Source organism: Salvia miltiorrhiza, chromosome 2 (assembly GCF_028751815.1).
Source record: "Salvia miltiorrhiza cultivar Shanhuang (shh) chromosome 2, IMPLAD_Smil_shh, whole genome shotgun sequence".
Taxonomy (NCBI): domain Eukaryota; kingdom Viridiplantae; phylum Streptophyta; class Magnoliopsida; order Lamiales; family Lamiaceae; genus Salvia; species Salvia miltiorrhiza.
Window position 1 is genome coordinate 15,067,210 of NC_080388.1, and position 72,089 is coordinate 15,139,298.

The following is a 72,089-nucleotide window of genomic DNA, read 5'->3' on the forward strand; positions in this document are numbered from 1 at the left end:
GGAAATAGGGTATTGGGGTATACCCGAATATATATTAATTTTAATAACTTAATATTAATAGAGATTTAATTAAGGGGTATTTGCCCCTAAATACATAAACTTTCCCCATTTTCTGGAATTTCACACCATATTTAAAATCCGTCTCACAATACATTACCCTTTTTTTTCTTTTGGAATTTCCCACGCCCACCCAACCACCTAACGTGAAAATGACGTGGACGTCGGAAAACGCCACATATTCACGACCAAAAATTATATTAATTGACGTGGCAGCCATGTAGGTAAAACTACGTATTTTTGAGTTCTAATTTTTTTTTAATTTTTCAAGAATACAAAAATATCAATAATTTAAAATCTGAAAATCAGGTATGCCCTAATTCTAAAATTGCACCATTTCAGTTTCGCACCATATTTCTTCTCAAAAGAAAAAGCCTTTGCACAATCGCACCACATCTCAAGCGCCGCTGATTTATCACCAAAATTGCTCGTATCTCCAATAAGAATGTAACACCCAAATTCAATTTAAATTTAAATGAATACTCACGCGGAAAATCATGACTATAAATAAATATTTAATGTGAAAATAAAGAAATAAATATTTTATTTAAAATACTTTACTCAACATAACATCTTTAAGTATAGCTAAATTCAAAACATTTGATTCGCCATTCGACCTTCCACGCGCCTCCGGCCTTTAAAACCTGAAAATGTTAAATATGGGATGAGCATACAGGGTACACTCAGTGTGGGAACATGCAATAGTTGTCCAAGATAATAACACAGTAAGCATATACGGTCACTTCATATATATCCTCAATATTCGCACTGTGGCAACCCAAGGACTATTAAAGTCATGGACCCTATTTACGGGCCCCTGGCGACATCCTCAAAATAAACATCAAATCGCATTGTGGCAATCCAAGGACGGTGAAGTCCTGGACCCTATCTACGGGCCCCTAGCGATATCCTCAAAATATACGTCATAACACATATGGTAAACACATATTATTCAAATGGACAATAAATAACCACGGCATGTATTTAAATAAATTCCCACACCTGAGACTTGAGCTTTGAAAATTAACTGCAAGAATTTAAAGTTCACGTCCTAGTCGCGCCGCACCTAGCCAGATAATTTCAAATAATAAAACATAAGGGCCTTGAACTTTAAAAATAATAATAATAGTTTAAATCTTAAGAATTTATTATCATAAAACCCGTTTAAAAATCATTGATCTAATAAATTATAAAAGAACTTTTCTTATAAAAAGATTTGAGCTCAATATTTAATTAAAACTAAATTTAAATTAATAATTCAAGTCCAAATATAATATGAATAATGTCCTTTATAAAATAATATGCAAATGCAAGTCCATTTGATAATTAAAAAGACACACACACTTAGTGCACCCTCTCTCTCTCCCTAGCCTTCTGCTGCCCTCTCTCTTTCCTAGCCTCTCTCTTTCCCTCTCGGCCAGACGGTACTCGACGAAGCCGACGCTGCCCCCTGCTCTGGTGAGCAGCCAGCCGTCATCTCCAGCCTGACGTCGCCTCTCCTTCTTTCTCTCTCTTCCTCAATCGAACAACCATCGGCGAGGCCGAAGCTGCTGCCTGGCATGGCAGCGGCGACGGCAGCCGTTTCTGCCGGCCGAAGGAAGGAAAAGGTGCCAGATCTGGAATAAGGAGCCTGTGACGCCCGGGGATGAAGTACAGAGTGATCGCCGGTGCAAAAAAGGCACGGACAAGGAGCGGCTCCGATTAAGGCTTTCAAATCGGAGGGGCGCAGAGATGAGCCGAAACACACCCGAACGAGAGGGATTCCGAGAATATGTTGGAATGGGACAACATATTCAAGGAGAGCTTAAAGGATTTGATTGGGCTACTCATATCAATAAGATGCATCTTCTTTTCTGGTGCCCACGTGGAAGAAACTCCAAGGTTAAGCGTGCTTGGCTTGGAGCAATTTCAGGATTGGTGACCCCCTGGGAAGTTTCTTGGGGATCGTGCGAGTGAGGACAAAACACGTTAGAAAAGACTCGTATTGATCTGTGGGGACAACCGCCAAGTCTAGAGTCGGGCTGTTACAAAGAAATCTCGACCTCAAGTAACTCCCCTCCCAGAAAATGGTCTGACAACGGAACTAAACCAGCAGGCAAACCTCTACCGCTCTTCTTATCTGCGAACCCCAGTCCCATAAATTCAATACTTGAAACTTTGAGCTCATCATTTTTACCAGAAATCTTAACTGATTGTTTATTTCCACCACTTCTCTCATACCCTCCTTTAAGCCCTACAATCAGATGAAGAAGATGAAACATTGAGAGGCCTAAACCCATTTCACTTAATTACTTCACTAATGACAAAAATTGCTTTAAACCAAATACGACAACAGATGCTTGTCTTTTCCTCCTAATTTATGCTCATAAATTGATAAAACCAAACCAACTTGTTACCAACAGTCAATTATATCTAAAGAGCCGTCGACCAACCACCGTCGAATTTCTCACCGTCTCGGTGCCGTCGACCCTCTGATTTGGTCGCTTGAGATGTGGTGCGATTGTGCGAAACTTTTCTTTTGAGAAGAAATATGGTGCGAAACTGAAATGGTGCAATTTTAGAATTAAGGCATACTTTATTTCAGATTTTAAAGTATCGATATTTTTGTATTTTTGAAAAAAATATTAAAAAAAAATTAGAACTCAAAACTACGTAGTTTTGCCTACATGGATGCCACGTCAGTTAATATAATTTTCCAGCGTGAATACGTGGCGGTTTTCGGCGTCCACGACATTTTCACGTTAGGTGGTTGGGTGGCCGTGGGAAATTCCAGAAAAAAGAAAAAGAAAAAGAAAGGTAATGTATTATGTGACGAATTTTAAAGATGGTGTGCAATTCCAGAAAATGAGGAAAGTTTATGCATTTAGGGGCAATTTTCCCTTTAATTAAACCCTATTCACTATTCATTCAATTTTTGACTTTTGCTCTCTGTGCGCGAACGAATGGAGAATCCCTCACCCACCCCACACCCATCGTCGCACTGAAACCCTGCCGGCGCCGGTGCCGCAAGGTTGCCGCCCTGTCGCCAACCGTGGCCTGCTCTTCTTGGCCCTTGCCCTGCTCCGTTCCACATAGCAGCGCCACCCCACCTTGTCGCCCGTCGGTTCAGCAGCAGAGAGCTCTGCAAGTTTTCCTTCAAGCTCTCAATTAATTAGTACATTATTTTAAGCTTAATGCACTAATCAATTAGATATCCCTCTTCCCATTATTTTAATTTAATTTCCGTTGGATATCTCTCTTCTCACTCTCACTTCCACGGTTCCACCTATCTCCTTTTCATTTACGCATAAAAAGTAGTATCAATTGTGTTCGTGAGTTGGTCAAGCGGTAAGGGGTTAATGCCTAAGGTCAAAGGTCTTGGGTTCGAGTCCCTTGTGGCGCGACCTTTTAATTTCTTTATTTAATATTATAAATTTATCAAGAAAAAAAAAAGTAATATCAACTATCAAGTATGCTTCGTCTTAAACAAAAAGGGTTAAATAGCAAATAAACCCTTAAGGTTGCCCCGTATTTTTCAAAAACATCCTCCACGAATCGTTAGTGGCACGACAGACCTTATTGTATTTATTTTTAAAATTTTCCGTCCACTAAACTGACCCCCGTTAACCGTTCGTCCAGTAATTACTATTTTTTTTAATTTGCAAATAGGCCCCACTTACCGTTGAAATAAGAAATAGCGGGATAACTCATCCCCAATCCCCAATATTACACACATGAACCCTAGTTTTTATATTCTTCAATTTTTGGCGAATCAAACGAATAATCGCACGAAATTTTCACGATTGGGCTTGGAGTTTCTCTACCTTTAAGCGACGCATAAGATGAGCTCGAATATGTCTTCCAATTCGCAGGATAGTTCAGTAAGTAGGAGCTTGAAGATGGATATAAACTATGAAGAATCAAGGTATTGTGAATGCATATATCAGGGTAGGAGGTTGAAAGCCCCTAGAATAACATCGTGGACCGATGATAATCCCGCCCGGAGGTTCTATGACTGTCGAAATGGGAAGGTATTTTACTCCTCGTAATTTTGACATATTTGACGATGCTAAATACTTGTGTAATGTTGAACTGCTCCCTTTTCAGACTAAGAATTGCGGCTATTTTGAATGGCATGATGAACCATTGGGTTTAAGAGGCAGATATGCTATCATTGCATTGAGGAATGAGAACAAGAAGTTGGTGTATGAGTTGAATGAAGCAAAGGAAAATTTAAGTTCTGCACTGGAGGAAGAACTGGAAGAGTGTAACACCCGGGCTTTTGATGACGTGTTTAATTTCTTGAGTTTGAGTAATTAGGGTTTAGATCCCTTGTTTGATTTACTTAGTAAAGAGATGAGGAGTTATATGAAGTTTTCTTGTTATTTTTTTAAGATGTTGAGATGTTCTTTCGATGATGTGAGAATGATGTGAGATTTTATATCCGTATTTGAGTTTGAGTATTTGAATAATTCGAGATAATTATTTGAATGAGAATGATGAACTCGGAAGTGAGATCTGAGTCCGTTAAGACGTTTTTCAAAATTTTGACTTTTTGACGATGAATAGTAAAATACTACTATTTCGTCTTTTTGTCGACTTTCAAAATCTTATGTGCACGTCGTCGAGAAATATTCTTAGTTTTTCGATACGAGTCCAATAATGAAAGTTTTTATTTTTGGACGACAAGTGAATAGTAAATCAGGATTTCTCGATAAACGAAATGAGCTCGTTTATCAGAATTTCGAGAACGAGCTTGCGTTTTCTTTATTTATATAGAATTACGAGTGCAATGAAAGTGAGTAGAGGTTGAGAGGGCGAGTAACGAAGAGTATGGGTAGTTAGTCGTTAAAACGAGACGAAACGAGATATTTAACGACTAACGGGTTAATATCCTAAATATCTAAACCTACCCTACCCCAAACCACCCCCCAACCAACCAAACCCACCCACTCACATTTATTACACGGCTATATCAGCCAACTCACACAACAACAAACACATTCACACACACAACACCTAAAACACACACACACTTCACGCCATTTTCATTTTAGCTTGAGCTCAAGCTTTTGACTTCCGATTTGAGCACCGAGACGAGCGCCGATCATCTTTTCGATCACGTATCTAAGTAGGTAAGATCTCTACCTACGTTTTGATGGTTTTCTTTTCGATTTTCGTCGACGTCGAAAAACGTCGATTCTCGACTTTATTTTGAAACGACGTCGGATCGTCGTGAAATTTTAGTATGTTGTTCTTGGGTAGATGTTGAGCATGTTTAATGAAGGGAGTAAGAACGGAACGGACCGTAGCTATGAAACCCATGAGGGCAGCCCCGTTTTTCACATATTAGCTTGTCTTTCGATTTTTGTTTGATCGTTTTGACTTGATATTTGTGCTTAGGGGTATGCTAGAATCGATATATATTAAATTCGTATTTTTCCAAGCACGAAAATTGTATAAGTTTTTAGAGTATGATTATTTAAATTCGTGAAGTTTGGGACGTTGCATAATGAATATTATTGCGTATATGTGTTCTACGATATCACATGAGCATGCTAATTGATTTACAATTTATGGATGATAATTGTTGAACGAAATTAAAACTGGAATTCTGTCAAAATTTTACAGCAGTTTCAAGCTTATGTTTCGATGAGTTTTCATTGCTTGATGGCTCTGAAATTTTAGTATATTTATCTATGATATGTGTATTTCGTTGCTGCAAAATTTCATGTCTTTTGGATGATGTTTGGTATTTTAAAGATATTTTGAAAAAAATCCTTGACAGAATCTGTTAACTGTTGGTAGACTTCACAAAAACGTTTATATCTATTAATCCATGAAGGATTTTGCATCACCGTTTTTTTTAAACGAAACTAGACTTCAATACTTTTCTAAAAACATAAGATTTCGATTTTTATGACCTCTGAAACAGAGCAGTTTATTATTTCAAAAATGCCCTGTTCTGCTGTCATATTTTTCCAACAGTAAAAGTGTATGAGTTTCATTGTTTATTTGGCAGATCATATGAACGTTTTCTCTTGTGAAATTTTAACCAAATCTTCAAGGATACCTTTAGTTTTGGCTGATTAAATTTGATGGAATTTTATTAAGGTTTGCCTTGGTTTCTAATGGCCTAAACAAAATTGGCAGAAACTGTCAATCTTTGACAGCCTGCACTAAAAGAGCAATATCTCCAAAAACCTTTAACCTTTTTGGTTAACTACCATTTTTAGAGTGAACTACACTTCATGAAGTTTTTGAGATCAATTGGTATGAGAGTTTATGATGATTGAGTTGGTTGTTATGAATTTTTAAAGATGACACAAAAACAGCAAAACTTTCTAGAAAACAACTTGATTATATTTGTTTTGATGGATGATACGATATGACTAAATGGTGTGAGTTGTGAGAGTTATGATTAACGCACATAAATGTTGGTATCTGACACTCGAACAATTGGTGTCGAGTATAAATGATAGTTTACTGATAAAGAGTTTTGATGATTTTGAATTGTTTGGTTTGCGTTGAAAAGATGTCAAGATGTTAAGTTTTGAGTCGAGAGACGAATTCACGTAGTGAGATTCACGCGTTGAAATCTCGTGGCTGACATTATATATGAATAGGTCATGCCGAAATTTTTAGTGAAATTAGAATTTGAGCATAGTCAATTCTTGTTGACCCGTGACTCAAATACATGCCTAATGGAAAGTTTAACTTTCTAATCGGTTAATTAGACGAGATGAGAGCGAATAGATCTGCTAAGAAAGTGGACTTTTCGATGTGTTAAATATTTCTTTTAATTGAAGCGCTGCTAATTATAACATAAGGATGTTATAATTAATGAGTAATGACGAGAGATAATAATTGTTATATTGATTAACAATCAAGAGAGATGAACATTAGAGATACTAATGTTTCATAAAAGAGATTAGATTATTAATCGAGGTTTCTTTTATAACTTCTCACCAATTCTTCATAACGATGAAGGTCCTTTTGGGAAGTAACGACTTGAGGGAGAGAGTGACGTTACTCATTGATACAGAGACACAACGAGGTGGGCATTACTTTTACTATACGTATATAGAGATCCCCTGCGTGTCGTAGGCCTCTTATACGAATGAATGCATGAGATGATCTAACTGTTAATTTCAGTTTCATATATATCAAATGAGTTTAAATGTTACGTTCAAGCAAGTTATTTCATGACAAAATCTTTGAGTTAAAGTTATTTCAACTATTGTCTTGCCATAAAATGTTTCAATTTTAGTATGATATCTATCTGCTTTGGCTTTGCCAATGATGCAATCGAATTCGGGTCTTGAGCAGTTGATAGCTATCCTGCCAGGGCTAGTGTACACCAGTGACCGTGAGTCATCTAGCGGGTTGGCCGGTCAAGTGACCGTGAGAGGTGGCCACCTCTCCGGCACACAGTTTCAGATATGATAGATTACAAAAGAACTTAGTCTGATTAGACGAACTTTAAGAATCACAAATGAACTTAGTAAGCTTGGGCATTTTTAGCGAAAAACTCCCTTGCTGTACTGATTATGATGGCATGACAATTTACAATTTTGAAGCATGTATTTTTATACATAGGCATACGTGCCCACTGAGTGCTTTTGTACTCAGCCCTGCATATGTTTTCTAAATGTGCAGGTTGAGCTGATGTGATGATGGTGCTGCAATGAGCGGAGTCTCCAGGGTTGTTAATAAATAGTTAACCTGTCTAGAATATGTCTTCATACATATGTCTAGCTACTTTCCGCTGCAAGATGTTGTTGATGTTATAGTATGTTATGTCATACTTTGAGTCTCAAGAGAATGGTTGCATATGATGTATAACTCGATTAATGATATTAATTAACTTTTATGCAGTCTTTCATAGACTATTTTCAATTGAGTATTAATGAATAAAAATGACGAGTTTTATTAAGATGAGTAAGTTTTACGGCTATAAATGACGCCCCTTTTCTTCCCCTTCTTCTTTAACCCCATCCCTAGTCGTGGATCACTCGGCCTAACTATCCCTAGTTAGGGCGGGCTGTGACAAAGAGCTATGGAATATCATCCAAAAACTGAAGGAATAAAATAAGAAAGGAAGAAAGAAGATTAGACTAGCATGTGTTTTTGCAATTTTATCTTGGTTCATCTTCCTGTATTTCTTTTGTTTTTAGTGTTAGATGGTGTTCTTGTAGATATTTTGAATGCAATAAAAGGATTTGTTTTTATCAACATTGAATTGCAAAAAAAGATTGTAAAATGAAGTGCAAAACAAGATTGTAAACTGAAATGCGAAACTAATATATTCCTTCTAATTCATAAACAAAATAAAATGACAACAAAACCTTATATTCCTTCTTCAAAAACAAATAAAATCAAATGACAATCAAATGAATTCCTAAATATCACAAAAAATACCATTTCAAGTTCAAAATAAAGCCATAACAAGCCATATATAAGAAATCCATTTCAAGTTCAGAATACTGTTTCACAAAAATAAAATAAAAATAAAGCAAGACTCTCTTGCTTCATGAAAACAACTTCTAGCCTTGCGTAGTTGTGGATGTAGTTTGTGAGGATTGATATGCTTTCATCAATTAGTTGATGTGTGGTCACTGATCTTTCTCCCTTCCATTTTAATCCCAGAGCTTTGAATGGCAATTGAGTTGGCATTCTAACTTCAGTGCCTTCTCCATTGAATTGAATTGAATTTGGTGCCTTGTTCTTGTACTCTTCCTTATTTCTCTTTTATTTGGAATAGGGAATCTAACATTGGGATCAACTTCATGTGAAATCACTTCTTGAGGGGGCACTATAATCCTTTCAGAGTTCATACCAGACTTCACAACAAGAGAATGATTACATGATTTTAACCAAATTCTAAAAGACATTCAATATTGGCTGGAAAACTTACATTAATGGTGGTTTGTCCAGTGGTAGTGTTTACATGAACACCAATTCCATTAAGACCTTTTGAAGGCCTTTTACTCTGCCTTCTTCCTTGAGATGATTGTTCAGTGGTTAGGGATGCTTGTGTAGCATTGATAGTTTCTTGTGAAGCTTCTCTAGTTACATGGCTTCCATCTCCAGTTGCTTGTGTTGCAGTAGGCTCCTAACAATAACAAGAGTTAGATGGTAACAAATTGAAATATTGAACAATGCAAACAAGTTTAAATACCTCAGAGTTTTTTTTTTTGGAGTGAGTCTTTTTGTGGCCTACACCCTTACAACGGGTGTATCTTTGTACTTGGCCTTTCCTTGAGAGATGATTCGAAGAAGAAGGCTCATTTAATGCCCTAATTCTTTTCTTTCTAGGCCTACCAGCCTGTGCCTCAACTGGAGGTGGTTGGATTGGTTTTAGCTTCTCTGTTTTGTAGAATTTTCTGCCTGGGACAGGTTGAATGGGGTGTCCATAAAACTTTAGGTATGTGGACTTATGCTACCAATGAGCTATGAAGGACATGGGGTCTAGCTTTGAATGGTCCATTGCAGCTATTGCTTGACTACATGTAATCCCTGTCAGCTCCCGAATCCTACAAGTGCAAAGCTTTTTATCTATGTAAACCGTGTGCTTATCCTCCCCATCACCAATCTCAAACCCTTCAGCACCATTCCATAAGACCTTGCACCCAATGGAAGCTAATTTAGCTTCCTGGAATAACTTCATACAAGCGGGAGACCACTCCCCAATCCAAGCAGCACACAATCTCATTCTATCTATAATCCTAGCCATCACAATAGTCCTAACATCTTCAAGCATGCTTATAATCGGCTTATGTCTAGCATCTAACAAAGTAGCATTAAAACTTTCACTAATATTGTTATCTACCATATAAGTGCAAGACCTGGAACTCTGGTAGGCTCTGCACCATGTTTGAACAGGGTACTTCATCAAGTCTTCAGCCACATCTTTCTTGATATCACCAAGCTTGGTCAGATTTTGCTTAAATTCTTCCTTAAATGTGCTCCACGCGCATATCCAGAAGTGCTTCTTGAGCTCAGTCCCTCTCCACTTTTTTGACCAATTTGCATAGATGTGTCTAGCACACCATCTATGCTCTGCATTAGATAGAGTGGTTTGCACTGCGTCTGTTATGCCCTGTCAAAACAAGCATGAGTAATAGGTCAGTTTTTGTAAGAGATATGAATTAAAATAAGTTATAGATGCTTATGTTTTTACCTTTTGCATGTCAGAGACAATGGTTATAGTAGATCCATTCTCAAGGTTCAACTCCTGTCTCAGCCAACAAAGAAACCAATTCCAATTGTTCTTATTCTCCTTACTAACAATTGCCCAAGCTATAGGCACTACACCATCATTTCCATCTCTCATAACTGCAGTGAGTAGTATCCCTTGGCAAACACCTTTCAAATGGCAGCCATCTAAACTTATAATCGGCCTGCAACCCTCTATCCAATTCCTCCTACAAGCTTCAAACATCACAAATATTCTTTTAAAGACTCTAATGCCATTTTCTCTTCCTTCTTCACTCAGCTGCACCTCACACAATGTTCCTGGATTACTAGTCTTCACAACTTGAATGTAGGCAGGTAGGTCAGCAAACTCCTGCTTGAAACTGCCCTTCAATTCTGTAATCACAATGTGTTTTGCCCTTATGCATTTGTAGTGACTGACCTTCAATTTCAAATGCTTCCTCACCTCATTTTGCATATCCTTTGTTGTGAATTTGGGATTCTTGTAGATGTTGTCCTTGAAGTAATTGGCAAGATATGACTGTCTTAAACTTGGAATTTCTCTTTGTCTGAAATAGTAGTGCTCCATGAATAAAGTCTTGATGGTTAGTCCACCATTATCCCCATCCTTAGAAACTAACATCTTGAATGGGCAATTCTCATCATTCAAGCAAATTACTCTAAGTCTTGCTGTCTCATTGTAAACACAAATTTTATTGTATTCAATTTAATGAAATACAAAAATGTGTACAAATCCAAAATATGTGGATTGAAATGAATTTGTTGCGGGTTGCGATTCTCTACTTTAATCCTCTGATTCTCCTCTTCAAACTTCTTCAAATCCTTAGAGGGAAATATAATTTCGTGATCTTCTTGAACTTGAACGTTGACTTGAATTTGATTTGATAACGTCAATCCAGAGGGCTTCCACCTTATTTCTGAATCAAACATTAACTTGGATGAATTTGATGAAGAACTCGTTGACTTCCTTGTAGAACGCCTTGAACCTTGAGCTTTAGACTTTATAACGTTGATGCAGAGGGCCTACGCCTTATTTCTGGATCGAGCGTTGAATTTGACTTGAGCTTTGGGTTGCTTCCACGAAGAACGCCTTGGTTGTTGGAGATGACTTCGTTGTAGTGAATTACTCCTTCAATGCTTGAGCTCTCTAATGATTTTTTTTAGCACTGATATGGGGACCCCTATTTATAGTTGTAGGAAGAGTTAGGCTTTGGGCCAAAGCCCACATGATTATGGGCTTAGGGCTGATGTGGCACGATCCTATTGGCTTTTGAAGATTGATACATATCAATATTAGATTTGACTTGCTGCCAAAGAAATTGATCTCTATATTTGAAATATGGTAATATCTTGAGTGGATTTTGAAAATAGCCACTTTTATATAGTAAAAATAAATTTTACCCACTAATATAAAAACTTAAAAAAATACCCACATTTACCATTTTACCCTTACATATAAAATTTTACAAATACCCACTGTTCACAGGTTGTGAATTCAACTCGAATTCACAACTAAATTCAAGTATTGGTTGTGAATAACAAGTGTTGGTTGTGAATTCGCGTGAATGCACAACCAACATTATTTCGAGTTGTGAATTCACAACCGATAAAACTTGAATTCACAACCAACATTATTTCAAATTGTGAATTCACAACCAATGAAACTTGAATTCACAACCAACACTATTTCAATTGTGAATTCACAACCAACGCTGATAATTCAGTTGTGAATTCAAGAACATTTGTACAAAATTGCGCGATTTTCATCAATTTCTTCGTTACTTTTATGTTTTTTCGATTACATTCAATTGAATTAGGAAGAAATTTATCCAATCTGCAGAAATTCATTCCAATCATTCTCATCGGCAATCATTCTCATCGGCTTCATCAAAATTCAAACTTGATCCCTAAATTCAAATGAAAAATTATCACAAAATTAAAGCTTCAAAGACCAGATGAATCAGACGGTGGCGGCTTCTCCTGCTTCAGCCCGCACTCCAAACCCTACGACGACCTCTGCCGCGCGCTCGCCGCCGTCGTGGCCTCCGTCAAATACCGCCCGGCGTCGGGGCACAGATACCCCTGCCAATATGACGACGAATTCGACGCCTTGAAGTTCACATCCGCCGCCCAGCGCAGATCTGCGGCGGTGCTTCCTAGTACGAAAGAGGAGTGAGAGAGAAGAGAAAGAGAGAGGAGAGAGAGAAATCGGAGCCGCCTGAGATCCGACGGCGGATGCGCCGCTGCCGGGGTTGGTAGCTCTGCTTCTGGCCTCGTCGTGGGCGACGGAGTTGGCGGTGGCCGTGGGAGCGTACGGCGGCGCCGCTTGGAAAAGAGAAATCCAGAGAAAGAGAAGAAGAGAGAGAAAAAAAAATGAGAGAGCGTGCAGAGAGAGAGAAGAGAGAGAGAAAAAAATGAGAGAATGAGAGGAGGCTAGGGTTTGCCATTTATATAGAAGGGTAATTTAGTCATTTAACACAAAAAGTGGGTATTTTTTTATGTTTTTATTTGAGTGGGTAAAATTTATTTTTACTATATAAAAGTGGCTACTCTTATATATTAACACTAATATCTTTATAAATAATATATCATATTTAATCTTGGATTTCATAAGATTCCAAAATAAATAAAGATATAAAATTAATAAAATATTTTTATTTTTGTTAAAATTCGTGCTCCTACAAATGCCCCCTCGAGACTTGTTCATGGACGACTTGTTGTGAAAATGAACGAGTCTCGACAATTTTGAATTTATTAGATAGTTTATACTCGTATCAAGGAGTCTTTCACTTGAATTTGAATTTGTAAACATTTTATACTCGTGTCAAGGATTCTTTCGCTTGAATTTGAATTTGCAGACATTTTATACTCGTGTCAAGGAGTCTTTCGCTTGAATTTGATTTTTTAGACATTTTATACTCGTGTCAAGGAGTCTTTCGCTTGAATTTGAATTTTTAGACATTTTATACTCGTGTCAAGGAGTCTTTCACTTGAATTTGAATTTGTAGACATTTTATACTCGTGTCAAGGAGTATTCAACTTGAATGATTATTTTAGATAGTTTTTGTTCATGTCTAGGAGCTTCTTGATAGTTTAGGCTCTTATCAAGGAGCATAATTGATAGTTTAGGTTCTTATCAAGGAGCATTTGACTTTATGAATTTCAACTTGAAGATTGGTTTGTGGTCACATTTGAAGTTTCTTCGTCATCTTCACTTGGGATTTCTTCATCATCTTCACTTGGGATTTCTTCAAGAGATTTGCCCCCATGACTTGCTTCTTCGTCTTCTTGAAAGTCGTCTGCCATTTGCATGTGTAGATCATCAACTTTATTTGCGATCATGCTTAACTCCATGTCATGAGCTCTAGTAGTCAACTCTTCAAACGTATTTGGTCGAATTCCTTTTAAGATGTATTGAAGGCTCCAATGCATGCCTTGAATGCACATCTCGATTGCTGAAGCTTCAGATAGTCGATCTTTACAATTTAAGCTCAAGTCCCTCCATCGGTTGATGTAGTCGATGACTGACTCTTCTTTCCATTGTTTTGCGTTTGTAAGCTCAACTATGCTCACTGTTCTTCGAGTGCTGTAGAAGCGATTGAGGAACTCCTTTTGCATTTGCCCCCAACTATCGATGGAATTTGGTTCCAAGTTGACATACCAATCAAATGCATTGTCTTTCAAGGAACGAACAAATTGCTTCACCAAGTAATCTCCATATGTTCCCGCATCATTGCATGTCTCCATAAAGTGAGCCACATGTTGCTTTGGATTGCCTTTGCCATCAAATTGTTGAAACTTTGGAGGCTGGTAGCCTATTGGCATCTTCAATGAGTCAATCCTTGTAGTATATGGCTTGCTATAAGTCCATGCTGATTTCGAGGTCCCTTCGAACTTGTCTTTGACCGTTCCCATGATAAAGTCTTTGAGTTGATGGATGTGAATGAAGCCATCGGCAGAGACTTCGATGTTCTTAGGAGGCGTCTTTTCTTCATGGTGCTTCTCGAATGACTCTGAATCATCGCTTTTTTCATCTTTTTTGTCATTCACTCGACTTCCTTCTCATTTCTCCAAGATGATCTTTGAGATCTTGGCGTCTTGCTCCAATATACGCTTGTTCATGCTTTCAAGAAGCTTAGCTATGCTAGCAACTTGTTCCTCCAGAGTAGAAGCGTTTGTCACCATGACAGGAGCTTCAAGATAGTAGCTCGTGGTTGAATGCTCTTCCATTGCTAAAGCAGACTTGAAAATCTCCTCCAATTGCATAGCTTTGCCTCGAGTGATAACACCAATGTTCTGCAAAGTGATGTTTAGGGCAGCACTTGAAGCTTTGTTCTCCATTTGAATTTGCTTGAGTTGTTGTTGGTGAAGAGGAGAGATGAGAGGTAGAGATGTCCCACTGGGCGTGCCAAAATTTGTAAACACAAATTTTATTGTATTCAATTTAATGAAATACAAAAATGTGTACAAATCCAAAATATGTGGATTGAAATGAATTTGTTGCGGGTTGCGATTCTCTACTTTAATCCTCTGATTCTCCTCTTCAAACTTCTTCAAATCCTTGGAGGGAAATATAATTTCGTGATCTTCTTGAACTTGAACGTTGACTTAAATTTGATTTGATAACGTCAATCCAGAGGGCTTCCACCTTATTTCTGAATCAAACGTTGACTTGGATGAATTTGATGAAGAACTCGTTGACTTCCTTGTAGAACGCCTTGAACCTTGAGATTAGACTTTATAACGTTGATGCAGAGGGCCTACGCCTTCTTTCTGGATCGAGCGTTGAATTTTACTTGAGCATTGGGTTGCTTCCACGAAGAACGCCTTGATTGTTGGAGATGACTTCGTTGTAGTGAATTACTTCTTCAATGCTTGAGCTCTCTAATGATTTTTTTTAGCACTGATATGGGGACCCCTATTTATAGTTGTAGGAAGAGTCAGGCTTTGGGCCAAAGCCCACATGATTATGGGCTTAGGGCTGATGTGGCACGATCCTATTGGCTTTTGAAGATTGATACATATCAATATTAGATTTGACTTGCTACCAAAGAAATTGATCTCTATCTTTGAAATATGGTAATATCTTTATAAATAATATATATATTTAATCTTGGATTTCATAAGATTCCAAAATAAATAAAGATATAAAATTAATAAAATATTTTTATTTTTGTTAAAATTCGTGCTCCTACACTCATTCTTCACAAACTTCAATTTATAGCCATACTTCACACCATAGTTGTTTAATGCTTCTCTTGCCTCAATCACATTTGCAAATGACTGACCTAGATTGAAAGTTCTCTCACCATTACCTTCATTTCTTACAATCTCTTCAATTTGCTCGACTGATTCATCATCATCATCTTCTACATAAGCATCATCTTCCTCCTTATCCTGACTTTGTGCATCTTCATCTTCTTCACTTATAAAACCAATGGGATTAACATAATCTGCCTCCTCATCCCTCATAGAAGCTTCTGCCTCAAATCCTGAACCTATCTCAGTATCCTCTGCCCCAAATCCTGAACCCATCTCAGTATCCTCTGCCCCAACTCCTGAACCCATCTCGGTAGCCTTTGCCCCATCTCCTGAACCCATCTCAGTAGCATCTGCCCTATCTCCTGAACCCATCTCAGTAGCATCTGCCCCAACTCCTGAACCGATCTTAGTAGCCTCTTCCATGACCACATTAGCTCTCTTAGAACCCTCTATCACAAGACTCGCAACTCCACCATCATTAACTACACTCTCTGCTCCAAGAATTTCAGTGGATTCTCTACCATTTCCCAAGTTAGTTTCAATCTCTGTTGGCAATAGAGCCCTAGTAAAGCCTCTAGAAATGGGTGTTCATCATCATCAACGAAAATATCTATCTCCTTGAAACCAAGAGCATCTAGATATTGAATCACCCTCTTACAATAAACTTCATCTTTCAAAAAAAAAAAATAGACCCTCTTCAACATCTCTATCAGGATCCCACATGTATATGCCTTTGGGATTTGGAAACCCTAGTTCACTAAACTGATTCTGGATATGAGACAGTGGCATCACCTCTACACAAGCCACTACTTTCTCCAAATCATAAGATTCGAATAGCCATTTATATATCCTTCTTATCCTAATTCACACCAAAATGAAAATAAATCCTTGGCATCAATCATACTGCTACAATAAAGCAAAAATGAAAAAATCATAAAGGATTCAACCTAAAATCAATCCAAAATCAACCCAAAATCAATTACTTGTTCATAATGATCAAACAAACAACATATTGACAGGGAGAAGTAGTTTTTTTTTACTTACCTTTGTTCTCCTTTATCTTCTCCGGCCATTGCATGCAAACAAATCACCAAACTTCGATTTTAATTCCGGCGGCGACGCGAAGGAGAAGAGAAGATGAGAAGTCGAAGGGTTCTTTTGGTTTTGGTGTTCTGCATTGAAGGAGTATTGGTCCTCCCAGGGTTTAAACGGTAAGTGGGGCCCATTTGCAAATAAAAAAAAAATAGTAATTACTGGACGGACGGTTAACGGGCGTCAGTTTAGTGGACGGAAAATTTTAAAAACAAATACAATAAGGTCTGCCGTGTCACTAACAATTCGTGGAGGATGTTTTTGAAAAATACGGGGCAACCTCAAGGGTTTATTTGCTATTTAACTCTAAAAAAACTATCAAGTATGCTATGTCTGCCATATTTAGGTGGAAATACCTCGTGCATTTGTGTGTGCTGAAAGCAAGATTATCTATTTATTTTGGTTAAGGAGTATGTTATTTAGTGAGTTCTGGAAATTGATGTAATTTATAATTTCTACAGTTGCATTTGCTTGAAATTTGAGGTTAATTTTGGTTCATAACCAAATCGGGTACCCGATTAATTTGGAGACGATTTTGAAAAATGAGTTAATTCGGGTAATTTAGGGTACTCGAGTCGAATATTAAAGTACCCGATTATAAATTCGGTACCGATATCGATACAAGCTTTCGATCATTTTTTGAATTCGAGTACCCGAACTCGACTCGATTGCCGCCCCTAGATGGGGGTTACGTCTTTTAGGGATTGGTTAATTAGCTCTCCATATTTACTTATCCTTTTGCCTCAATGCATTGTTAGGCGTAATTTCCCAAGTGCCCATTAATCCCAAGAAACTCCAAAATCATATATTACTAATATATATAATTAAGTAGAGTGAAAATAAGAAATCAAACACTAGTTACAATCTTTTTGCACTAGAATATCCATATATTTAGCACGTGACATTCACAAAGAAGGAACTAATGAAGCTTATCCACATATTATTTATAATTTTCATGCAAGCTAAGTTTTTTTTTTTTTTTTCCGAATTTTGCTATTTCAAAATATTCGAGCCTAGCTTGCAACTACTTTTTATGATTAGTTTGGTCTCAGCACCCATAAAGGCAGCGGCTACGTACAATTGCCTCTCTTAGCCAACACCTCCGCCCCCTCTGCCAGCCATATTTCCTCGCGAGCCACCGTCTCCGCCTCCGTATTGGTCATGGACGACGGAAGTCGTCTTCTTAGTATCCTTAGCTAAGTAAATTTACACAGAATAAATATATTTAGATCGAGTTAAAAAGATTGTCGAAAACTTGTAATTCTGGATCCGTCCCTGAGAATAATATAGCTAGATCAAGTTACCAAATTTTCTTAATCATATATGAGATGACAAACTAACAGAAAATTAGAAACTTAATTACTAGAGGAAAATTAAAACTTATTCTCTTCGTTCACGATAGAACTTGCCTATCTGTCGATCAAAAAAGTCGTCTCGTTAAAGGCTACTTTTTCGACCGATAATCTACTATTTTCCGTAGTAAATTTAAAATTTCAACCGAAAAAGTAGGTTGTCATTCGAAAAAGTAATCGTTGGCAAGGTTGCCACCTGAGCGGCAACCTACTTTTCCGATAGACAACTTAATTTTTATTACACTCTTCATTACACAATTGTACTTGTATAAGAAAAATGTAAGACTTTACACGAAAAATGATGTAAAGTCATCAACATCCAAGGGCAATGTATACCCTTCGAGCATGAGTTTTAAATGGCATATGATCTTTTTTTTTATATAAAAATGGCATTTTTAATTAAGAGTTATAAATGTGGTGTTTTTGCCCATTAACATATAAAATTTTGTAGGAAATAGTGACACGCATGAGTTTTAAAACGAGGTTGTTAAATTTATTGAGAGTGGTGAAAAAGTAAAAAAGTAAAATAAATGAAGTACTCCCCTCGTTCCACTAGAATATGCTCATTTTTCATTTTGGGAGATTAATAATGTACTTAAATACTTATTCGATGTGGACCACATACACTTTTTCCCTCAAAAATAAGTTTCTTAATCACTGTGTCCAAAAGAATTGAACTTATTCTAGTACGAATATGAATGGAGTATTATTAATGATCAATTCAAATAAGAGAAATAAGTTTCTTAATCACTGTGTCCAAAAGAATTGAACTTATTCTAGTACGAATATGAATGGAGTATTATTAATGATCAATTCAAATAAGAGATATATTTGCAGGAGACTAGTCTTAATATGAGATCGGGTCCGATCGGACGGTACCGATCTTTGGATTAGGTTGATGGGTCGGATGGGTCAACCCATATTTATAAAAAATTAGATAAAATTAAAACCTAAGCCGAGAGTTGCACCCTAAATCTCTAGTTTCAAAGACAAGTGTTTACCCATTGTAACACATAGTCTCTACTGATATTTATTAAAATTTTATTTATAATATCTTACTTGATTATATGAAATGTCTCATTTCAAAATAAAGTCATATTTGCTCTCAAGAAAAGTCTTAGTTTTTCTTGAGAAAAGTCTTATTTAATTTATAAAAACATTTAAGCAATATTTTCATTTACGAATAAAAATCTTAAAATCTTATTTGCTATTAAGAAAAATCTTATTTTATTTTATGAAAAATATTATTGACATTCAAGCAAGTCTCCTTTAAAAATAAAAAGTCTTAAACTCTTACTTTCCATGAAAAAAAAGTCTTATTTACTTTGAAAAATAGTACTATTTGATTTATGAAAAATATTATTTACATTGAAACAAAAGTCTCATTTATGAATAAAAAGTCTTAAAATTTTATTTGCTATTAAGAAAAATCTTATTTGATTTTATGCCCTCTGTCCCTCAAAAGTTCGCCCCAAGGAAAACGACACGTGTTTTAATGAAAACAAGTAAAAATTATTTGATGGTGGGATCATGTATAAAAATAGTGTTTAAATTATTATAATTATAAATTTAATGGTGGGGTCACGTAGAAAAAATAGAAAATAAGGAGATTTAGGCAAACTTTTTGGAGACAGAGGGAGTATTTACATTCAAGCAAAAATCTTATTTACAAACAAAAATTCTTAAAGTCTTATTTGTTATTAAGGAAAGTCATATTTATGTTTGAGAAAAGTCTCATTTATTTAATTATATTTACAATTTAAAAAAAATCTCATTACAAATAAAAAGTCTTATTTAATTTATATTTAAATAATGTGTCATTTACAAATAAAAAATTAAATCATATTTGATTTTATGAAAAGTCTCATTTAAGAACGAAAACTTATGATACTTTTATTAAAATTAAATACTAATATTTTTCGTAATAATAAATAAGGATCTTTTCATCTATTAACTTAATACTCAAGTGAATATGAATATTTTGTGAGCAATATATTTTTTTACATTCAGTATAGATATAGACATCACATATCATCACATGAGAGGGAGTAAGGAGGAAGAGACCGGACCGGACGGGAAATTGCCAATACGTTACTTGACAGGGTGTCAAATTTGTACTTGATTTGTTACCTAAAAATATTTACGGATGTATTTGTACCCTAAAATAAAATGTCTTAAAGCAATATATAAAAGACTTATTTGATTTTATGAAAAATCTTATTTACATTTATGAAAATTTTCATTTACAAATAAAATATCTTAAAGTTTTATTTGCTCTAAATAAAAGTTTTAGTTAATTTTATAAAATAATATTATTTATATTTAAATAAAGTCTTATTTGCTGTTAAGAAATTATTTGATTTTCATGAAAAGCATCATCATAATTCTTTTTCATAAATTAAAAACATACAAAATGAAATAAAGATAATCTATCTATTATATAATGCAATACATGTTGAAGCCCCCATAACCTTTCTCTCTCCTACATGGCACTCTCATATTCTTTCATTCTCTTTTTTCTAAATACTACATTTCATGTTTTAAATAATTATTATTAATTCAATTAATCATTATAATTTTTTTTCTTTCCTTATATATTTAACCGTTACATAAGCAATATTAATGTGCATTTATACAAGATGCATATAAATTTGGAAAATTCATATCCATTTATATATATAATGATGTAATTTTAAATTTTCGCACTATATTTTTTATTTAATAAATAATAGTAATATCTATATTATATCTAATCATTATTTTTAATGAAGTAATTTATAATGTATATAAATATAAAAATACTAATCAATAAAGGAGCATATGGTCAATCCAAAAAAAATACAAAATATGAAATGTATCGATTATATTAATATTGCTATAATTATTAATTAAATATTGATTAGTCAAAATGTATGCTAATATAAATTTATTGCATTGTACTAAATTCAATAATTTATTGCATTCTAATTTATCTTAAATCTTCAGTTAATCATTCTAATCTATTTAATATTAATCATTCTAATCTATACATTCTCTCATCCCACATTGAATTTATAGTAGTCAATGACTACTAGAGAACACATATAAAAGGATTAGATATAATGTGTATTTCTCCATCCCTCAATTATTTTGCACCTTCAATTAAATTTGGTCGATTAATTAGTTGGCCAAATAAATAGTTTTATTTTTATTGAAAATTTTGTTTTTATCAATTATTAAAACGTCAATGCTAATTGGCTAAGTAATTGATTTTTTTTTAATTAGAAAATATTTAAGTTCACAAAATTGTAAGTTGACGTAATTTGAAGAATTGTAAAATTGCATTTCTCCATTAATTTGTTAAATATTTGAGCTAATAATTAGAAAATATTTGCTAGATTTTTATAATTTTTGAATCATAAATTTTTAAACTGATGTATCCCCTTAGAAAAAAATTGTCATGATTATATGATTTTCTCTATTTTTTAATTTTATTCATCTCAAGTACTCATTTTAATTATTTTTTATCCAATCCCACATCAAATTTATAGTAGTCTATGCCTACTAGAGAACATATATAAAATGATTAGATACAATGTGTATTTTCCCATATTTCAAGTATTTGCACCTCCAAATAAATTTGATCAATTCATTAGTTGACTAAATAAATAGTTTTATTCTCTAAAAAAAAATAGTTTTATTTTTACTAAAAAATTATTTTGACCAATTATTAAGATGTCAATACTAATTAGCTAAGTAAATGACTTGAAGCATTTCTCCGTATGTTAAATATTTGAGAAAATAATTAGAAGAAAATATTTGAAAGATCATTAGAATTATGAAACATAAACTTTTAAACTGATAGTAAAGATAAAATCAATGTACTTCTCTTAGAAAAAATTAACATGTATGATTATACGATTTTCTCTATTCCTTATTTTTAATCATTTTTATCCATATCTTCTCCAATTCCACATCAAATTTATAGTAGTCTATCATTACTAGAGAACATATATAAAAGGAGTAGATATAATATGTATTTTCCCATTCCTGAATTATTTTGCATCTCCAATTAAAATTGGTCAATTAATTAGTTGGTCAAATAAATAATTTTATTTTTATTGAAAATATTGTTTTGATATATTGTTAAGATGTCTAGCTAAGTAAATGGTTTAATTTTAACTAGCATTTACACCCCGTGCAATGAACGGAAAAATATTTTAAATATTTATATTTATATTAAATTAATACTAATTTAATTATCATACTTATAAATATAATAAAATTTTAATTTTAACTGAATATATTTCAATTAAATATTGATTGAATAAAAAAATAAAGAAGAACTCACAATTATAAATTTTGATATTATGAAATGTAAAAAAAAAGACAAGAAAAACTAAAATTTAATAAAAAGTAATTAAAAAATAAATTTATTCAAAAAGATGAGAGAGGAGAGAGATTTTTTAAAAACAAATTAGTATTTAAACAAATATAACTTTTACATTTTAAATCAAATATTTACATAAAATATATCAAATTAAATCTCTTATCATGATCTTTAATTTGATATCCATATTAAATATTTTATAACCAATCGAATTTCACGATTTTGGAAAGAAATAAAATAAAAAATAAGAAGTTAAAGAAAAATTATAGTTTACAAAGTAACTTTCAATTTTATTATACCTTCAAAATTGCCATTCAATTTTGAAATTGATTTCAAATTGGAAATTGTCTTTTTAATATAACTAGCATTTGCATCCCATGCAACGCACGGGAAAATATCTTTTATTTTTTTATATATAAAAGTTAATACTAATTCAATTATCATACTCATAAATATAATAAAAATTAATTTTAACTAAATATATTTGAATTGAATATTGAAAAATAAAAAAATAAAAAGAATTTACAATTATAAAATTTGATATTATGAAAAGTAAAAAAAAAAGTTAAAAAAATATAAAAAATACTAATAAAAAAAGAATTTAAAATAAAATTTTTCAAAATGATGAGAGAGGAGAGAGAAATATATAAAATTATAATAAACAAATTTAATTTGTACATTTTAAATCAAATATTTACATAAAATATATCAAATTAAAGCTCTTATCGTTTTTTTTTTTTGATCGGACAAAGTAATGTTAGAAGTTAACAGTTTGTACCACAAACACTCCAAGAAATCACCAAGCCCACCTTATTTCTCCAAACACCAATTAACCGCATTTCATAATTTTGGAAAGAAATAAAACAACAAATAAGAAGTTAAAGAAATGGAAAATAAAAAGAAAAATATAGTTTAAACATAAACCTTCAATTTTATTATAACTACAAAATTGCAACTTAATTTTGAAATTAATTTGAAATTGATTTCAAATTGGAAACTGCCTTTCTAATATAGTATAGATATAGATTATAGAATATTTAATTTCATAAAATTATCAAGTTGGCGTAACTTTAAGAAATGTAGAATTTCATTTCTCCATATGCTAAATATTTGAGCATATATATATATATATATATATATATAAGGATTAGATATAACGGTAAATATTACTTTAAACCCCAAATTATGTTCATACAATCAATTATATCTTGAACTATTAAAAAATATTTTTTAAGACTTAAACTATCGATTTTGTATTAATTGTACCCTTCATCCATTTTTCACTCTTTAAATTTTCAATTAATAAAGCAAATAATGATGTTGTTTTATGGAGTATAAAGAATGTTAAAAAAGGATTGATTTTGAATAATCATAGCATACGACGAGCCACGTCAAATTTTCAGAGCCAAAAAAATAGACGAGTGGTGCAATTGATACAAAATTAATAATTAAAGGTTTGTAAAAAAAATCTATAATTAAGGATATAATTGATAGTGTAAAAATAATTTGAGGTTTAAAGTAATACTAGCATTTGCACACCGTGAAATGCACGGGAAACTTTAAACTTTTATATTTATATAAAATTGATATCAACTCAATTATCATATTTATAAATATAATTAAAAAATTATTTTAACTTAATATATATATTTGAAATGTATATTGAAAAAATAAAAAATAATAATAAAAATTGATATAATGAAAAGAAAAAAATTACAATATACTCCCTTCGTCCCATGAAGCAAGATCAAGTTTCCTTTTGGGTCTGTCCCACGAAGTAAGACCAGTTTCTAAAAGTAGCAAAAAATTTATTATTTATTCACCTTTTCACTTTTTCATCTACCACACTTAACACACAAAATATCAATTTCTTAATTCCCGTGCCGAAAAGAACTTGGTATTGCTTCATGGGACGGAGGGAGTATATTGCATACTGCATTCAATCCAAAAGTTTTTAAGGATAAAGATATTTTGGAGTAACTAATGAGATGATTATTCGTGTAAATTTTGTCGAGATTATTGACCAATTATTGATTTATATTTTATTTATTTATATACATATTTTATAAATTTAAATAAATTCAAGAAATTAATTGGTATTACACGAACACACACACACACACACACACACATATATATATATATATATATATGTATATATATATGGGTTTGGGACGATAATAATATTAATATCATCACATATATAATTAAAAAATGGAATACTCCTATGTAGCATCACCATATTTTTGTATTTTTATCTATCCTATTTCTTTTAAAAAAATCATATTTATTAATTCTCATTTATCTGAATCTTCTCATCCCACATTGATTTTTTTATGAAAATTTACCAATTGAAATACTAAATAAATTGATATAATATAATTTGAATCCCGTATCAATTTTTTTAAGCCTTAGACGAGATGATTCTCAAAACTTAGTTATGGTCTTTCAAACTACAAGATGATGCTTACTAGCCAGTTTTATTCTTTCAAACTTCAAATGAAATGATGCTTGAAATTCAGTTATTCTATTTTAAGCTCCAAATGAGATGATGCACATAACTATGTTATGGTTTTTCAAGCTCCATACAAGATTATGTTTTGAAGTTTGTTATGGTATTTTAAACTCCAAATGAGATGATGCACATAATCATGATATGGTTTTTCAAGCTCCATACAAGACGATATTTAAAAGTTAGTTATGATCTTATAAGCTTCAGATTGTATAATCTCACAAATCAGTCCTGGTCTTTCAAGCTCCTAATGAAAATAATGTTCAGAAGTAAGTTATGATATTTAAAGTATCAAATAGTGATGTTCAAACGTTGACGCATAAAAGTCAGATATATTGTTTCAGGATTCAGACGAGATAATTCTCAAAAGTTAAATATTGTCTTTCGAGTTCTTGATGATCATTTGGTCTTATAGAGTTGAGATGGGATGATGCTTATATGGCATATGAGATCTTAAATTAATTTTTATCCGTCAATATAAAAAAATTGTACAAAATTTATATAAAAGAGTATTTTTATTATTCTAGCTAAAAATGAACTTTTAATTGACGAATATAGTAGAAATTAATATAACGTAAATTCTATTACATCAAATTAAATTAATTAAAAATAATATAAATAATTTAAATCAAAATTTAAAGTCCCGTCGAATTTCGACGGGTTATACACTAGTTCTTTTAGAAAGAAAGAAAAAATGGAGCACCATTAAGGTGGGGAATTGGATCCATATGTACTTTTTGTTCTTGTCAAAAGAAAATTTCCACATTATAATAATGTTATTGGAAAAAAAAAAAGAGCTTACATTGATTCACAGCATCCGGATCAACTCTGCTACCATAACCACCTCCATAGCCGCTACCATCACCTCCGCTGCCGCCGCCGCCGCCTCCTCCATAGCCGCTACCACCACCTCCACTACCAGAACCACCGCCACCTCCTCCATAGCCGCTACCACCACCTTCGCTACCACCACCTTCGCCACCTCCTTCGTAGCCGCCACCACCTCCACTACCAGAACCCCCTCCACCTCCTCCATAGCCGCTACCACCACCTCCACTTCCATATCCATGGCCGTTGCCACCTCCACTTCCATATCCACTGCCTCCGCCTCCGCTGCCATAACCACCGCCGCCACCGCCACCTCCGTATCCATGAAGTCCTTCACCTCCATATTTGCCAAAACACTTGGAATCATTTAGAACCTTATTCCTCCCGTTACCCTCCTTAGCTGTGAAAATTGACGCCGACAAACATAATTTAGTTGAATCGATTAATTAAGCGGCAACTTTTTTTGTGGCCAATAGTTATTTGAGGCAGTATTGGACTGCTTGCATGAATTCACTACATTAGCTTGTTATGCAAAATAAAGGTTAGATAAATTTTATAATATTTTAATATATTATTTTTTAAAATTAAAGTTCTTAATAAATTAGTGATTCGTTATCTATTATTTATATATTTTTTTATTTTGTATCATACCTAAGAGGTGTGATAGCGTAACATATTTTTTATATATTTTAATTACCAAACATGATATTAATATAAAATAAACTAATAAACATCTCCGTCAAAAATATTATACTATATGATATCATATCAAGTAGCAAACAAGCCTTTAGTGTTTACGTAGCTTATTTTGAATATTTTATAATCATCAATATATATTTTTATCAAATCTTTTAAGAATTTATATGATATATATATATATATGTATATATATAACGTTTTAATAGTTTATAATTTTTAAGCTCTCAAAAAGTTTATAACTTTAAAAAGTGTTTCAATAGTTAGTTGAGTTTATAAGTTAGTTAGAGTGAGAGTTTGAGTTAATGAGAGAAAATTATGATTATAGAGAGAGAGAGAGAAAGAATCAAGAGGTGAAATGAAAATGGTATACATTAGAAATAACAAAACAAAGGGTTATTTTTTTTGGGAGCTTATAAACTATTGGAACTTATTTTTGCATTTCATAAAGTATTTGAGATTTTATTTTAATATTTTTCAAGAGTTTATAAGCTTCAAAACAAATATGAAATGTTTAAATATCCTTTAAATATATGCTATATTGATATGGCATATATTAACATAAAGATACTATACTTATTTTTAAATTATAGTAACTTTGATCATATGGTGATTTTCTGACTCGAATTTACAAATAATAAATATAGCCCAAGTAAAAAAAATTGGTTGAGTGAGGCTGACATGTATACCGCCGGAAACTGATTTCAAATTGAAGGATTGAATGTGAATGGAGCTCGTGCATATGTGGAAAAGTATGATAATGTTGCAAATCAACTTCCAATAATATATGTCAATTTTAATTGGTCGAAAATTTTGTCTCCAACTAATAAGTGAATAATGGAGACAATTACTACAAAGCTAAATTTGTAATATATTAATAAGTTCAGACTGAAAAATCATCATGAAGTTAAAGTTCGAACTATAATTTAAGAATAACATGAGATATATACTACTTTAAAACTGAAAATATGTTGTTTTCATCCTAGAATATATTTGATTCCATATGAATAGAAGTGGTCAATAAAGGTTCTAAATATTATCATGTCATGTAAGAAATTATATATATATATATATATATAGAGAAAGGTTAAACGGAGAATGCTAAATATTTAGAGAATAGAGAAATCGGAAACAAAAACGAACAGATCTACAAATTTAACGAACAGATCAATGTACCGCATGAACAACAATTTGCCCAGGGTTCGAATCCTGTTGGTGGCGAGATTTTCTTTTTTTTTACTAAATACGTCTGTTCGTTTTTGTTTCCGATTTCTCTATTCTCTAAATATTTAGCATTTCGTGAAACAAAAACGAACAGATCTACAAATTTAACGAACAGATCAATGTACCGCATGAACAGCAATTTGAACAGACGTATTTAACTTGACCCTATATATATATATATATATATATATATATATATATATATATATATATAGGGTTTGGTTCAAGTGTAAACTCTATCTTATGGTGAAAACTAGATCCTATGAACAAACACATAAAATACGTGAACAAGAGATAGTCAAATCGTGAACAATTAAATGTTCACGTGTATACAAGATTCAACCATCTTTATTCATGTATTTTATGTACTACAATTATTCACGACTTGATTATCTCTTGTTCACGTATTTTATGTGTTTGTTCATAGGATCTAGTTTTCACCGTAAGATAGAGTTTACACTTGATCCTTCCACTATATAGATATATATATATATATAGGTAATATTTGAAAAAAGAAAATATGTTGTTTTGATCAACGAATATTTGATTGTATATAATAGAAGCAGCAGATGATACAAAGTCTTAAGTATAAATTAGATCTAATGTGAGAAATTAGGTACGATATGAGGAAGAGCTTACATGGGTCGATTGTGCTGGAAATGCGAGTCGAATTTGAGACAGCTAGAAGAAGCATAATTGTGAGAATACCAACAATAATGTTCACTTTGGAACCCATTATTCTCAAATTTGTAAAACAATTAGACTAGTGATAAATTACTTGGATTTTTCTTATATCTATTTATATGAAAATCTAAGCGATAGATGTTTTATTACATATTTATGAGGAGGCCAAAATTGGTTGGCAGCTGAAAACAAGACTAACCCAACCTATCGTAATTAGTATTAGATTTTTTCTAGTTGTGATTAATATATACTATAAGAATAGTTGAATGCTACTAACTACCAGTCTCATATAGTGAAGTTGTGATTTTATTTATTTATTTTTTCTCTTGGTGACGAGTGTAACCTACTGTCATTGTGTTAATGGCTTTGAGCTATATACATTGTATGTTGTAGCCACAAACACTCATTTTCTCGGTAGGCTGCCCACAGTAGGTACGTAGTTCTGCACTGGGATCTTAGCTTTATCCCAATTCTGATGCTCTACTATAACGACTTTTTTTAGCTATTTTTTATCCTTCAATTTATTGGATTTAATGACTGTGCTGGGCGAAAATTACCATTACTGGGCTCAGGAGACTTTGGGCCAGTTCAGGGATCAAATACAAGGAATAAAGATAGGCCTCAAATGAATTAAGTCAGATCATAATTAATTCATAAATATTAATTCATTCCACTAGAAAATCAATATTGACTTACCCCTTTATTACCGATGATGAGTCGAGGCTTGTATTTAGACTTATTTGACCTCTGTATTTAAAATATCCGACATCCATTAATTAATTAAAGCTCTGACAGCTTATATTAATTAATCTATCTGTAATCCTTAAGTAGTATCACTCAATCCTTATTATTGCGTCTGAACTTAATTAACCTGCAGGGTTTAACGCAAAAAACCTTTTGAGATCCTTAAGGGGATGTCATTATCCTATACCGGATACGGTTACTAATACAGATTACAAAATATCATATATTAACCGCTATCACCCAAGATACAGAGTACTCAAGTTAATATATAACTCTCACCCATAGTAAATCAAAGTGATACACGAATCAATATATATATCTGAAACCTTAAGTCACCGAGATCTTGATTCTTCACTTATGTCAGACAGAAGAATACATCTCACTGTAATCCTATCAATACGTTACGACGTACCAGTATAAATAAGTAGCCAAGACAAACTACTTCCATCTATACTGCAGTATAAACCAACAACTCGTCCTAGAGTCATCTCGGCTGTGATCAGTTTATATCTCTTAAGGTTATTCCAATTATATGGTCTTCTGTGATCTACAACACACCATATAATCTACTTATAAAGAGATAAGGGACATACAGTGCTCGGCTCGTTGAGCTCGCGAACAAGTTCGAATTCGATTGTTCGCGAACATGTTTGCTAGCCTGTTCACGATCCTTCAGTCGAGCCTTCAATCGAGTTAGTACACGAGCCTTAAACGAGTCGAACTCGAACTCGAATAACATATTAATTAAGAAGATTTTCTTAAATTTATAACAAATTCGAGCTTGAACATCATATATACAAACATCTAACGAACCGAGCTCGAGCTCAAGCTCGAATTCGACATTATCGAGCATCACCCGAGCCGAACTTGAACCGAGCATCACCCGAGCCGAACTTGAACCGAGCTCGAGCTTAGTATGTGGGTGACGAGCCGAGCTCGATCATCAAGATAAAAGCTCGAATCGAGCTCGAGCCAAGCTCGAACACTCGAATATTTAAACGAGCCGAGCTCGAGCCTGCTAGTATTCGGCACGGCTCGGCTCGTTTACATCCCTAGACATACATATATAATCATGAACACAATCAGATAGGAGATTAAATAGTGAACTTAGGAAACATTGTATACAAGCATAAAACGTTCTTGCTTTCGGTATACAAATCCAACACAACGGGCAAAGGAAGGAATCAAGAGCCATCGAGGAACTCTGACCCGACCATCGCCCCTCAACGAGTCTAAAACTCCCCCATCGGAAAAACTGACATGGACCACAAGAAAACCTGACAGCGCAAATAGCCAAAACTCGCCGGCCGCCGAACACAGCAAGTTTACACGCAAGTAGCAAGATGCTGAACCCGAAGAAAACTCGAACGAAAACTAGGCAGCCCAGTGAAGGCCTAGACCAATGGCAGACGCAAGCTACTCGCTGGAGGAACTCGCGACACGAAGCTAAGGGCACAACATTGATCAAGATAGCCCCTAGCACCTACGACTAGAAATATCCCAGCGAAAACCGTCGAGAACTTAAGCAAGAAGCTGAGATGGCGGGCAAAAATTCTCAATGCCGGCTAACACTGGTGTGGAACTCGCATATGCTGCGGAACAGCCAAAAGAGTATGACCTCCTGAACCCCAGCGCACACTAGAAAACTATAAAAAAATCTGGGAGCCACTCAACCACCAACACTCGAGCCGACCACCAGAAACGAGACATCAAAGAACACAGAGGAAGCTTGGAGAGGCCAAATCGACAGTCACATCATTCTTAATTTCATCAATAGCGTAGGGCCACCACCCCTCGTATCGATTCTGATTAGACATGATATCAGCACATGAGACTTAAGTTCAACTGAACAATCAGTTTGAGCTTTTCAACCGAGCGAAAATAGTGTTTGAGTAGAGAGGAGTTCAGACCAGTGCTCCGACTCTAGAGATCTTAGTCAAGTGCTGCATAGGCATTGTTGTCTTAGTGTGCTAAGAGAGAGCGAGAAATCCGTGTGTTGGTACTGAAAATTAGATTTTCAGTTTAAGGTTTGATATGCACCCGTAAGCACTAGCCTAAAGTGTTTGTCAGACTAATCATCTGGCTGTGGATGTAGGAAATTGTTTTTTGAACCACGTAAAAATCCTTGTTTTCTTTATCTGCTTTCAGTTATTCTTTACTTGCGTGAAAAATTATTTTACAACTGAATCTGACTAACTGTAAAGAGAAACTAAGGATTTCATTAAGTGACAAACCTTTCTAAAAGCTATTTGAACTAAGTTTAATTTTCGCTGCTAGTGTTATTAGTCTAACTGATAAATCTTCGGATAATCAGTAAGATTCATAACACTCCTCTGTTTACGATCAAACTCGACTGAAGCCTTATCTAGACTAAAGTTATCTGACTAATTCAGTTAATTGAAGTCATCCACCCGATATTTATCAGTAACGGTCACTAGCCTCTCTTCAACAGAAAACTATTTTGAAACTTAACTGAAACTTTCAATTAATATTCTTATCCAAATCATTTCAGTATCAGTTAAGTTCTCTTATATGTTCAAATTTCAGTATTCGCAAAGAATTACCCTACAAGTGTATTCCTTTCCCCTCTCCCCCCTCATACACTTGTTCAGTGACCCTCTGGGACCCAACAACAAGAATGACAAAAACTAGGAGATTTCATTGATTTCATTGATTCTCAGAATGTCAAAAGCACAATAACCTAACCTCATATGCCATATATCTAAGCTAGAATTGGAAGCCAAACTAGAGGTACTAGAAACAGATGGAGCTCGTGGAGTGGTAATAGCTGAGTGAGCATCTGGGCCCTTGATTGAAAGAGAACAAGTGGTAGAAAGTGTATTTTGAAATGATAATTGATAGAGACCATCTCTAAGGGTGCCCTTGATAGAGATCACCTGCTGAATACTCGCTCAAAATGCATGCCTTGGAGGTTCGTGGCTTCTTGGCATAGGGATCTTCGTCTTCTTGAGGGTTTTAGATTGCAAGTTTCTCACATCTACCGGGAAGGGAATTCAGGTGCTGATATTATGGCCAATCATTAAAGGACCGAGGGGTGGTGGCCGCACGAGATTGAGAATATCAAAAAAGCTATTAGGCTTGACATGAATACGCATAGTCGTGTCCGTTTGAAACATTGGCATGGTTTTCTTTTAGGTCGTCTGGTTGGCTATCTTTGGGGGTTGTTGTTGGAGTGTTCCATGGGACTTTTCTCAACATTCTGGTGTGCTAGATGTTACACTCTATGGGGTCGGACTCCGTTGGTGGCTCTGAGATTGGATTTCTTGTTATTCTTTCTGCGTGGAGGTTTCCTTGTTCTAGCATGGCTCTCGTTCTGTTCTGGATTGTTGGTATCTTTGCACTGGCGTTTTGTATATGTTGTTAGAGCTGGGGGTTTTCTGTTGGGTGGTGTTTCGCTGCTGGCTCTCGTATATTTCAGAGTTTGGTTGGGATTTATGGTGATAAATGTGGGAGTGACCTCGGATCCTTTTCAGAATCTCAGTGTGCTGGATTCTTGCCTTACGAGGGACGGACTCCATTGGTTGCTCCGGAGTCAAATATTTTCCTTAGAAAGTGTCGGCTCGCATGGAGGTTTGCGGTCTGCTGTTTGAGACATTTGATCGAACGGCTGGCTTGCACAACTCATTCTCTTTGTCAACGCCAGGTCCCTTACTATTTCAACCGGGGGATTCGTGATATCTTTCGCTGGTCGGAGGTTCTTTGTTGGAGTTATCTTGGTCGGCTGTTTCATAGCTTTTGTTTGGATCGTTGGGAGATTCTTTTGCTCCCTTATTTTTGGACGTGGGTTTTGTTCTTTCATTTTTGGCACGAGGGGCACGGTCTTCGGGTGGAGCGATGGTCCAAACGGAGCTCCACGTGTGGGCCCCGTTCCTTGCAACGCCTCAGAGTGGGCAATGGTTAGTCCGAAGCTCTCTTCGGGGTTGTCTTTTACCGAGAGTTTTTGCTTCCCTTTTGGTTTTTATTAGACGAGTACTCTTTCGTCCTTTTAAGGGTTTTCCCTCTAGGTTTTTCTTAAAAGGTTTTAACGAGTCCCGACCCTAAAAATAAGAGATAAATTTTCTAGTAGAGAGAGAGAAAAATATATAATAACAACAATTATTAAATTACGATAAAACAATTATGAATAACAACAATAATAATAGAGCAAAAAAATAAAAGATAAAATAATAAAATAATAGAGAAAAAGAAAGAGGAGAGAGAAAAATAATTACCATAAAATTTTTAACTACAATAATTTATTTGTTTCAAATTCATATTTTATGATCTTGTCATTATCTTTAATTTAAGATGCATATTTAAGAGTCAATATATGAAATTGACCACTTTCATATAGTAAACTTAAAATTGGCCAATCAAATAAAAACTTTAAAATTTGGCTACTTTTTGTGTAAAAGTACAAAATTACCCCTAACAATAAAAATTAAAAAATTAGCCACAAATTCATACTCCTCTCTCTCCTCTCGCTGACTCGCTCTCTCTCTCTCTCTACGCTTTCTCTTTCTTGCTCTATCTCTCTTCCCTTCTTCTTCTCCTTCCTCCCTCTGCCTTCCTATCTCTGGTGTTTGCAAGGCAAATCTCCTCGAATAACTTAGGGATTTGCAAGGATTTAGGGAAAATCGTCTGTTTTTGGTGTTTTGGGGTGATTTACAGGCGGTGGTGCGAAGGTGACGGAGATGGAGGGTGCGGCGGAGAAGAGGCGGTTTGCGAGGCCTTTCGATTAGGGTTTCGTCGGATTTCTAGCGTGTTATCTCCTCCGGTGAAGCGCCGCCGCCCCGGCCTCGTCGTCTCTGCCCATAGCAGCGCCAAAAACGATGCCATCCATCCAGATTCAGGCGACCGCCACCGCCTCCGCCTCCGCCACACAGCGAACCACCACCACCGCGACGCACAACGGCAGCGGATCTGTGGAGGCGGTGGTGGATTTCGACGATCTCTCTCTCTCTAGGGTTTCGTTTGGTCCTCTTCCTCTCTAAGAGATCGTTTCTTCTTCACCGAAGAATTTTCCAGCGTCCGAGGAGGATTGAAGAATTTCCAGCGTTCGACAAATGTGTTCAAAGCTGTAAATAGGCACATCATTGAAGAATTTCGATCTACTTTTCCTTCACAATTTTTGTCGAGATTTTTGTTTTTAGCTTGATGAATGAGAAATAGATGTGAAAAAACAGAGGAAATTTATTTCACTGATGTATAGTCGATTGATGGTAGATTGAGTTGTTGTATTTTGGTGTTGTACACCAATTTGATTGAGCTGTATAATTATTTTTTTAATGTTCTTAAATTCACAACCAAATTTATGAATTCACAATTTAATGTTCTTGAATTCACGACCACATTTATGAATTCACAACTAGATTTAAGAATTCACAACCAGGTCGATGAATTCACAACTTAATGTTCTTGAATTCACAACTAGCTCGATAAATTCACAACTTAATATTCTTGAATTTACAACCAAATCTATAAATTCACAATCAAAATAAATTACAGTTTTAATTGTGAATTCAAACTTTAAAAACTCAAATTCACAACTACTTGAATTAACAACAAAAATAAATTCTAGTTGTGAATTAAATTCAGGTGAATTCACAACCAACATAAATCTGATTGTGAATTAAATTTTGGTTGTGAATTCGTTTGTTGTGAATTCACAACCAAAAAATTCTAGTTGTGAATTAATTTTTGGTTGTGAATTCGACTGGTTGTGAATTAAATTTTGGCTGTGAATTCGACTAGTTGTGAATTCACAAACAAAATATTCTGGTTGTGAATTCGACTGGTTGTGAATTCTCAATTCACAACCAGTGTGAATTCACAACCAAAAAATTTTGGTTGTGAATTCACACTGGTTGTGAATTGCGGGATTTTTTAAAGGGTGATGTAAAGTGGCCATTTTTTTAATTTTTAATGTGGAATGATATTTTGGTAACAGTGGCCATTTTTTTATGTTTTTATTTTAGTGGACAATTTTTAAGTTTACTATTTCAAAGTGGCCATTTTAAAAATTCACTACATATTTAATATCTTTTCATATATCATTTTTTTTAAAAATCACTAAAATATGAAAGATAGAATTGAAGAGAGAGAGAGAGAGAGAGAGAGAGAGAGAGAGAGAGAAATTGTATGGAAAAAAATAGTGTAAAATGTGTGATAGAGAGAGGAGAGAGAAAAAATGAAAAAAGTGCATGGTAAATGGAAAGAGAAAAATTGGCGGGAACAAAAACTGGTGTTTCATATATATATATATAGATAACCGCATTTTAATTAATATTCTCTCCGTCCATTAAAGAATTTCCTATCTTTCCTTTTTGGGATGTCCACAAAAAAATTTTCTACCTATTTTTGGACTATATCCCACCACTTATAATTACTTACTTTTCACTTTTTCACAACTCTAAATATTAATTATAACACATTTTCACCACTCTTAATACACTCAATAACCTTTTCTCCACTCTCAATACACTCAACAACTTTTTTCTTAAAACTCGTGTCACTTCCTCCTAGGAAGTTCTTTCGTGGACGGAGGGAGTAATATGAAATTTTAAGATATAGACTATACAATATATATAGATCACATATATTATTTCAACCCCATTTACTTTTTTTAAAATATCTACTTGAAATTATAATTGTTTTGATGTCATTATGAATTGTTATATAAGTTAGATGCAACATATTTATAGTTATAATCATAATTATTAATATATATTAACTTTTTCTTTTAGAAACAATACATCCGCACGACCATTTTGAAGAAGGCAACATAAATTTTGGCAACTGATTTGAAAAATACAAAATCTGATCAATTTTTACATTTAGAACTGTTTTGCCCTTAATTAGGGCGGACCAGATTTAAGTTTGCTCGAGGGTTAGGTACACTTGGATTATTAGTGCCAAAAGTACCAACATAAAAATAAAAATAAAAAATCAAGTAAATTGATAAACTTGGCACTATTAGTGCCACAAGTACCAACAGGAAAAAAAAATCAAGTAAATTGGTAAACTTTGTGTTAATACATTATCTTGTCTTATATAGATTAGTCAGTTATATGGCCATTTTGAACGCTTCCGCGTAGATTTAGATTTCTTCAGGGTTTAGATTAATATAGGGTTTACAGTCTCCATTTATGGTTTAGATTCCTCATTTAGGGTTTAATCATCGAATGATACTTTGGTACTAATATTATCATTTGTGCCAAAAGTATCAATTTACTCGTTTTTTTTAATTGATGTTGGTATTTTTGGCACTAATATTCTCATTTGTGCCAAAATTACCAATTTACTTAAAAAAAAATTCCTGTTAGTACTTTTGACACTAATAGTGGAAAATGTACCTAACCAGCGCGCAAACCTAAATCCGATCCGCCCTAATTAAGGCAAAACGGTCTTAAAACATAAAATATGGCCAATATTTATGTTTTTTTAGATGGATGGCCAAATATTGTGTTTTACTGTTCAAAATGGCCATCTCAAAATGAGACTCTTTCTTTTATATACTAATAATGATATTAATATAAATTATATACATCATTTTATAATATTAATCAATACTTAATATACTTATATTTATTAAATATCAATTTTGATACGATGTTATGGAAACAAGATATGTACCAAAAATTACAATATACCAGAACACGGTATGATATCACATCACTAACATAGACCGATATATATCAATGATGCAATATATATTCCAATTAATCAGTACATACCTTGTTCCATTGTATATCTTTATTACTACAATATTTATAATTTTTTGTTGTATATACAGCAATATCGATATTCCCCAATATAGTCAGATATCTAAAAACATGTACCTGTATCTTACCAAAAATACTCATTACGATATCATACCTTAACAAAAAAATTAGCAAACCTTAAATTCAATACTTTACAATATTTTTTAATACAGTATGGACAATATACCAAATTTTTAGTATATTTCCCTAGCCCCAACTACAAGTGGAAATTTGATAGAAACTACAAACGGTTGAGGAGGCAGGGTACTCAAGCCGTGCACAAACACTACAGCTAACATAGCTGCTGCAATAAAATTATTCGTTAATATCAAATTAATGTAGCAGTTAAAAAAGTTAAAACAAAGGGTTTTAAAGATTAGATTATAACATATCCCTTCACTACTACTAGATTTTTATGTACAACAACAAAGGAACAACAACTGCAGCCAGTATCATCAACAGGGACAAGCAAATCATCATCACTCTTTGATCAGTCTTCACTAGAGCCACTGTTTGGGAAGCTTTTTCGGACAACCGTCCACCCAAAATCAATCTCCTCAATCCTAACCAATCAATTTTATCACGGTTATCGATATGCATATACTGATAGGGTGAGAATTGATCGATTCGGTCGAAAAACTAACCAAACCAAAACCAAAACCAAAACCCTAAAAAACTCAATCGACCATTTTTTTTCTAACCAAACCCTTGCAAAGAGTTTGATGAGATACAAAAACCAGGCAGCATTTATTAGCAATTTGGAGAACTAGTTATAGACCAAGATTACGACACTACCACAAGCTAGACATCTACATGCTCAAAGGTCAAAACTGTATACTTAGGGTGATAGCTTATATAAATAGAATATAAGGTTATCCATAATTTGTGTCATCAACTTTCAACGTTTTCCAAAAAACTTCCCTAACTTACATTTTCCTACCTTGGAAAAAAAAAATTGATTTATATCCTACCTTACAGAGTGCGGCAACAGAGTAATGAGTCACATAGCTAAAATCCGGCAAGGTGACTCGTTATTTCGTCACCAGATTCTATAAGCAGGAACATAAATCAAACATTTTCAAAACTTGAGAGTTTTTTATATGAAAATATAAGTACAAGACATATTTTGAAACGCGTTGAAAGTTGGAGACACAAACTATGATTAACCGTAAAAAAAAGATTGATTGGACAATTTTGAGCCTATTTGATCATGTATCATTCAAATACTTGATCCAATGTGACCCCTTAGTCCATTCACATGTCAAACTTGCGACCATAGGGAGAGAGGACGATAAGGGGGAGTTGGGGCGAGGGGTGGGGGAATTGATTCAGCCTAAAACGATAAATTTAGGCCTTACTATCTATAGCCATTGATACTAGGCCCTGCTTTGCTGCTGGCCCCTGCAAATGTAAGGAAATTCAGGTTAGAAGCCATAAAGCAGATAACAATCATCTCAAAGCTCAAGTACGGGCTTGGATACAAATTTCTCTACTTACAGAAGATGTAGCTTGCTCCAGCTTGCTCATCTTAGCAATAATACTACCATAAAACTGTGCTTCTTTCCTGTTATATTCCTTCACTTTCTCCATAAGAATTTTGTATTCCAATTTCACATCCCTATCGCAAGCATTTTAGTTCCATGTAAAAAGCCATAATAGAACGTAAGTCAACAATCAAGATCAACCTTTAGGAAAGTGTTAATTGCCTAAATACATACTAACTACACCAAAATTTTGATTTTTAACCAAAACACCATTTTATTGGTTAAAAAGCACATGAACTTTTAATTTTTTGGAATTCAACCAAATTAGAATTGTGGCCACACTTAATCCTACGTGGAAACTCTAAATTAGTTACGTGCCAATTTAGAAATCAGAACTTCCTTTGAATCTGAATGCCAAAACTTATCTATTGTCATAAATGATCAATTATGGCATGCAAATTCAAATGAAAATGTGATTTATGAATTCACATAAATTTCTAGTTTCCAAGTACAATTAAGTGTGCCCGTAATTCCAAAAAATTAAATATTCATGCATGTTTGACAAAAAAGTGGTGTTGGTTAAACATCAAATTTTGGGTATAGTTAAGAGTATTTGTAGGCAACTAACCCTTGAGTAAACAAGGCTTGAGATAAAAGAAGGGTACCTGTTGTTTGGATCTATCTCAAGTGCTTTCTTGATATCTTTTTTGGCCAATTCCAACTCAACCAAATTGATATATGCCTGTGCCCTTCTATAAAGTGCTTTAACATTCTTATCATCAACTTCTAACACTTTAGTGCATAGTTTTTCCGCCTCCTTGTACTTCTTCAGTTTTAATTTGCAAGCTGCATCATTAAGATTGCACGAGACTTTGAGCACTTTGGCCTGTTCCTTCTCTTCCTCACTGAAAGAGGAGTCATACTCAATAAACCCCACAGCCTGAGCGGAATATTGTTAGATTATTATCTGTCCAGAATGCTTCAGAATCGATTCCGAACAATTTAGTATGAACTTACTTTTCCATATCTCTGAGATGCTCGCTCGTATTTTCCTGCTCGGAACCATATGTTCCCCTCCTCCTTCTTCTTCCCTGAAGCTGCAATCTTTTCTTCTGTGTTCATATCCCAGGACTCCTTTTCCTACAAAGACATGCCATTTTAATGTGATACACGAACACATAACCATGGGCAGCTTGAGTAGTTAAAAGGACAGATTCCGTAATATCACCAACCTTAACAAAGGAAACCATCTCAACTTCATAATGTACAGTAGAATTTCCAGGGACGACAGCAAGCTCCTGTGTAGAGCCCGACTGCCCAAATGCATATTCAGGCTGAATTATTACAAGGGCAACTTCTCCTTTCTTCATGGTCCTTACAGCTCTATCAAGTCCATCTATTACTTGATCTAAGAGAATATTTTAATAGGAAAATCACGATACTGCACAAATGAACCAAAAGAATAAGAAAATGCTTCAAGGGTTGTAGCATGCAATTACCTTCATCCACCCTAAACTCAAATGGCGGCTCATCATCGTAGCCTTTTCTCAAAAAGACCATTCCATCATGCAGCTTGCCAATCAACTTAACTGCCACATCATAGAAATAAAGAATATTAAATACTGCAAATGAGCAATGTTGTTCATCATAGATGCTTCCAAAGAAAAAAAAAACAACACCAAATATATATATATATATATATATATATATATATATATATATATATATATTCAACATAATTTAGCCCGAATTCATGGTTTGAAGATCCAATTCGTGGTTTCAAGAAATTAAATGGAGCCACCTTGAGTTATCCAACTTATGATAAGGAGTTGTATGCATTGGTTAGGGCCCTAAAAACATGGCAACATTATTTGTGGACCAATGAGTTTTTTATTAACGCTGATCATGAGTCATTAAAGCATTTGAAGGGCCACAAAAATTTAACGAGAGGCATGCTTGTTGTATGGAGCTCATTGAGATGTTTCCATACGTCATCAAGTACAAGCAAGGCAAGGAGAATGTTGTAGCTGATACACTTGGTCGAAGGTATGCCTTAATCTCTACACTTGATTGTAAGTTCCATAGTGCTAAATGCATGTATGTAGGTGACGAAGATTGTGGTGAGATATATCAAGCATTTGAGATTACTAGTTTAAGAAAAATAAGTTTTGTGTGCCAAAATGTTCTTTGTGTGAATTGTTGTTGCTTGAATCTCATGGTGGGTGCTTTTTGGGACATTTTGGTAGAGACTTTAGCTATTTTGCAAGAACACTTTTATTGGCCTCGTATGAAAAGGGATGTTGAATGTATTAGTGGTCAATGTGTTACATGTAACCAAGCTAAATCTAGAACTCATGCCCATTGTTTGTACACACCGTTACCTATACCCACTGCACCTTGAATTGATATTTCTATTGATTTTGTGTTAGGATAGCTTACGAGTAAGCGTGGTAGAGATTCCATCCTTGTGTGTTGATAGGTTCACAAAAATGACTCATTTCATTCCATGTCATAAATCTAATTATGCATCTAATGTGATTGATTTATTTTTCAAAGAAATTGTTAGATTGCATGGCATTGCCTAAAACCATTGTTTCTGATAGCTAAGTTCTACAGCTACTTTTGGAAGACTTTGCGGGGTAAGTTGGGAACTAGCTTTTGTTATCTACTATGGGTGTGTTTTCTTTGGTTGGTAAATTTATCATGAGAAAATGAGAGAAAACAAAAAAAAAACTCAAAATCCCTTCTTTTTTCTTCTCATTTTCTACAAAAGAGAATTTCACCCAATCTCATTATTCATTTTCACTTCGAATAATATTATCACATAAAAATAAAGGGAGAATATTATCCTTCATTGGAGTGAAAAGAAGGAATGAGAAAAACCAAAATTCTCTTTTTTAGAAAATGAGGGAAAAGAAAGAAGAAATATAAAAGAAGAAATTTTGTTATCCCTCATTTTCTTATGATAAATTTATCAACCAAGGCTGCATTTACTTTGATGAATAAATTTATAATGGGAAAATAAGGGATAACAAAAATTTATGTCTTCAAATGTCTCCTTTCTTTTTCCATATCCTATACATAAAAGTTCACCATTGTTCCTTCCTTATTTTCGCTTCAAGGAGTCCCTCCATTTTATAAAGAATAATATTATCAATCCTTGAAGTGAAAATAAGAAAGCAAAAATAATGACCTTCTCTTTTGTATAAAATGTGGGGGAAAAAGTCATTATTTAAAGGCATAAATTTTTGTTATCCCTTCTTTTCCCATGATAAATTTATTTATCAAAGTAAACGCACCCCAAAGAGAATACATCATACTTATTATCCACAAACTAAAGTAGTCAATAGGACTTTTTCTACTTTGTTGAGAGCCATTATTATCAAGAAAAGGATCAAATTGGGAAGAATGTTTATCGCATGTTGAGTTCGCTTATAATCATTCTATCCATTCTGCTACTTAATTTTCACTATTTGCGATTGTCTATGGTTTTAATTCTTTAACTCTACTAGATCTAATTCCTTTACCCTTGCAAGATCAAGTTAATCTTAAAGTGCAAAGAGGGCTGATTTTGTTAAGCAGATTCATGAGCAAGTGAATATAAAAATTGAAAAGTGAACTGAGCAATATGCCAAACAAGCCAACAAAGAAATGCGCAAGATGCTGTATGAACCATGTGTGTGCCGTTATGATTAATGTCTAAGGCCAAAGGTCTTTAATTATTTACTAGTTAACTTATCAAAAAAGATGGTGTATGAACCGAGTGATATGGTTTGGTTGCATATGTACAAGGAAAAGTTTCCCTTGCAAAGAAGATCCGGGTTACTTCCATGGGGCGATGGACCGTTAAGTGTTGGAGCGCATTAATGATAATGCCTACAAGTTGGACTTGCCACGTAAGTATAATGAGAGTCACATTTAATGTTATTGATTTGAAGGACCAATTGTTATCAAGAGGAGGATAATGATGTAACATGGAAATCGGTTTGAAGCATAGTTATTAATAGCGCTGGTAGCGCGCGCGATCGCGGTGCGTCGCGCACCTCCATCGCGCCGCACCGCTATAACATGGCTGCTTCATGATAGCGCGCGCTATTCGCGCAGGTTGCGCATCGCGCCGGTAGCGCGCGATTGAACTGATGCCGTGAAATCTCTCAATTGCATGCATGGGCTTGCCTAATATTGCATGGGCTTTTCTTAATTAGGCTTAATTAGGGTTATTACTTATTAGGGTGCTGAATTTTGATGGCTAACGCCTCCAACACTCCAACTTCATGAAGAGACTCTCCAATAAGGCAATAAGTAATATTTAATTAGGGTTTTAAGTTTTATTTTATATACTCCCTCCGTCCCTAAAATAACTTCCTCTTTTTCCATTTTGGGACGTCCCCCAAATAACTTCCTCTTTCTTTCTTTCCATTTTTGGAAACCTACCCCACCACTAATAATACTTTATTTATTCTTACTTTTCACTTTTCACAACTCCCAATACTAATTATAACACTTTTCACAACTTCCAATAATAATTATATCACTTTTTCTCCACTATCAATACACTTTACAACTTTTTATTAAAACTCGTGCCGTCCCCAAAGAGGAAGCCATTTCAGGGACGGAGGGAGTACTTAATTACTTAGAGTCTTTAGAATTTCCAACGCAGAAGATTTCTTTTATTTCTCTCACGGCAGTCTGCCTCTCTCTCTCATGGCAGTCTCTGTCTCTCTCTCTCACGGTTCATCAACCTTCTTCCTCTCATAGTTCTTCCTCTCCTCTTGTCTCCACTTATGACTTTATTTTTTATTAACTAGACATATTATGCATGGTTTTACTATGATTATGATATATATTATATTTTTATCTATTTTTGCGCGATATATTCAAATAGCGTGGGATTCGCGATGCGCAATCACCCTAGGACAGGTTTGCGCGATCGTGCGCGATGCGCAACATCAGAGTAATGAGCTAGTGGATTTGCAGGTCCAAGAATTGTTCTCTAATTTCGCATGAGTGGGCCAACCCATGAAAAGTTATCTTAATTTTATTTAATTAATAAGCCCACGACTTTTAATAATTTTGGGCCAAGTTTAGGGCTTCTATTAAGCTATTTTCGCAAGCTCCTTGTCAGATTAGGGTTTTTATTTACTTGCTCACCAAGAACTTTTCTTTCTACTCAATAATAGAATTAGGTTTATTTTTTCCTATAAATAGGCCCTTGTTATGGAGTATGGACGAACACCACATCACTTTTATCAATCAAATTTGTAAGTTTTATAGTCTATTTGGCTTATCTTTGAGTTCTTGCAAATTCACGTTGAGATTCAATTCCGACTTATCAAATGGATTCATCATCCCGTTTATACTTAACTGAGACATCATTCATAATTATATGCAGCAATGCTCAATAAGATTCATGTTTATGAAACATATCATGCTAACCACACAAAATTTATACTAAATGCAGATGCACATCTTACCATGTACAGTGGCACCATCATTTGGACGATCATAACCCTCTCCCTCCTTCAAGATCTTTTTCAGAATTTTTTGGTCTTTGGTAATATCAGATACTGTTTTCCAGGACACCAATTCCAAATTAATTTGTAGAGACGCATTGGGCGGAACATTGCCTTCATCACCGCTGACTGGTTTGCCCTTTTCTCCGAATCCATCTGTCGCAGACACATAAAATGAGAAATCTAATTGAGCCGCTTTTGAGATAACCTTATAAACAGAGAAACACTTACATTGTGGCTTCACAGTCAACAGTGCTTTTTCTCCTTTCTTCATCGTCTTCACAGCTTTGGAAAGAGCAGAACAGAAATAACCTGGACATATAACATCATAAATACATCCTTCTTCATCTTATAGCAACAGTAAGGATGAACTGTTAACAAAACATACCGTCTTTCACAGTATATTCCACCCCATCTTCTTTCGACACTATTGTTCCATCTTCAAGCCAAGCTTCATATTTAACTGCAATAGGAGATAAAAAGCAGATGTCATTATAAACTCTAGTGTGACAGAGACGCACATATTTTAGAACACAAACCATATACTTCATCAAGGTCATTAGGATTTTGCCAGCCCTGTCCTTCAACCAAAACTTTCTTGAAGATACCGCCATCCTTGCATATGTCTTTCACACTCGTCCAAGATAGCAACTCTACTTCGAACTGAAGGGTTGCATTGGGAGGTATGGTTGGAGGGGATCCAGACTCTCCATAGGCAAGCTCAGGAGGAATGGTAAAGAGAGCCTTTTCACCTTTCTTCATAGTTTTGATTCCTTCATCCCATCCTTTTATAACTTGACCTGCATGATAAACAGAAAGATAAATTATGCTGAGCAAAAGAATTATCTCTTAACACCTACAACAAAAGATGGAGTACAACTAGTTAGGGGTGTGCATTGGTCGGTTTGACCAACTGCAAATCGAGCTGAACTGAGTTTTTTGCATCGAACGGACCGAAAAAACCAATCATTTTCTGTCGGTTTTCAAAGCTGAGCAAAGTGTACGTATTATTTTTATTTTATTTAAAATTAACTGTTTTTATTCTAATTTCAAAGCATAAGCATCACAAAATTTCAAAACATCACAAATATACAATAAAATAATACTAAATTTTTATAAGTGTTTTCATGTTTTTAATTCTTTACGTGTTACAATAATACTAATTGCTAATATATAAAGAATATAACATTATATATATATATATATACCTTTCGGTCAGTTCGATTACCGACTGAACCACCTTAAACCGACAACCTATCTGATACCTATTTATTCTTAAATTTTCAAACTGAACCAAAAACCGACATCTTTAAAAAGCAAACACAAATGACTGAAAGTTGTCAGTTTGGTTGGTTTTTTTAGTTCGATTAACTCCGTGCACACACCCCTATAACTAGTTACGTCTCAAGGCCCCATGCATATATTAAGTGTTTTACTAAAAACAACACATATAATCAGCAGAAAAAGATCAAGTAGAACTTTTACCTAGATTTATAACGAATTGAAATCAAGCTGAACAGGACATAATAAAGCTCATAGTTGAACTATATTCATTCATTTCTAAACTGGAGGACATATCAAACTAATCATATTGTTAGTCACAAACAAAAAAGCGTGCTTATGGTATCAATATTGAGGGGCGTCAATAATTGAACTTCGGAGTAAAAATAACATTTTCAACTCTAATACTTACTCCTTCCGTCCCATTATTGTTGTCCTAAAACTTTTGAGCACGAGAATTAAGAAGAGGGTGTAAATTGGTAGGAGCCACAATAATAATGGAACACCCCAAAATGGTAAGTGGAACAACAATAATGGGACGGAGGGAGTATATTTTTAAGTTGCAAACTTGCAACAAAGCTAATCAAAATTTTACACTAAATAGCATAACCCGAAAAAGTGGTCAGCTTATGATCAATTTAGAGACAGGAACAGGATAGCAGACCAAATATCAACAATGAGCTGGGCAACAAAGTCTTAAGTAGAATCTCAGATCTTGAACTTCAAATAACTAAGAGTCTTTACGAATTTACCCGATATTTGAGCCATGGAATATGCAGGGGTATGAAAAAACTTTGAGTTACTGAGGCTTGTGCTATCCACATTAGGATCCAATAAATGAGTTCCTAAACTACTTTAGCAAACGAGAGGTAGATTAATACATTTAAACTTATCAAGATTCTAAAACAATTGACAAAACAATTAACAATATATTGAAAGGTCAAAGGATGAGTCCAGAAGTTCTCCTTCAAATAATCTAAACAATGCTCAGCACGGGACAATCAAACTCAAACTACAAATTATAAGTCAATGTAGATAAATTGATAACACTGTACCAACTATAGTGAATGTGGAATCTACTTTCATATTTCTCTCCTCCAAAGTAAAATATGTATCTACTCAATTGTTAATATATATGAACACTTTAGACAGAGAGCTGAGAAGACAAACATGCCAGAATAACTAAAATTACAACTAAGTCTGTAATCAATTAATATGTTGAAATAATTTCCATATGTTAACTAAAATTTTTAAGGTTGAATATGGACCTTTGAATTCAATATAGATCTTATTTCAAATTGAGCAGGATTAGCATGTACTTTCACCTACACTTGTTTGCATCCAATTATACATGCAGTATTTCACCTACACTAGCATCAGATGTTCATGACACAAACCAACATTGTCGAATATTCAAGCAAATTGATTCTATTGGAACATTATCAACACCAAGTTGAATATGGATTTTACTTCAAACTAACAAAAACAAAGAAGGCATTTGGCTGAGGATATAAGTTATAAGTTGTTTAGGAGCTTACAAGCTAGTGAGAAGTGTTTGGCAAAATAGGCTCCTAAATAGTTTATAAGTTACCTCAAAAAGAAATAGCTTATAAGTTGAAAAAATAAGTTAGAGCATTGATAACGCCTTACACGATCCAGCCTACTCGTGTAAGGCTGAGATCGTGTAAGGCGTTGCAGCCTAGCCTTACTCGTGTATTACACGATAGATCGTGTATACACGATAGCCCCCAAATTTCGCGCTGGAAAAAAAAAACAAAAAAAAAGAAAAATTTGAAATTTAAAATCAGCTTTGATCGCCTCATTTTGCGGTTCATGACCGTTTGAAATTAAATTTTTTATGTAGTTTTAAATTATGTCTTCTTTTTTTTTGTAATTTTTAGGATTTTTATTTTAATGCAATTTTAATTATTAGTAAAATGTGTTATTTAAATTTGAGCAATTAAATTAAAATGAAAAGCATAAAAATCAAAACTAAAAAAATCATGTAGGCTATCATGTAACCCCAATGCGGCCTCCTTACTCAATGTGGTCCCCCCCCCCCTCATCAAGTAGCTATCATGTAGGCTATCATGTAACCCCATTGCGGATGCTCTTACAACATCTTATAAGCTCCCCATAAAAGTAAGTTCTTCATCCCCAACTTATTTTTTTTTTATAATACTATAAACATCCGTCATTTTACAAGAATAACACTATGATTTTTCATTTCCAACATATACCCCTTTAATTTCATCCATCTTCAACTTTCTATCTCTAAATAGGATATTCTCTCTCTAGCTCACAATTCTCTATGAGCTTATAAGCTCAATTATCCAAGCACTTTGATAACTTATAAACTTTTGAGTCATTACATTTTATCAGTGGTTGGAGTTTATAAACATTCTAAAATAAGCTTAGCCAACCACACTCTAAGTCTATGTAAAATGCATGACCATATTTAAGAGTTGAAAGAGTCTGAAAGTATTATGCTCAAATCCATCATGTGAATTCAGTAAAAGGCAACCCACAAAAAAAGTCAGTTGACATCAACATTTTGTGGGATACCAGCTAAGATAATAGGGAACAAAGCTTCTTAACTTTCTCATCTTTCAGTAAAGACAGCACCCACGGAAAACGTACCTTCTCCTAACTTAAATATGAAGGGAATGCCACGGTCGACGCTGGAATCAAACATAGTCCCATCCAGCAAAGTACCCACATAATGAACTGCATCAAATTAAACAACACTCCATTACCACTATATCCTTCACAATTAATATCAACATCAAAAAGAAATTTAGGATATTTGCGGCTAAATACACAAACTTTCATCAAATTCTGGTTGTGAAAATGAAGTAAAAATTTTGCCGCGAAATACACAAACTTTCAACTCTTCTGATTTTTCAGACTATTGTCAATTGCACCAAAAATTAACGCAGAGCTGGACAACTAAAACATTTACATAGTTTTAACTGTCAATGTAGTTGGATGTTTATGCCACTTCAATTAGTCACGGTAGCATTACTTCAGCTAGCCACGATAGCATTTATTCGCTGCAAATTAACAATTGTGTAAAAGAACAGTTAAAATTTCATATATTTGGAGACAGAATTCTTAATTTATTTGCAAAACAAGCATTTGGTCAAAGTTCGTAAAGTTAAGTGCAACTACCCAAATATCCACCAAAAATAACAATAATTATTTAAAGACAATGTAGAAGACTGCCAATTCAATCTAAAAAAAAAAACTAAAAGGAGCAGTAAAAACCAAAATCAAACTGTACCTTCGACTTCATCGCCCGAATTAGGATTCTGCCAGCTCTCGCCGTCTTTGAGGAGCTTCTTCTTCAGCCCATTCTTCCCGATTTCTCTCTCTTCTCCCACTTTCATGATCGGGTTTACCTCTGGAAGGTCAACATCGTTTCCTGCATCCATTTCGTTGCTTCCAGCAGCTGGAAACTCGAAATCATCATCCATTTCGAAATCCATTTATGCAAATAGCATTATTTATCAACAATTCAAGATTGTTTTGGTGCACAGGAGACTAGAGCTTTGATATTTTTCTTCTGCGAGGAAATGGCGACGATGATGTTTATAGGGAGAGAGATGGAGGGGTCTAGAGCAGCATCAAGAGAGAGAGTAAGAGATATGTCAATGGAGAGTGTTTCTAGAGAGTTCTATGCGGAGGTTGTCTCGTACATGGGTCGGGTGATCCTTGTTAACAATCACCCAACTGTAAATGATGTGTTATTTATACGGGGAAATTGACACGCACATTCTTTGTTTTGTACTCCTCTCTTTCACTCCAATAGTCTCATTTTTATTTTTGGTAATGATTTTACACTACAGATAATATGATCCCACACACCTTTACTCACTTTTACACTCAAAAAATAAATTTCTTAATTTCCGTGTCCAAATGAAATGGGACTATTGGACCGGAATAGAGGGAGTATATATAATTATAAATTTTACTTTTAAATATATAAATTTTTATTTTATTTGGTTTTATTTATAAATTCAATTATGAAAAAAAATCGAGTAAGGATATTGTTGGTGTCATTAACTCAAGAATTAGTTTTCAATTATTTATTTATTTAATTTTAAAAATCCGGTGTGATGAATCATAGAATGTTAAAAACATTCACCATGACTTAAGATTAGATTCAGGAGACCTATTAAGATTATAGATTTCTTGTAGGTTTTCTGGATCAGAAGAATTAAGACTGTTATTCCGATTCAGAGTTAAGTTTAAACGACATGCTTTGCCTATACAGGTAGGCTTACTTTCCAAATGTATAAAGTATGACTGAGTTATTAAGCTCTAAATGTTTCAATGAAATGCAAATGATTTATTTTATAAAATGTAAATTGTTTATCCAATAAAATGTTTATGTGCATTATGCTCTGTTTAAGGCTCGCAAAGTTAATCAATTGAAGTTATCTTATGACCTAACGTGTTGTTTGAGAATTGTGTACACTTGTTAGCTGACTCGGTGGGTTGATCTCCATCAGGCACTAACCAGAGGCGTTATAAGGGTGTTCGGCTGAATGTGTTTCGGAGCATGAGAAATATGAGGCCTGCCTGGGTAGCGTCATGAGGCCAAAGTAAACTTGTCTGGGTTATGCCCTCAGTTCAAGTAAGCAGAAGACAGAGATCCGTCGGTAGCTAAAAGGTCTGGGATCACAGCGGGTAACAGAAAGGGAGTGTGACATGTGCACACGAATGAAAGAAATATTTTAACATGCTTAGAAGTTTTTTCAATTTAAAACATTCTAAGTTATGTCAAGTATAATTGGATAAACTGTCTTTACGAAAATATGAAATGTTTCAAAAAATTCATGCCCACTGAGTACATTAGTACTTGGCCCAAGTACTTTCAAATATTTTTCAGGTTGGCTGGTCGGTGCTGACGGAACTGAGCTGAGGCTAGGGTTCAACTTCTTATTAAGACTTCCGCTGTAGCACTAAATAATATCTTGTCTTTTGTTTTCTCTAACTTAAGACTTTCATATTTTATTTCGAATGACATATCTGATCAAACTTAGATTCTTAACTCTTAGTTTTATGCTAATGAATGTTGGTTATCAGAAGCATGAAATAAATTTGTGATCCAAAGGGACCTAGCCCGACTCGTTATCTTATTATTCGAGTTTTAACAAGGTTTGTCCTTGTTTATTTCTATGAATTAGTTGCACCTCGATTATAATTATTTCTTCTTTATTTTTCCAATTTTGTTGTAGGGAGAGCAATAAATGATTTATTAAATGACAGCCTTGAGTTGCATTGCATACTTTATTAATATTAAGCACTCTATAGTCACCTTCTTTGTGGTAAAATTAACAACTTGTCTCTAGTGTGCCCGCAATCTTATTCTTGATGTTTCTATTGGTTGGAACTTGCTCTGTAAATGAAAAAATTAGAATTTTCACATCAAATAAAACTTCTCCATTATCTACAAATAGTGGTCTACATACAACACACATAAACATGATTTTTGAAAATGAACTTCTTGCTCTTACATGTCCCTATGTGGCTCAGGCTCTCATGAGGCTTAGTAAAATCCGTGTGACATCTTAGTGATATAAAACCATTTTTCATCAATATACAATGATGTGTTGTGCATATTTCTAAACTTGATTTTGTTAAGTATCATGTCCAATTCTAAGGTCTATAATGAGAATCTCAATCTTAACAGTTTATTTGGGGCTGTTAAATTAGGCCTAATGGCTAAAGTATGAGTTTTGATCAGTCATGCATGCACTCATCTCCCTATCGTACTCTTACTTGGTCTTAAACCAACAACTAGTTTTTTAATGGTGCTTCTTTTAGTGTATTCTATACTTGGGAGTGATGTGAGGACAAGGTGTATAAGCTATCTCGTCTTTCGATTTTTCTTACCACTAATAAGATGAATAACACCTCATTTTTTTGTTGTTTCTTTGCAGCTCCCCACAACTTTAAGATGATTTGTCTTAAAATGGACGAGTTGAGCTTCCAAAAGCTTGTCTTAGGGACTATTTTTTGTCAATGCATGCTTCAAGAATGAATTGGACTATTTGACTTCTCCCTTTGATTGATACCTTCTTTTTCACCATCTTTATTTTATTCTCTCTTCATTTTCTATTTTGTTGCAACTGTAATGATAGATTTTTAGCATCACATTTATAGGAATGATGGCATACTGTTTTCAAATTTTAGATGAGAACTTTGGATGATTTTGGCTTTTTTTTTTTTTTTACTTGGAGGAGTTGGGAAAGAGGAGCAGTGAGATTTTTGCATAATTTTAAAGGCTACAAATTGCCTCAAATTTTACTATGTAACGACGCCAAATTTTTGGAATAAAAATAAAAAATATATGAATTTTTATTTTTTTTAGAATTTGATCCGACTCCAAAAATTTATTGGCCAATAAATTTATTGTCTGAATTCAATGGGCAATGAAAGTTCTTGACGTTATCTTTCTAATGATATTTATATTTTTGAATTTTGGTAATTGGTAAAAAAAATGGCATAAAAGTTGATGTAAGAAATTCTATATATTTTTTTCTTTAATCACTTCAGGTGACAAAAATCCAACAATATACGTATCATTAGAGAGCTATTATCAAGATGTTTCTAGGTATCAATGAATTGCCCGTCGAATTTCAAACAATCGAGTTATTGGCCAACGAACTTTTGGAGTCAGGTCGAATTTCAAAAAATTAAAAGTTTATGTATTTTTTTGACCAAAAAAATAGATCTGATTATAAATAAAAAATTGGGTATAGTTTGTGTATTTATAGACAATTAACCCTATTTTAATTTCAGTATCCGCACTACTTAAAACATGGGCAACATTAATAATCTTTATAAAAAATTATTAAAACATAGGCAATTACATTATTATAAATGTAAAAAATATTTATGCATAAAAATTGAAATTAAATAAAAACCCAAATTATTAACAAAATTGCCTTAAAGTTGATTCAAAAAATCACTAATTATACATATATAATCATTTATCCATAAAATTAGAAATATACTTAAAAAACTAAACGCTAGCTCTTTAAACCTTGTGTCTGATGAAACTAGTATCAACGCCTCAAGTAAAATATCATTAAATCTAATAAAATTTTTGCTGAATGACGAGAATTACTTAAAAGAATGGAGAATACTTGGAGAATAACCGAAGAAAATCGATGAACTAATAAAATTTGCTTTGTGTATTGAAATTAACATAATCTTTACAAATTAAATAAACTAGCTATTTATAAGAGAGATACAAGAATGGTAAAATAGTAAAAACAAGCATGTCACCTACACTGCATGTCCTTCATCGCGTTCTTTTCAATAATAGCACTAATAATAATTAACTAGCAACTTTTGTCGAACGTTTTGTCAGATATTTACCCAGCGTTGACTCTTCATACTTCGTCTCTAAACTGATATGCTGATGATAAGTTAAGCCGTGGGCGTTGGTTTACTCCCTTAATTCTTCAAGTCGGCTCTGAAAAGGTTACGATTGTCGTCATTCTAATCACGAGCTTCCAAATAATTGGTGTTGTTATTTGTATTACCGATATACTCTATTGTTTCGTCCGTGGATATTTCGGCTCTGTCAATAATAGATCTTATTTTTGATAGAATAAATGTATTCATTTCGATCGTTATTCAAGTTAAATAATTATTCAGCGTTGATGTAGTATTTACTCCTCATTGGTGTCCAAAAGCAATACCTCATTTTCATTGTGATGGAGGGAGTATTAAAAAAGAATATTCAATTTGTAATCAATTTCAATAGCAATTTTGTAAATTAGGAAGAAAATAATGTTATAATCTATGTAAAATTTAAAATCAATACTTGAAAATCAAATTAGCCTTCCATTAGCTCGTCAATTAACCATCACTAATTTTTAAATTTTAAGTTTCTTCATTTGTTTTCTCATTTTATAAATAGAACATAATTTTTTGTTTTCATTTGATTATATGTTAAATAAAATAGTATGATATATGTCTTGAATGAAAGATCGTAAAAAGACATTTAATTTGATATATTTTACGTAAAATATGGATTTAAAGAAAGCGTTAAGATAATTTAAAATTTTAACATATCAAATAATTTATATTTGTAAGTAATAATATTTTCCTGGAAATAAGAAATTATATTTTAACCATTTTTTATTTTAATGTTTTATTTTTTTGATTAATTTATTTCTGTTCATTTTATACAATAAAATTATTGTGCATTATGTAATTACTAGTATACGCCCACTCGTGCGATGCACGACTAATGAAGCCCCCGTTGATGCAAACGAGGAAAATATTGACGACGTGGTTGAACCGATGGTTGCAGAGGTGGTGGAGCCATCCATATTGACGTCGGTGTGAGCCATTTCTCGAACGTGTATCAACGGCAGAGAAATAATCTTCTTGCGATTGTTATAACCGGGTACACGATCGAGATATTACAAAATAAATATTTTGAGATATTACAACTCAAAATAATTGAAAATATTACAAAGAAAATAATTTGTGAAATTACAACTAAAATAATTTGATACAACTGAAATACACTGTATAAATAAATTATACGTATAAACAAAGTCGAGTCGAGATGAATCTCTTCCCGCAAGAAGATTATCGCCCCGGTAGTGCTCTTCGGTTTAGGCGTATCTTCCCCAAAGGTAAAACGACTTCGTCTCGTCGGATGTAGCACCACAATCCGACGAGCTCCGGCGAACTAAATAGGATCAAGAACTGAGCACAAGTGTTGTGCAGAGAGTGTGTGTGTAGAAATGGCAGAATGCAGTATTTCTTAGTCTACTTCTGCAAGCTCTCCAGAGGCCTATTTATAGGCATGTGGTAAGTATGAATTCAAGACCTTGAATTCTACTCCGACGGCTGGAAGCCGTAAATGTTGAAGATGATGGCCGGTGGGCGCAGTCATTGAAGAAACTCAGCTGCAAAATTGAAGTTGCCATGCAGAAGTCGTAGCTGGCGTGCTTCTGCTACTGCTTCTTCTTCTGCTGCTGATGTGGGCTGGTGCTGTGGTGTGGGCTGGGCTTGGGAATTAAACAAACAGTTGGGCCAATAATAAATTCTGTTGGGCCAATAAATAAAAAGCCCAGTGGAGTTGGTCCAAAAAATAGTTTGGGCCCCAAACACCACCCCAAAGCACCAATTGCCAAGATCCAAGTCCTTGGCCCCGGCCCGCCCGTCCGGCGGCGGCGACGACGTCGTCGTCCGTCCGTCCGATCGATCGTCAGCGGCGGCGCGCGTGTGTGTGTGCGCGCGAGGCTAGTACTTAGATCAAGCCCACTAGCAAGCCCACAAGTCAATTTATCAACTCCATGTGCTTTGCTATTCTTATACATGAAAAACATCTCTATGTTTTCCAATGTGGGATAACATAGCATAAATGTTATTTTCCCTCTTCAACATCCAAACTTTGACATACAATATCTCACTCATCGGAAATCGGTTTTGAGACTTCAAGTATATCACGTTGATCTACTCGAGATGTAGATTAACATCCAATCATTATTTTAATTAATAATAAATATTTAATTAAATAATAATTTCCAGATATGGCATTAAAACCATATTTCCAACAATCCCCCACATGAGTGAGAAATCAGTATGCGAAAGTATGCAAACACTTAGCTCAGTCCTCTTAAGAAACAACATTGCATTTGGAAAGGTAGCTTGTGGCTTTGAACCTGCCATAGTCAATGTTATCGAGTATACCGGCGGCCTAGTGGATATGGTTCCTTGAACTAGTCCTCCTCGGTGTATACTGAGTCAACAATATTGACACAATATTGCTTCAATCCTTATTCGTTCTCACGTTTGTGTCCATTACTGGCCTTGGAACACCTCTTTGGATTCATAAGTGTTTCAATCGAAGCGGCCCCACTTCACACTTGCATAGGTGACTCTTAACTCAAGTATCCTGCTATACTTGTCCTCTTCGAGGAGTTCTAGAGTCATTAAAAGTCAAAGACTTAACCTCACCACGTGCAGGTTTCCGAACACTCACTGTTCTACAAGGAATAGGCAATTCGAGTGTTCAACACACGGATTTTCATAGCTTAGTTGTCCCATTGAACCAAGTTCTTGGGATCCTCCAGTCATCATGGTTGGGTTGCCACTATGATTATCCTTAATTTGTGGACTTCAAACCCATTCCCCCTAACAGTTTATACATCTGATCTCGATGGATACTTTTTGTCAAAGGATCCGCTATGTTATCAATTGATCTTATATAATCAATTGAGATAACTCCACTAGTGATCAAATGTCTCACGGTATTATGACGTCGACGAATATGTCTCGACTTACCGTTATACAAATGGTTTTGTGCTCGTCCGATAGCAGCTTGACTATCACAATGAATTATTACGGACGACACAGGTTTCGACCAACATGGAATATCCTCGAGGAAATTTTTAAGCCACTCGGCTTCTTCACCAGCTTTATCCAAAGCTATGAATTCTGATTCCATGGTCGATCTAGCAATACATGTTTGCTTCTTGGATTTCCAAGACACAGCACCACCCCCCACAGTGAATACATAACCGCTCGTTGAAAACGAGTCTTTGGCATCAGATATCCAATTTGCATCACAGTACCCTTCAAGTACAGAGGGTTCCCTAGTATAATGAATCGCATAGTTTTGAGTATATTTCAAATATCTCAAAACCCTTTCAAGAGCTTTCCAATGTTCATTACTAGGGTTAGCTGTAAAGCTGCCCAACTTGTTGACCGAGCATGCTATATCGGGACGAGTGCAATTTGTTAGATACAACAAGCTCCCAATAATCTTCGCATATTCTATCGCGTCAACAGGTTCTCCCTTGCGTACACTCAAATGCACACTAGGTTCCCATGGTGTCTTAGCTATTGGCTTGTCAAAAGCGTTGAATTTCTTTAACACTTTCTCAACGTAGTGAGATTGTGTTATAGTAATACCATCAGGTCTTCTTAGAATTTTAATTCCAAGGATAACATCAGCTAAGCCCATATCTTTCATGCTAAAATTTTTACTTAGCATGCCTTTGGTTTCTTGAATCACTCGGGAATTACTTCCCATGATGAGCATGTCATCTACATAAAGACAAACAATAACATATTCGTTATTAGAATTCTTAATGTAGACACATTTATCGCACTCATTGATTCTGAATCCATTTGACAACATTACACTGTCAAATTTTAAATGCCATTGAAGCGGTGCTTGCTTCAACCCATATAAAGACCTTTGAAGTTTGCATACTTTGTGCTCTTGCCCAGGTACTACAAACCCTTCAGGTTGCTTCATATATATTTCATCTTCCAACTCGCCATACAAGAACGCAGTTTTCACATCCATTTGGTGAATCTCGAGATTGTGCAAGGCAGCAATAGCGAGAAGCATCCGAATAGATGTTAGTCTGGTTACAGGTGAATAGGTATCGAAGAAATCGTACCCTTCTTTCTGCCTGAAACCTTGAACGACAAGTCGGGCTTTGTACTTATCTATAGTACCATCAGATTTGTACTTCTTCTTTAGGATCCATTTGCATCCTAAAGCTTTACTTCCAGGTGGTAGATCCACTAACACCCAAGTATGATTCTGCATAATGGAATCAATCTCAATATCGATGGCTTCTTTCCAGAGAGCTGCATCTGAGCCAGACATAGCTTCTTTAATCGTCACCGGTTCGCCATCTAGCATCAAGACAACATAATCCGGTCCATAGACATTAGCTTTTCTAACTCGTTCCCCACGTCTCGGTTCTACATCCATAGGTTTAGACCTTGGTCTTTTCCCATTAGGTGGTACATGATTAGAACCCGTGGCATCATCTACTTGAGTAGAATTACTAGCTACTTCCATAGGTTTAGAACCTGTAGCATCACCATCAACTCCATCATTAGAGTTCGATGTACCTTTATCCTTGTTAGGATAGATATTTTCAAAGAATATAGCATTCCTTGATTCTATCGTTGTCCCAACATGTATATCAGGTATCTCCGATCTGTGCACTATAAAACGATAGGCACTGCTATTAAGTGCATGACCAATGAAGATACAATCCACCGTTTTAGGTCCTATTGTAACTTGCTTTGGTAAAGGCACTTCTACCTTGGCTAAACACCCCCCCACTTTGAGGTATTTATACGAAGGTTTCCTTCCTTTCCATAGCTCATAGGGAGTTACATCTTTCCCTTTGAGTGGAATCTTGTTCAAGATATAGTTGGCCGTTAAGACAGCTTCCCCCCACATGTTCTGGGGTAATCCTGAACTAATCAACAAGGCATTCATCATCTCCTTAAGAGTTCGATTCTTGCGTTCAGCAACGCCGTTAGATTGTGGTGAATAAGGAGCCGTCGTTTGATGGATTATACCACTTTCGTTGCATAATTCAGCAAACGGAGCTACATATTCTCCACCTCTATCACTTCGAACCATTTTAATTCGACATCCAAGTTGATTCTCGGCTTCATTTTTGAAGTTTCTAAAAGCTTCAATAGCCTCATCTTTACTTTTCAATAAGTAAAGGTAACAATACTTTGTGCAATCGTCTATAAAGGTGATAAAGTACTTCTTGCCACCTCTAGTTTGCACGAACTTTAAATCACAAACATCGGTGTGAATAAGTTCCAATGGTTGAGTGCTCCTTTGTACCGATTTAAACGGTAACTTAGCCATTTTGGCTTCAACACAAACTTCACATTTTACTTGTGAGTTGTATTCATCAACTTTTAGTAAATTCATTTTTACTAATCTCTTTATAGCATTTAGATTAACATGTCCAAGTCTACAATGCCATAAATCAGAACACTCAATCAAGTAAGCAGAAGAGGTTGATGCATCTTTATTGATTTTAGCCTTGGCAGGCTTACAAGCTCTTACACCAAGTTTGAAAAGTCCTTCGGAGGCATAGCCTTTCCCTAGGAACTTTCCCCACTTGCGTATTACAACATAGTCAGATTTGAAAAACAATTCAAAATCCTTATTCGTAATCCTAAAGCCCGAAATTAAATTCTTTCGGACAGTTGGAACGTGTAATACGTCTTTTAATGTGATCTCCACGCCCGACGTGAGTTGAAGAATCACATCTCCCATGCCAAGGACTTGGGATGTCCGCTCGCTAGCCTCCATTATCGTTTTGTTTTCCACTTCCTTGTAGTTGTGGAACAACTCACGATTTATGCATATATGGACGGTAGCGCCGGTATCCACGAACCAAGCATTCGGGTTGTCCACATGATTCACCTCGGAGATCATGGCAGCAAAGTCATCGTGGTTCCAATCGTCGAAGTCCTTCTCGACGTTGTTCACGTTGCCATTTGCTTTCTTCCGCTTTGGCTTGCGGCAATCCTTAGCCATGTGACCTTTTTTGTCACAATTATAACATACACCATCAAACTTTGATGGTTGACTACCGCTTTGCTTCCCTTTACCCTTATTATTAGGGTTAGGGCGACCACGTTTGTTGGAGGGACCACCTTTCTCGGCGAGATTGGCCTTTGCCACCATCGGAGCTTTTCCCTTTTGATCACGACTTCTCACGTGATCCTCCATTTGAAGCTTGGATAACAATATCGGCACGGACATCTCCGAGCGCTCATGCTTCAAAAGGTTTTGAAATTTCCTCCAACTAGGAGGTAATTTCTCTATGATGATTGCAACGAGCAATGCATCCGCCAAGGGCATCCCTTCGGCTTGAACCTCATGTGAAAGATTTTGGAACTCTTCCACTTGGTCCATCAATGGTCGGGAGTCAACCATTTTATATTCCAACCATTTGGCAACGACATACTTGGTAGTATTCGCCTTGTCCACTTGATACTTTAGATCAAGGGCCTCCCACAAGTGTTTCGCGGTTTCATGAACCTTGAAAACACGGTAGAGCCGTTCGTCCAGAGACATGAGAACGGTGTTACGGCACAAGTAGTCGCCGCGACACCAGTTCAAATATCCGGCATGAATTTGTTGGCTTGTCTCCCCTTCCCCTTCACTCGGGGTTGGAGGTTTATCCTCCATTAAGAATCCGGCAAACCCCACGGTTGTGAGGTAGAATAGCATCTTCTCTTGCCAATATTTGAAGTTCTTGCCTGAGAACGTTGATGGTTTCTCGGCAAGACCAATAGTTCTAGATGTTGACGATGAAGCCCCCGTTGATGCAAACGAGGAAAATATTGACGACGTGGTTGAACCGATGGTTGCAGAGGTGGTGGAGCCATCCATATTGACGTCGGTGTGAGCCATTTCTCGAACGTGTATCAACGGCAGAGAAATAATCTTCTTGCGATTGTTATAACCGGGTACACGATCGAGATATTACAAAATAAATATTTTGAGATATTACAACTCAAAATAATTGAAAATATTACAAAGAAAATAATTTGAGAAATTACAACTAAAATAATTTGATACAACTGAAATACACTGTATAAATAAATTATACGTATAAACAAAGTCGAGTCGAGATGAATCTCTTCCCGCAAGAAGATTATCGCCCCGGTAGTGCTCTTCGGTTTAGGCGTATCTTCCCCAAAGGTAAAACGACTTCGTCTCGTCGGATGTAGCACCACAATCCGACGAGCTCCGGCGAACTAAATAGGATCAAGAACTGAGCACAAGTGTTGTGCAGAGAGTGTGTGTGTAGAAATGGCAGAATGCAGTATTTCTTAGTCTACTTCTGCAAGCTCTCCAGAGGCCTATTTATAGGCATGTGGTAAGTATGAATTCAAGACCTTGAATTCTACTCCGACGGCTGGAAGCCGTAAATGTTGAAGATGATGGCCGGTGGGCGCAGTCATTGAAGAAACTCAGCTGCAAAATTGAAGTTGCCATGCAGAAGTCGTAGCTGGCGTGCTTCTGCTACTGCTTCTTCTGCTGCTGCTAATGTGGGCTGGTGCTGTGGTGTGGGCTGGGCTTGGGAATTAAACAAACAGTTGGGCCAATAATAAATTCTGTTGGGCCAATAAATAAAAAGCCCAGTGGAGTTGGTCCAAAAAATAGTTTGGGCCCCAAACACCACCCCAAAGCACCAATTGCCAAGATCCAAGTCCTTGGCCCCGGCCCGCCCGTCCGGCGGCGGCGACGACGTCGTCGTCCGTCCGTCCGATCGATCGTCAGCGGCGGCGCGCGTGTGTGTGTGCGCGCGAGGCTAGTACTTAGATCAAGCCCACTAGCAAGCCCACAAGTCAATTTATCAACTCCATGTGCTTTGCTATTCTTATACATGAAAAACATCTCTATGTTTTCCAATGTGGGATAACATAGCATAAATGTTATTTTCCCTCTTCAACATCCAAACTTTGACATACAATATCTCACTCATCGGAAATCGGTTTTGAGACTTCAAGTATATCACGTTGATCTACTCGAGATGTAGATTAACATCCAATCATTATTTTAATTAATAATAAATATTTAATTAAATAATAATTTCCAGATATGGCATTAAAACCATATTTCCAACAATCCCCCACATGAGTGAGAAATCAGTATGCGAAAGTATGCAAACACTTAGCTCAGTCCTCTTAAGAAACAACATTGCATTTGGAAAGGTAGCTTGTGGCTTTGAACCTGCCATAGTCAATGTTATCGAGTATACCGGCGGCCTAGTGGATATGGTTCCTTGAACTAGTCCTCCTCGGTGTATACTGAGTCAACAATATTGACACAATATTGCTTCAATCCTTATTCGTTCTCACGTTTGTGTCCATTACTGGCCTTGGAACACCTCTTTGGATTCATAAGTGTTTCAATCGAAGCGGCCCCACTTCACACTTGCATAGGTGACTCTTAACTCAAGTATCCTGCTATACTTGTCCTCTTCGAGGAGTTCTAGAGTCATTAAAAGTCAAAGACTTAACCTCACCACGTGCAGGTTTCCGAACACTCACTGTTCTACAAGGAATAGGCAATTCGAGTGTTCAACACACGGATTTTCATAGCTTAGTTGTCCCATTGAACCAAGTTCTTGGGATCCTCCAGTCATCATGGTTGGGTTGCCACTATGATTATCCTTAATTTGTGGACTTCAAACCCATTCCCCCTAACAGTTTATACATCTGATCTCGATGGATACTTTTTGTCAAAGGATCCGCTATGTTATCAATTGATCTTATATAATCAATTGAGATAACTCCACTAGTGATCAAATGTCTCACGGTATTATGACGTCGACGAATATGTCTCGACTTACCGTTATACAAATGGTTTTGTGCTCGTCCGATAGCAGCTTGACTATCACAATGAATTATTACGGACGACACAGGTTTCGACCAACATGGAATATCCTCGAGGAAATTTTTAAGCCACTCGGCTTCTTCACCAGCTTTATCCAAAGCTATGAATTCTGATTCCATGGTCGATCTAGCAATACATGTTTGCTTCTTGGATTTCCAAGACACAGCACCACCCCCCACAGTGAATACATAACCGCTCGTTGAAAACGAGTCTTTGGCATCAGATATCCAATTTGCATCACAGTACCCTTCAAGTACAGAGGGTTCCCTAGTATAATGAATCGCATAGTTTTGAGTATATTTCAAATATCTCAAAACCCTTTCAAGAGCTTTCCAATGTTCATTACTAGGGTTAGCTGTAAAGCTGCCCAACTTGTTGACCGAGCATGCTATATCGGGACGAGTGCAATTTGTTAGATACAACAAGCTCCCAATAATCTTCGCATATTCTATCGCGTCAACAGGTTCTCCCTTGCGTACACTCAAATGCACACTAGGTTCCCATGGTGTCTTAGCTATTGGCTTGTCAAAAGCGTTGAATTTCTTTAACACTTTCTCAACGTAGTGAGATTGTGTTATAGTAATACCATCAGGTCTTCTTAGAATTTTAATTCCAAGGATAACATCAGCTAAGCCCATATCTTTCATGCTAAAATTTTTACTTAGCATGCCTTTGGTTTCTTGAATCACTCGGGAATTACTTCCCATGATGAGCATGTCATCTACATAAAGACAAACAATAACATATTCGTTATTAGAATTCTTAATGTAGACACATTTATCGCACTCATTGATTCTGAATCCATTTGACAACATTACACTGTCAAATTTTAAATGCCATTGAAGCGGTGCTTGCTTCAACCCATATAAAGACCTTTGAAGTTTGCATACTTTGTGCTCTTGCCCAGGTACTACAAACCCTTCAGGTTGCTTCATATATATTTTATCTTCCAACTCGCCATACAAGAACGCAGTTTTCACATCCATTTGGTGAATCTCGAGATTGTGCAAGGCAGCAATAGCGAGAAGCATCCGAATAGATGTTAGTCTGGTTACAGGTGAATAGGTATCGAAGAAATCGTACCCTTCTTTCTGCCTGAAACCTTGAACGACAAGTCGGGCTTTGTACTTATCTATAGTACCATCAGATTTGTACTTCTTCTTTAGGATCCATTTGCATCCTAAAGCTTTACTTCCAGGTGGTAGATCCACTAACACCCAAGTATGATTCTGCATAATGGAATCAATCTCAATATCGATGGCTTCTTTCCAGAGAGCTGCATCTGAGCCAGACATAGCTTCTTTAATCGTCACCGGTTCGCCATCTAGCATCAAGACAACATAATCCGGTCCATAGACATTAGCTTTTCTAACTCGTTCCCCACGTCTCGGTTCTACATCCATAGGTTTAGACCTTGGTCTTTTCCTATTAGGTGGTACATGATTAGAACCCGTGGCATCATCTACTTGAGTAGAATTACTAGCTACTTCCATAGGTTTAGAACCTGTAGCATCACCATCAACTCCATCATTAGAGTTCGATGTACCTTTATCCTTGTTAGGATAGATATTTTCAAAGAATATAGCATTCCTTGATTCTATCGTTGTCCCAACATGTATATCAGGTATCTCCGATCTGTGCACTATAAAACGATAGGCACTGCTATTAAGTGCATGACCAATGAAGATACAATCCACCGTTTTAGGTCCTATTGTAACTTGCTTTGGTAAAGGCACTTCTACCTTGGCTAAACACCCCCCCACTTTGAGGTATTTATACGAAGGTTTCCTTCCTTTCCATAGCTCATAGGGAGTTACATCTTTCCCTTTGAGTGGAATCTTGTTCAAGATATAGTTGGCCGTTAAGACAGCTTCCCCCCACATGTTCTGGGGTAATCCTGAACTAATCAACAAGGCATTCATCATCTCCTTAAGAGTTCGATTCTTGCGTTCAGCAACGCCGTTAGATTGTGGTGAATAAGGAGCCGTCGTTTGATGGATTATACCACTTTCGTTGCATAATTCAGCAAACGGAGCTACATATTCTCCACCTCTATCACTTCGAACCATTTTAATTCGACATCCAAGTTGATTCTCGGCTTCATTTTTGAAGTTTCTAAAAGCTTCAATAGCCTCATCTTTACTTTTCAATAAGTAAAGGTAACAATACTTTGTGCAATCGTCTATAAAGGTGATAAAGTACTTCTTGCCACCTCTAGTTTGCACGAACTTTAAATCACAAACATCGGTGTGAATAAGTTCCAATGGTTGAGTGCTCCTTTGTACCGATTTAAACGGTAACTTAGCCATTTTGGCTTCAACACAAACTTCACATTTTACTTGTGAGTTGTATTCATCAACTTTTAGTAAATTCATTTTTACTAATCTCTTTATAGCATTTAGATTAACATGTCCAAGTCTACAATGCCATAAATCAGAACACTCAATCAAGTAAGCAGAAGAGGTTGATGCATCTTTATTGATTTTAGCCTTGGCAGGCTTACAAGCTCTTACACCAAGTTTGAAAAGTCCTTCGGAGGCATAGCCTTTCCCTAGGAACTTTCCCCACTTGCGTATTACAACATAGTCAGATTTGAAAAACAATTCAAAATCCTTATTCGTAATCCTAAAGCCCGAAATTAAATTCTTTCGGACAGTTGGAACGTGTAATACGTCTTTTAATGTGATCTCCACGCCCGACGTGAGTTGAAGAATCACATCTCCCATGCCAAGGACTTGGGATGTCCGCTCGCTAGCCTCCATTATCGTTTTGTTTTCCACTTCCTTGTAGTTGTGGAACAACTCACGATTTATGCATATATGGACGGTAGCGCCGGTATCCACGAACCAAGCATTCGGGTTGTCCACATGATTCACCTCGGAGATCATGGCAGCAAAGTCATCGTGGTTCCAATCGTCGAAGTCCTTCTCGACGTTGTTCACGTTGCCATTTGCTTTCTTCCGCTTTGGCTTGCGGCAATCCTTAGCCATGTGACCTTTTTTGTCACAATTATAACATACACCATCAAACTTTGATGGTTGACTACCGCTTTGCTTCCCTTTACCCTTATTATTAGGGTTAGGGCGACCACGTTTGTTGGAGGGACCGCCTTTCTCGGCGAGATTGGCCTTTGCCACCATCGGAGCTTTTCCCTTTTGATCACGACTTCTCACGTGATCCTCCATTTGAAGCTTGGATAACAATATCGACACGGACATCTCCGAGCGCTCATGCTTCAAAAGGTTTTGAAATTTCCTCCAACTAGGAGGTAATTTCTCTATGATGATTGCAACGAGCAATGCATCCGCCAAGGGCATCCCTTCGGCTTGAACCTCATGTGAAAGATTTTGGAACTCTTCCACTTGGTCCATCAATGGTCGGGAGTCAACCATTTTATATTCCAACCATTTGGCAACGACATACTTGGTAGTATTCGCCTTGTCCACTTGATACTTTAGATCAAGGGCCTCCCACAAGTGTTTCGCGGTTTCATGAACCTTGAAAACACGGTAGAGCCGTTCGTCCAGAGACATGAGAACGGTGTTACGGCACAAGTAGTCGCCGCGACACCAGTTCAAATATCCGGCATGAATTTGTTGGCTTGTCTCCCCTTCCCCTTCACTCGGGGTTGGAGGTTTATCCTCCATTAAGAATCCGGCAAACCCCACGGTTGTGAGGTAGAATAGCATCTTCTCTTGCCAATATTTGAAGTTCTTGCCTGAGAACGTTGATGGTTTCTCGGCAAGACCAATAGTTCTAGATGTTGACGATGAAGCCCCCGTTGATGCAAACGAGGAAAATATTGACGACGTGGTTGAACCGATGGTTGCAGAGGTGGTGGAGCCATCCATATTGACGTCGGTGTGAGCCATTTCTCGAACGTGTATCAACGGCAGAGAAATAATCTTCTTGCGATTGTTATAACCGGGTACACGATCGAGATATTACAAAATAAATATTTTGAGATATTACAACTCAAAATAATTGAAAATATTACAAAGAAAATAATTTGAGAAATTACAACTAAAATAATTTGATACAACTGAAATACACTGTATAAATAAATTATACGTATAAACAAAGTCGAGTCGAGATGAATCTCTTCCCGCAAGAAGATTATCGCCCCGGTAGTGCTCTTCGGTTTAGGCGTATCTTCCCCAAAGGTAAAACGACTTCGTCTCGTCGGATGTAGCACCACAATCCGACGAGCTCCGGCGAACTAAATAGGATCAAGAACTGAGCACAAGTGTTGTGCAGAGAGTGTGTGTGTAGAAATGGCAGAATGCAGTATTTCTTAGTCTACTTCTGCAAGCTCTCCAGAGGCCTATTTATAGGCATGTGGTAAGTATGAATTCAAGACCTTGAATTCTACTCCGACGGCTGGAAGCCGTAAATGTTGAAGATGATGGCCGGTGGGCGCAGTCATTGAAGAAACTCAGCTGCAAAATTGAAGTTGCCATGCAGAAGTCGTAGCTGGCGTGCTTCTGCTACTGCTTCTTCTGCTGCTGCTGATGTGGGCTGGTGCTGTGGTGTGGGCTGGGCTTGGGAATTAAACAAACAGTTGGGCCAATAATAAATTCTGTTGGGCCAATAAATAAAAAGCCCAGTGGAGTTGGTCCAAAAAATAGTTTGGGCCCCAAACACCACCCCAAAGCACCAATTGCCAAGATCCAAGTCCTTGGCCCCGGCCCGCCCGTCCGGCGGCGGCGACGACGTCGTCGTCCGTCCGTCCGATCGATCGTCAGCGGCGGCGCGCGTGTGTGTGTGCGCGCGAGGCTAGTACTTAGATCAAGCCCACTAGCAAGCCCACAAGTCAATTTATCAACTCCATGTGCTTTGCTATTCTTATACATGAAAAACATCTCTATGTTTTCCAATGTGGGATAACATAGCATAAATGTTATTTTCCCTCTTCAACATCCAAACTTTGACATACAATATCTCACTCATCGGAAATCGGTTTTGAGACTTCAAGTATATCACGTTGATCTACTCTGTAAATGAAAAAATTAGAATTTTCACATCAAATAAAACTTCTCCATTATCTACAAATAGTGGTCTACATACAACACACATAAACATGATTTTTGAAAATGAACTTCTTGCTCTTACATGTCCCTATGTGGCTCAGGCTCTCATGAGGCTTAGTAAAATCCGTGTGACATCTTAGTGATATAAAACCATTTTTCATCAATATACAATGATGTGTTGTGCATATTTCTAAACTTGATTTTGTTAAGTATCATGTCCAATTCTAAGGTCTATAATGAGAATCTCAATCTTAACAGTTTATTTGGGGCTGTTAAATTAGGCCTAATGGCTAAAGTATGAGTTTTGATCAGTCATGCATGCACTCATCTCCCTATCGTACTCTTACTTGGTCTTAAACCAACAACTAGTTTTTTAATGGTGCTTCTTTTAGTGTATTCTATACTTGGGAGTGATGTGAGGACAAGGTGTATAAGCTATCTCGTCTTTCGATTTTTCTTACCACTAATAAGATGAATAACACCTCATTTTTTTGTTGTTTCTTTGCAGCTCCCCACAACTTTAAGATGATTTGTCTTAAAATGGACGAGTTGAGCTTCCAAAAGCTTGTCTTAGGGACTATTTTTTGTCAATGCATGCTTCAAGAATGAATTGGACTATTTGACTTCTCCCTTTGATTGATACCTTCTTTTTCACCATCTTTATTTTATTCTCTCTTCATTTTCTATTTTGTTGCAACTGTAATGATAGATTTTTAGCATCACATTTATAGGAATGATGGCATACTGTTTTCAAATTTTAGATGAGAACTTTGGATGATTTTGGCTTTTTTTTTTTTTTTACTTGGAGGAGTTGGGAAAGAGGAGCAGTGAGATTTTTGCATAATTTTAAAGGCTACAAATTGCCTCAAATTTTACTATGTAACGACGCCAAATTTTTGGAATAAAAATAAAAAATATATGAATTTTTATTTTTTTTAGAATTTGATCCGACTCCAAAAATTTATTGGCCAATAAATTTATTGTCTGAATTCAATGGGCAATGAAAGTTCTTGACGTTATCTTTCTAATGATATTTATATTTTTGAATTTTGGTAATTGGTAAAAAAAAATGGCATAAAAGTTGATGTAAGAAATTCTATATATTTTTTTCTTTTATCACTTCAGGTGACAAAAATCCAACAATATACGTATCATTAGAGAGCTATTATCAAGATGTTTCTAGGTATCAATGAATTGCCCGTCGAATTTCAAACAATCGAGTTATTGGCCAACGAACTTTTGGAGTCAGGTCGAATTTCAAAAAATTAAAAGTTTATGTATTTTTTTGACCAAAAAAATAGATCTGATTATAAATAAAAAATTGGGTATAGTTTGTGTATTTATAGACAATTAACCCTATTTTAATTTCAGTATCCGCACTACTTAAAACATGGGCAACATTAATAATCTTTATAAAAAATTATTAAAACATAGGCAATTACATTATTATAAATGTAAAAAATATTTATGCATAAAAATTGAAATTAAATAAAAACCCAAATTATTAACAAAATTGCCTTAAAGTTGATTCAAAAAATCACTAATTATACATATATAATCATTTATCCATAAAATTAGAAATATACTTAAAAAACTAAACGCTAGCTCTTTAAACCTTGTGTCTGATGAAACTAGTATCAACGCCTCAAGTAAAATATCATTAAATCTAATAAAATTGAACCTGAATGACGAGAATTACTTAAAAGAATGGAGAATACTTGGAGAATAACCGAAGAAAATCGATGAACTAATAAAATTTGCTTTGTGTATTGAAATTAACATAATCTTTACAAATTAAATAAACTAGCTATTTATAAGAGAGATACAAGAATGGTAAAATAGTAAAAACAAGCATGTCACCTACACTGCATGTCCTTCATCGCGTTCTTTTCAATAATAGCACTAATAATAATTAACTAGCAACTTTTGTCGAACGTTTTGTCAGATATTTACCCAGCGTTGACTCTTCATACTTCGTCTCTAAACTGATATGCTGATGATAAGTTAAGCCGTGGGCGTTGGTTTACTCCCTTAATTCTTCAAGTCGGCTCTGAAAAGGTTACGATTGTCGTCATTCTAATCACGAGCTTCCAAATAATTGGTGTTGTTATTTGTATTACCGATATACTCTATTGTTTCGTCCGTGGATATTTCGGCTCTGTCAATAATAGATCTTATTTTTGATAGAATAAATGTATTCATTTCGATCGTTATTCAAGTTAAATAATTATTCAGCGTTGATGTAGTATTTACTCCTCATTGGTGTCCAAAAGCAATACCTCATTTTCATTGTGATGGAGGGAGTATTAAAAAAGAATATTCAATTTGTAATCAATTTCAATAGCAATTTTGTAAATTAGGAAGAAAATAATGTTATAATCTATGTAAAATTTAAAATCAATACTTGAAAATCAAATTAGCCTTCCATTAGCTCGTCAATTAACCATCACTAATTTTTAAATTTTAAGTTTCTTCATTTGTTTTCTCATTTTATAAATAGAACATAATTTTTTGTTTTCATTTGATTATATGTTAAATAAAATAGTATGATATATGTCTTGAATGAAAGATCGTAAAAAGACATTTAATTTGATATATTTTACGTAAAATATGGATTTAAAGAAAGCGTTAAGATAATTTAAAATTTTAACATATCAAATAATTTATATTTGTAAGTAATAATATTTTCCTGGAAATAAGAAATTATATTTTAACCATTTTTTATTTTAATGTTTTATTTTTTTGATTAATTTATTTCTGTTCATTTTATACAATAAAATTATTGTGCATTATGTAATTACTAGTATACGCCCACTCGTGCGATGCACGACTAATATCGAAATTGAAAGACATGTTAAATATAAATATATATATATATACACACACACACAGACACACACAAAAATGAATCTCAATTATAAAAATAAAGTTATCCACGACATAATTTCAATAAACAAAACATGAATTTGAAAATATATAAATTTTTATTTTAGTATTTACAATTTTCAAAATAGCAATTAACTGATTTTCATTGATAATGTATTAAACATATAAATTCATAATAAAAAATAAGTATAAACAATAATGAGTATCATTATATATCATATAATATTCTAAGATGTTCAATACTATATTTTTGCATATAGTTTAATAATAGTATATTTTTTGGATTGGATATTTAATCATATTTATGTGGTTATTTTGTTAAATACAAATTTTAAACTAAAGTTAGTATACACATCCAAATATTTGAATTTGCAGATAATATTAAGACATGCTACTGCATCTTCAGTTTACTTTTTTTAAGAGAATCAATTATGATTCTTCAACTAATGATTTTTTCAATGAACCAATTTTTTTTTTTTCTTAATAGATAAGTAATGGTCAATCTAATCAATAAATAATAATAACAAATATGTTGATATAAATAAATATAAAATTGCATATGAAAACATATTGAAAATTTAATAAATCTAAATCGAATTTGAAAATATACTTTAAATATATAAAATTATCCATCTATAAATTTATAGTATATATTTCACATAAAAATTATGTTTAAGTTAAAGAGTTCTAATATAAATAAATATAAGTTTCATCTTTTAGTTGCATTAAATTGTTATAATAAAAATTATAAAAAGTGATATTGAATAAAATATAAAAAATAAAATAAATAAAGAAAAAAGAAGGAGAAAGAACCTTAAAATTAAAAGAATTGAGAAAATAGAAAGGAGAAAGAGGAAAAAAATTAATTTTGTAACTTTAAATTATAATAACTTATTCGTTTCAATTTTATTTTTTATAATGTTTACATCAATTTGTCGTTTTAATTTAACATCCATATTGAATATCTTTTTATTAATCAAAGTTGATGATTTTTAGAAAAGAATCAAAAAAAAAATTGAAGAAAGAGAAATTTTAGTGGAAAAAAATTTATATTAAAACTCATCTTTCATATATATATATATATATATAAAAAAATAAAACCAAAAGATAAAAGATACTAATATATATGCAAAAATAATAGGAGAGAGAAAATTAATAATTTAGATATTTCTAACTTTGTTTTAACTCCATTTGAAATATAATAATATATATTAAATTAAAGTTCTTGTCATGATCTTTAATTTCATATGAATATTAAATATTTTATTATTAACTAAAATATATAAATTTTAAAAAAAGAAGAGGAAATGAAAATAACTATAAAAAAAGAAATAGAAAAAAGGTATTTTTTTGAAGAATGAAAGACGTGCCTATTAACACTACTTAATGCAAAAGATATGCTTAGATGTAGTGGGGGGGGGGGGCAAAATACGAAGAAAGAAGTTAGCCTAAAATATAGGAATTTTGAATTGAAAAAAAAACTGATTTTTTTTTAATTTAGCGGTAAAAAGTAGCCGTTGAACTGGTCTTTTATATAATATATAGATTATAAAATAATAGGATATTAATATATTCTAATACTCCCTCCGTCCCCAAAATAAGTTCCTCTTTGGGGACGACACGGGTTTTAAGGAAAATTGTAAAGTGTATTGATAATGGAGAAAAATATGTTATACTAATTAGTATTGGGAGTGGTGAAAAGATGAAAAAATGAGTATAATTAGTACTAGTATTGCCCACGCGCGTTGCGCGGATATTAGGTCTTCTTTTAATATAAAAATTTATAATTATTTATATAATTAATACAGATTGTGCTATTTGAGATATTTTTTTTAAAGGTCTAAAAGACAAATAAACACTTGCAATTATGTTATTATATATGAATGTTTGCTCCATGAACTTGGGTCCGTTTTAAAATGTAAATCTACGCAAATGTAGTTAATTCAAAATTTTAAATAATTCAAGCATTAGGGCACCTAACATAATATGAAATTAGACCAATCAAATTATTAAAGTTATCCGTGGTTTGCAAATTAAATTAAAATACAAAACAATTCAAAGTTATAACTATATATAAATTAATTTATATAAGTTCACCGCATACATATATAGTGTAGTAGTATTCCTCACTCATTTAAGAATGGGTCACTTCCCACCCTACTCATTTATATAGATTCATAATCTAAAGAAGTTCAATAAATAGTATGATTGAAAATGTATTTTATTAGCGTGTAAATTAATACTTAATACAACCAACTTTATATTTATTTCATTAAACAATAGTTGTGTATCATGTTTATGAAATTAACATGAAAAATGAATCGGCTGAAAAATTAATGTTGGGAATTTTATAGGAAATCTAAAGGGATGTTAAGATTGTTGGAAATGTATAAGATCATCTCCGGCAATACATCCTCATTTACAGGTTTTTGCTGACATCTTCGAAGGCACATCACTATATTCTTATTCTTTATTTTCACCTCAACAATAGTTACATTACTTAATTCAGATTTTTGCTGACGTCATTCTAGACCCACATTTCATCAATTTTTAACTCACTTAATATTTATTCACATTTAATTTAAATTTCATATTTATTGTTTATAAAGTATATAAATTTATTATTTTATAAATATATAGCAAATAATAAATATTTTTTAAAAATAAAAACATAAAACACAAAAGTCAATTTAAATTTAAGAAATTAAATAAATTAAATTGGCACAAAATAAAAATAAAATAAAAAATTACATTAAAAAATGAAATAAAATGAAGGAAAAAAATGAATATAAATTACAAACTAAAACGATGAAAAAAAAAAAAAGCAAAAGAGAAGAAAAGAAAAGAAAAGAAAACTAATCTCCTCTCTCACTCTTACATGTTA

At 34.6% G+C, this 72,089-nt stretch overlaps 4 protein-coding genes and 1 long non-coding RNA gene across 5 annotated transcripts; 1 reads left to right on the plus strand and 4 right to left on the minus strand.

The window, feature by feature from the left end:
• The first annotated feature begins 4,710 nt into the window (after positions 1–4,710).
• Positions 4,711–7,877, plus strand: LOC131011327 (uncharacterized). The gene is made up of 3 exons (XR_009096863.1): positions 4,711–5,171; positions 7,027–7,093; positions 7,696–7,877. It is a non-coding gene; the product is annotated as an uncharacterized LOC131011327 (long non-coding RNA).
• A 798-nt stretch (positions 7,878–8,675) lies between these two features.
• LOC131008039 (uncharacterized) lies at positions 8,676–10,876 on the minus strand. Its single transcript, XM_057934942.1, has 5 exons — positions 10,220–10,876; positions 9,547–10,138; positions 9,287–9,426; positions 8,954–9,151; positions 8,676–8,879 (listed from the first exon to the last, which is right to left on the minus strand). The coding sequence occupies exons 1-5, from the start codon at positions 10,874–10,876 to the stop codon at positions 8,676–8,678; spliced, it is 1,791 nt and encodes a 596-aa protein (XP_057790925.1).
• A 2,540-nt stretch (positions 10,877–13,416) lies between these two features.
• Positions 13,417–14,169, minus strand: LOC131008040 (uncharacterized). The gene has a single exon (XM_057934943.1). The coding sequence runs from the start codon at positions 14,167–14,169 to the stop codon at positions 13,417–13,419; it is 753 nt and encodes a 250-aa protein (XP_057790926.1).
• A 3,245-nt stretch (positions 14,170–17,414) lies between these two features.
• On the minus strand, positions 17,415–28,360 carry LOC131011328 (putative glycine-rich cell wall structural protein 1). The gene is made up of 3 exons (XM_057939110.1): positions 28,229–28,360; positions 25,644–26,069; positions 17,415–17,804 (listed from the first exon to the last, which is right to left on the minus strand). Exons 1-3 carry the CDS (start codon positions 28,323–28,325, stop codon positions 17,698–17,700), a joined length of 630 nt encoding a protein of 209 aa, XP_057795093.1. The 5' UTR covers positions 28,326–28,360; the 3' UTR covers positions 17,415–17,697.
• An 8,725-nt stretch (positions 28,361–37,085) lies between these two features.
• LOC131011329 (peptidyl-prolyl cis-trans isomerase FKBP62-like) lies at positions 37,086–48,839 on the minus strand. Its single transcript, XM_057939111.1, has 13 exons — positions 48,342–48,839; positions 47,699–47,785; positions 44,317–44,577; positions 44,166–44,240; positions 44,009–44,089; positions 43,739–43,933; positions 39,764–39,853; positions 39,497–39,672; positions 39,282–39,404; positions 38,930–39,204; positions 38,278–38,398; positions 38,139–38,181; positions 37,086–37,343 (listed from the first exon to the last, which is right to left on the minus strand). The coding sequence occupies exons 1-13, from the start codon at positions 48,544–48,546 to the stop codon at positions 37,186–37,188; spliced, it is 1,890 nt and encodes a 629-aa protein (XP_057795094.1). The 5' UTR covers positions 48,547–48,839; the 3' UTR covers positions 37,086–37,185.
• Positions 48,840–72,089: the final 23,250 nt, after the last annotated feature.

Coding starts and splice junctions, on each gene's coding strand:
- LOC131008039 (XM_057934942.1), bottom strand. CDS start 10,876: ATGTTAGTTTCTAAGGATGGGGATAATGGTGGACTAACCATCAAGACT. Junction 9,427..9,546: donor GGAGCTGACAGGGATTACAT/GTAGTCAAGCAA, acceptor AACCTGTCCCAG/GCAGAAAATTCTACAAAACA. Junction 9,152..9,286: donor ATCTCTCAAGGAAAGGCCAA/GTACAAAGATAC, acceptor TGTTATTGTTAG/GAGCCTACTGCAACACAAGC.
- LOC131008040 (XM_057934943.1), bottom strand. CDS start 14,169: ATGGGAACGGTCAAAGACAAGTTCGAAGGGACCTCGAAATCAGCATGG.
- LOC131011328 (XM_057939110.1), bottom strand. CDS start 28,325: ATGGGTTCCAAAGTGAACATTATTGTTGGTATTCTCACAATTATGCTT. Junction 26,070..28,228: donor TTCCAGCACAATCGACCCAT/GTAAGCTCTTCC, acceptor CAATTTTCACAG/CTAAGGAGGGTAACGGGAGG. Junction 17,805..25,643: donor TCCGGATGCTGTGAATCAAT/GTAAGCTCTTTT, acceptor AAATTTACTTAG/CTAAGGATACTAAGAAGACG.
- LOC131011329 (XM_057939111.1), bottom strand. CDS start 48,546: ATGGATTTCGAAATGGATGATGATTTCGAGTTTCCAGCTGCTGGAAGC. Junction 44,090..44,165: donor GGAATATACTGTGAAAGACG/GTATGTTTTGTT, acceptor TTATATGTCCAG/GTTATTTCTGTTCTGCTCTT. Junction 37,344..38,138: donor AGTATCAATGGCTATAGATA/GTAAGGCCTAAA, acceptor TTGATTGGTTAG/GATTGAGGAGATTGATTTTG.